Source organism: Camelus dromedarius, chromosome 33, assembly GCF_036321535.1.
Source record: "Camelus dromedarius isolate mCamDro1 chromosome 33, mCamDro1.pat, whole genome shotgun sequence".
NCBI classification, from domain to species: domain Eukaryota; kingdom Metazoa; phylum Chordata; class Mammalia; order Artiodactyla; family Camelidae; genus Camelus; species Camelus dromedarius.
In genome coordinates this window covers 3,800,426-3,872,514 of record NC_087468.1, presented here as the reverse complement: position 1 = coordinate 3,872,514, position 72,089 = coordinate 3,800,426, and positions in this window count along the sequence as shown.

Genomic DNA, 72,089 nt, shown 5'->3' with positions numbered 1-72,089 from the left:
CGCCGACAGCCCTCTTCGTCCTCTCTGCTCTGTGCCCTCTCCAGCTCGCTTCTGTCTGGCAAATCCGGCCATGGCCCCAGCTCACAGCCCCGTTCCCTCCACACCCACCCCCCACCCCCGGCTTCCAGCAGCAACGGTTGCGGGGCCGGCAGCCCAGACTCCCGCGTCCAGCACCGCCCCCTCCCCCGCGGTGCCGTGTCGCCGGGAGGAGCTGGAGGGCCGTGCACCTGTCACCTGGGTCTCTCTTCTTCACCTCCTCTCTGCCCGCCCCGGTCCAAACCCAAGGCCCAGACCCCGAGAGTCTCGGTCCCCCGACCGCCCCCTCCTCGGGGTCGCTGCGCTGGCCAGATTCTCCCTGGTGTCCCGCGTCTGCCTCCATTGTCCTTGCCCGAGAGGCGCCTGAGCCCAGCCCGAAGTTTGCGGCGCAGCTGGCACCCCCAGCTCGCCGCCCTGCCACTCATCGAAGGGAAAAGGCGCTGCGCCCGCACCCAGAGCCCGCACCGGCCGCCTCCCACGCGGTGCACGTCCCGGCGCCTTGGCTCCACGCACTGGGGCACTCTGTCCTAGCTCGGCGGGCACCTGAGCCCGGGAGCCCCGGGGCCAGTGCCCGTGGCCCGTCCTGGCGGGCTGGGCCGGGCCCACCCCCGCGCCTCGTGCCCCGCTCCGCGCTCTCCTCCTGTGGGCGGCTAGGCGCCCGGCTCCATCCCGGGGTGGGCTGCACCCGGCATGTCTGGCTCCCGGGGCCAGACAGCCAGCCAGCTGTGGGAAGTGCTGGCAGCCACCCGCGGGGGCCCGCCCGGTAACAACCATTCTTAACTCAGCCGTATTTGACTCACAAGCTATGTTTTGCTGATCTGTTTTATATGAATATATATAATACATATATAATTAAATATAGATATCATTCTACACACCTATGTAGAATGGTAACCTGGTAATTTCCTTGAAAAAATTGACTTTCAAGTGAATTTGTCATTGATTCATCTTTACTCATTTATTTGTGTTTTACAATTAAGTTGCATTTAGAAAATAGTTCAGCAGATGATGTCTGGGGTATGGCATTGGGACAACACCTGCTGTTCCATAGTTTCAGTGTGTCTGCATTTCTTGGCATGTTCCTTAGAGACACTAGTCTGTAATATATGAGGGAACACTGCGTTCAAAACTACTGACGCTGGAAGAAAGCAAGTAGAGCTTCATTTTCTTAAGTTTTCTTTTTGACAACAGAAGGCAAGAAGAAATCAGATTCTTACAGTGGAAGAAAGTATCAGCCAATGCAGAAACAGACATCAGTGGAAACTTTATATTTATTTTCAAAGTAAATTTTTCTACATACCTTCACCAGTATCCAAATGGCAAAAAAGAAAACTCACTTCAGTATTGCAAAATTTCTTGAATTTGAATGTTCTACAATCTAGTCCTAACAAAATCTAAAAGCCATTATATTACTGAAAGACATTTCCAGTGTGGGGGTGGGGAAGACCTAATTACTTGTTTTTTATTGGAGAAACACACTACACAGCAAACCTGAGTTAAAAGTAAAGGATAGAAAAACATATACCATGAAAACACTAATCATAAAAATGTAGGGCTGGCTGTATTACTTCTTTCAGAAGATGTAACAATCCTAAATGTATATTCACTTAATAACAGGGCTTCAAAATACACAAAGGGAAGAAAGAACTGAAGGAATAAATTTAAAATTTCACAATTATAGCTGGAGATTTCAACATTCTTCTCTAAGTAGTTGGTGCAACAAGTAGAAAGAAAATAAGCATATGGGAGGGGCTTCAAGAGGGTGGAATAGAAGAACATGGAACTCAAAAAATATGTACTGAATTCTGGTAGAAGATCATATACAAGTGGAGCTACAGGAAAAGTCTTCACATAACTGTGTAGGAAGAAAAAAGAAAAGGAATCAGGATCAGACCTGTGCCCAGAAAGGGAGTGGTGGAAGGGGAAAAGTGGCCTCACCCTGGAAAGCCCCCTCTGCAGAGAGAAGGTCAGCTGGGACAGAAGAGCTTCAGAGGCTCAGAGGAGAGTGCAGCACCTGCTCTGTGATGGATGGAGTAGGGAGAGACCAGCACAGATGGTCCCTGTAGTCCTCAGCCCAGATGGGAGCCTGCTGGTGTGTGCCAGGACTGGGTGCTGGAGCTTGAGCTGCAGAGGACAGACCCAGGGATGGGGCTGGGGCTGGCTGCACAGAGGCAACCTTGGGGGGCTGGGGTGTGGCCTGGGCTGAGGCTGGGAGTGTGTGTAGGGAATCCTGGGTGTGCCATCGAGGGCTCCAGTGTTGGTACATGTGAAGGGAGGGGCAGGACTGAGCCACAGCAGCCTACTTCTCAACTTGCTCTGGAAAATAGAATAATGGAAATCACCCAATCAAAACAGCAGATAGAAAAACAAATTTAAAAAAGAATGAAAGCAATATAAGAGACCTATCAGGTAATATAAACAACCTAACCTACTACCTAAAAGAATTAGAAAAAGAAGAATAAACAAAACCTAAAGTCAGCAGAAGGAAGGAAATAACAGAGGTCAGGGAGGAAATAAATAAAAATAGAGATTTAGAAAACAATAGAAAAAAATCAACAAAACCAAGAGCTAGTTTTTTTTTGACAGAGTAAACAAAACTGACAAACCTCTGGCTAGGCTCACCAACAAGAAAAGATAGAGGACCCAAACAAACAAAATAAGAAATGAAAAGAAGAAATTACAACCTATACCACAGAAATATAAAAAAATCACAAAAGAATATTATGAATAATTATATGCCAACAAATTGGATAACCTAGAAGTGGACAAGTTTTTACAAACATATAGTCCACCAAAAGTGAATTAAGACAAGATAGGTAATTTGAACAGACTGATTACGATTACTAGAAGTGAAATAGAGTCTGTAATTTTAAAAATGTTCCCTGCAAACAGAATTCCAGGACTGGATAGCTTCACTGGGGAATTCTACCAAACAAAGAAGAACTTTCACCAATCCTTTTCAAACTCTTCCAAAAATTGAAGAGGAGGGAACACTCCCACAGTCATTCTGTGAAGCCATTACCCTGATACCAAAACCAGACAACGATATCACCAAAAAAAGTTATAGACCAATATCTTTTATGAATATAAATGCAAAAATCCTTAATAAAAATATTAGCAAATGAAATCCAACACCACATAAAAAAGATCCTATACTACTATCAAGTCAGATTCATCCCAAGGTCACAGGGATGGTTCAGTATATACAAATAAATCAATATGTTACACCATGTCAATAAAAGAAATAGCCTGAAATATAGAGGAGAGCCTGTTCCCAAGGCTCTGACCTTTAAGGACATTAACACATTTCCATTCACATAAAGATAACAAATTGCAGAATACAAAATAACATTTCTTTTGTTAGAGGTTTACAGGGGCACCATGACCTGACCTACGTGGACAGGTGCAAGAACACAGGATTCCAAGAACAAAGAATTCTTATGTTAAGAAGTTTGCAACAACCAAGCAAGTAGGAAAGAAGCCTGAATTCTGACTTGGGGAAGATGGTTCTCCAGGACCTTAATCTGCTATCTTCTTGGTCTGCCGGCTTTCTGAATGGTTTTCTAAATAAAGTAACTGTTCATTGCCCCAAGGCCCTGTCTTCTAATTTACTGGCCTTTGTGCAGTGAGCAGAATGAGTTTGGACTTGGTGACATTTGTACCTTCTTTTTTTCTGTTTTTGGCCCATCTTTCTGCAGTGAGGAAACTGGATGGAGCCAGAGTGGGTAGACGGGCTGGTTTCTGGAACTCTCTGTAAGCAAGGAGGTAGAGACTAGGTGTTTCCAGAAGATCAGGATGAGGCAAAGCAAAGCCTAGACCCAGCTCAGCACCTGGCTTGAGCTGAAAGGGGCTCAGACAGAGATTAGTGGCAATCTGTGCTTAGATGCTCTGGTTTATTAACCTCTTCAAAATTAAGAGTCTGATGAAAACCAAGGACCTTTGTGAATCTAATGAAACTCTGAACTGTTTCACCACACCTGGCCTAATGCCTGGCAGATAGTCTGTGCTTAATTCTGCAGAATTCTTGAAACCCAGAAAAATATGTGCATATGTTGATACACAAGTTTTGTGTTCTGTGTGTGTGTGAGGGGTGGCTGGCATACTCATGGGTCTGTTCCTTAAAACGCCATGCTCCGTGTAAGCTCATAACGGCAGGCAGAGGGTCTGGACAATTCTCAGTAACTCTAGGGCTGTGTGTCCTGCAAAATCAGTACTATCTCATTTGCAGTAAATGCTGTCATCTCTGATGTGGTAGCACTTTCTCTGGATGTCCCTGGAGTAAAACTGCTTCTTATTGGCATGCTCAAGGCTTAGGCTACTACTGTCAAAGGAGAAAAAGGTAATGAGACAGAAGAGAGGGTGGGGAGGAAATGAAGGTGAAGCTCGTGCTGGAGGTCACCAAACCTGTCCTGCCTGCCTGTCAGGTCAAGATGCATCACACAGAACAAATGTCTGACTTCTACAGGACACATACATTTTCTCCCAATTTTAAGTCAATTTTTTTTCAATCTTAGGGCATTGGCAATTAATGCCCAATTCATATTTCTGAATATAATATCAAAAGTAGCCAATATTATCTACTGAAAAACATTACAGAAAATGAAAGAAAAATGGGACAGTTTCTAAGGAAACATGGCTATAACATTAGTCATAGGCAACACGCATTAACTGTTTAATGTGTGCGGAGGGCATTCAGGTTGGCCTGCGCTGTCTTTTTTATGATTTAAATATATATATTTCCTAATGTGGCTTTAATGTTACACAAGTGGCTTTCAAGTGTAAAGCAAGAGAAAACAGGTAGCCAAAGAAAGCCCACCAGGCCTCTGTTCTCCGAGCCCATGGAAGGCCCCGCCGGCCCATCCAAGCCCTGACCAGCGGGTTTGGCAGCAGCTGTGACAATGGCCCCGTGTCCCTCAGGGGACAGCCAGGGCGTAGGCCCTGCACTCTCAGAAGCCTGGTTTCCTACGGGGCCGTGGGCCCCTCTGGGCCCCTGGCTCACTACACCAGTGAAAACCCCCTTAATCCGCAGTCTTTCAACTCTGACTAGGGAAGGGGGGCGCCGGCAGGCACAATCAAGAATCAGCCTGCCTTTGCTGCAGGGAGCCGGGAGATGAGGCGCTGTCTTATCTTAATTTCACAACCACTCTTATGAGACAGGTACTGTCAGACCCATTCCCATTTCACAGATGGGAAAACTGACTCAGAGGGGGGATGTGACTTGCCTAAGGCTGCACAGCAGGTAGTGAAGCCAAGCCTAAAACCAGACTCTGAATCCAGAGCCCATGCTCTTAACCACTTTAATTCTGCCCATGACAAATGTGCAGACCAGTCAAATGATTACTTCCTCATATTGCCAGAATTCCCATTACCTGTTACATGGACACAAATATTTTTAAACGCCTTATTCTGAAAACCAAAGGATCTCATAGCAAACTCATTATGTGCTGAAGAACCCTACCTGTTGACATCCCTGAACAAGTGTCTCTTGTTCCTATTTGTTTTTTTGATTTGGTTTAATTTTTCCTCAGTGGCAGAAGCCGATGTTTCCTCAAAAGGCAACCTACCTTTGTTTCTTGTTTGACTCTTCAAAGCTACTTCACTAAGAAAATGCAGAAATTATTTTATTTGGGAAAGGAAATGATAAAGTGAGGAAATATAAAAGAAAACACAAGGTGTACAGACCTAGAACTGTCTTGTAATCACACTGGAATTAGTTTAACACCAGAGACAGTTAATTCATTACAGGATGTTTTGTGCTGATGGTTCTGAGGATGGAATTAACTCAGAAATGCTACAGTGTCATTCTCTGAACTTAGCCCTTCTACAGCAATCTTTCTGAAACTCTGTCTTCCTTGAAGGTCACCACCGTGAACTAAGGGATTTATTTTCAAAAAGGACTGCCAACAAAGAAGGATCAATATGAGCCAGTTTAAATTCTGATTTTTCCCCAGGGCTTTGATTTAGGCTCTTCTGTTGGGAGGCACTCTCGGGAACCAAGTCACTGGCAGCAAATGCACCAAGTCAAAGAGCCACAGGGACAGAGGGTGACAATGCATTTAGCAGGGAGTACTAGCTCTTTTCCCATAAATAAAAGGAAGAGTAGGATAATGTGTCTAGTACCTTGGCTCGAAGGATATAATTGTCTTGACTTAGTTGGAATAGTTCCTTCTCCTGCTGTCTCTGTAGTTCCTCCATCTTATCTTCCAAAGCTCTCGCTCTTTTTCTGAGAATGTGACTGTAATCCACTCCCCGAGGGCCTGTGCCCCCCTGCATTTTTCCTCTGCTTCCTGAACTCTTTCAAACATAGTCAGTTTTGCTTCCTTGTTCCCACCCCTGTATCCTGAAGAATCCTTTTAAGGAAAAGCATTACTTTGGTGTGGAGATTTATATATTAGATTTGAACACAGTGGTTAGGGGAAAAAAAAACACAAATGAAAATGACATGGTTAACAATGTTCTATTACACAAGAAAATCCCTAAATGTTCAGTAAGAGTGAGTGAGTGCAGTATCACTCAGTGCAGAAGAAATTTCATTATTTATAATTTAATTTTAACATATAATTATAGACCATACAACCATTATGAATATTACTGTGAAATTCAACATCTAGATTCAGAAACCTAACACAGGCATCAGTTTCTGAGGGGCCCTCAGACTTCTCGGGGAGACATGCAGCTTTCCCCGTGGGAAGCTGGAGCTGCGGGCTTGGTGACTCCCACTCCAGATATTCCTAAATGTCATAAACAATGATAAAAGCACCACAAATACAAACTATGCTGAATGTGCATTTGGCAATTATGTAACAAGAAGCACTAATGCAACGGGAGCGCTGAGACAAGTGAGGATCTCACAGCAGGCAGGTGCATAACAAGCGCCCTCACACAGCCGTCCCCCTGCACGCAGGGCCCTGCACGTGGGACCCCTGCCCGGAATCGGCCTCTAATCCATCTGACATGGAGGCCGACTGACCCAAGGCTCATGTCCAATGACACATGGAGCTAAATACATTCGAGGAGAATGTGGATTGGGATAATTTCAGGTTTTGTCACTTTTAAATAAATTGCTCTTTTAAATGTTCACAGAAATAACTAAAAATATCTAAAAGAGGAATCAAAGAGCAGCTGATAATTCTATGAAGCATTTTAGTTCAGATTAAGTGGGCTTTAAAGAACATTTTTCTATATAAAGTATATCAAGTTATAATATCACTGGAATAATATAAATTGCATGGAAAGTAACAACTAGTTTAAGTTTGATTAAAGAAATAAATGATAATCCTGCTCTAATACTGTGATATCATACATCACATTAGAAAAAATGTTATTCATGTATATTTTGGTCAAATTTTTGGCTTTTAAGGTACCTCATAAATCCCCAAACAGCAGAAATATTTCTAAGACCAATAATTATTCAGTTAATAATACAAAAATAAAGTTTCAGGGAACTCCCTAGAAGAGATTCGGAGGCCTGTACTCAAACCCTGCAGGTCCTGAACTGACTCCTAGGGAACGTTTCCCTGACTGCCTTTGAGGTAAGTGAAGAATTAAAATTTTATATTTTTAATATAATTTCTTTAGAGTGTTAACTTTTTAAATGCAAAGTTTACTTCTTTCATTAAAAGTGAAATAAGTGGTTCTTAAAGATTTGGAAACTACAGAAAAGTCAAGAGAAGAAACAAGTCCCCAAAAGTACCTCATCCCAAGATTTCCTTCAAATCTTTTCCAGGTTTTTTCCTTATAGAGTAGTAATCACATTTAATTGGACAGTTTGATGTAGAAGGTTTTCTGTAGAAACCTCTTAAAGCATTCATAAAGGATTTGTTTGAGTCATTGTAAAATCAGGCCATTAATCCCTCCAAGTCACTGGAGGACCAGTAACGTGGCCAGTGAAGGGGTCAGACCCGCCAGCGCTGTGATTCTCCCCGGGACGGGGCGGCGGGAGTGTGGCGGGGGTTCTAGCTCCAGCTGCGGTCAGCCAGTGCTTTCACACCAGAATTCTCCCTTCCTGAGTTCTTCATTTTGATTTCTCGATAAGTTGTTATTTTTCAGTAATAATACATGGACAGTATCTTTTCCTTTTATATAGAAAAGAAAAGTTGCTTAGATATGAAATTCAAACATGAAAACACTGCAGAATTTGGGACTTCTGAGCCCTTCTTAAAAAAACAATGGATTAAAAAAATTCAGTCAAATTATAAGGCAATCAAAATAATTCCAGAATGGAGGAGCAATGGCTAATGGACTGGTGAGAAGCGTTCTGGCTCTGTAATAACCAGAACCAAGATCCACTTTCAAACGCTTAAGGGAATTATAGCTGCTGGAGAGAATATAATAAATATATTAATTATAAATAATATAACCATATGTAAATATATATGATGATATATGACACATACATTATATATAGTATATAAAATAAAGTTATAAATAATATACTTATTAAGAAATAAATCCAACAAAAATGGGTAGGAGTCATGCAAGTAGGGGATGTAAGAGTTTTACTATGTATTTAATAGAAGGGAAAATTGATCGTGTATAAAACTGGAAAAAGCAGTTAAAAATAACAATACAGCTTTGGCAGTCTTTCACACGTTTTCATAATCTATGTTCGTGAAGGGACCTTTTGGGATGTAACATTTCTCAGGATTAAGTTTCTTTTTCTTCTTACAGATTTAAGTAAAATGAAACCTAATGTTTTAATGAAAAGAACTGATAAAGTGTGATCTGTTCTTATAAAATGCTTCTTCCATTTTTATTTGTCCACGTGCCTGCCTGTCTCCTCCCTTCTAGCTCTCATCCCCGCTTCCTTCCATCTGCAGGACACACACATGAGAGGCAGAGAATGAGGCTCACCCACTGTGACACCAGCTGTTTCTGGCTAAATTATTGCTTCCTTTTTACTTTTCTGTATTTTTGAATTTAAATAATGAGCAAATATTCCTTTTGTGACAATAAACATACTAATCTAAAAATAAAAACACGAGTCGACAGTCAAAGAAAATTAATTTAGAATAAAAAGGAAAATCACCACATGGCAGACACTGCTAGCTGCCAACCTCCCCTTCCTCCCCACTAAAATTTTGCCCAGTTAAAACACCCCTTTAACTGGCAATGTGCCAGTTAAAAACACCCCTCTCCCTGGACTCCATGCACCTGGGGTTGGGTGGGGGGCAGGGGCACAGGATCAAAGTTCTGACCAGTAAGATGAAAGCAAAAATTTCCAACATGGAGCTTCCAGGACAGCGACTACTTCTCTGATTAAGCTGCTGAGTTAACGGGTGTGCACCTTTTACCCTTCGCCCTCTTCCTCATGACAGGGCTGGAGGTTGTGCAGCCATCTTGTGACAAAGAAGACTGAAGTCACAGACTAGGGATTTTGCAGCAGGAAAGAAGGGGTCTGGTTCCTGGCACAGTTGCACCAGCTCTGAATAAGCTGGCCCAGGCTTCCTGGTTATGTGAAAAAGAGAAGCCTTCGAACTGTGTCAGCCCCAGTAATGAGGGGCTGCTCCCTGGGAACCAGGGCTGATGCCAAGCAGTGAAGTCCCTGAGACTGGATGAGCTGCTCTGCTGGAGACATAACAAGAAGGTTAAAGTCTTTTGAATGTCTGGAATGAGGGAAAGGTGGTGAATGGTGAATCCAGAGGGGAGTGTGGAGGTGGATTATATAGGACCTCATGGTAAAGAATTCGGATTTTATTCTTACATGATGGAAAAGTGCAGGGGGATTTTAAGGAAAATAAAGGCACATTCTTTTTTATTTTAAATTACATTTAACCAATAATTACATATGACATAATGCTACTAATGGCACAGTCAGAAGTAAGGAAGGTCTGCAATCAGCCAAGATAAGAACCTACTTGCCATGCTTCTGACACCTGAGATCCCCCAGTGGAGACAGTTTCGGGGAAGGCTTGCTCCTTCCCACAGAGAAACCTGAAAAGTTGTTATACACCAAATGCCCAGCTTCTGGGGCCCAGAAAGGCTTTCTGACTTCTTGAATCTTTGGATTCTAAAATATAACAAGCAAACAATAAAACCTAACCGTTAAAAAGTTAATACAGAGGCATTAACTAAAGGGCTCCTACTTGACTTGAAAATCAGGTCTTATTCTCAAAGTTGGCAAGAAAATACTACTGAGTTTAAAAGACAATTATTCCTAGTAACCTTTCCTAGCAATTTCCTTTTTTTTTTTTTTGCTATTTCTATGCATAAATCACATATGAATATTTTCTTTAAATTTAGTGACAATTAAAAAAACATACTTATCAATTGTCTGCTTATTTCACACATTCTGGAAGTCCCTCCACATATTTATTTAAAACAGCACCTTCTCTGGTTTAGTTTTGCATAGTCACCAGCCACCAAAACAATGCATAGATAAGAAGTCACTCTTAGTTACTGAGGTTCACATGTGCAAATATTATATGTAAATATATGCCACTGTTGTATGCAGTAAATGTTTGCCTACTGATCTGAAGTATAAAATTCTTTGTCATCCCACAGGAAGATCAATTTCACCCTCAAGTAACTTAGAAGCAAACTTTAGCATCTGAAAGCTGTTACAAGGTCCCTTAACCTGCATTATTTTATACTTAGCACCACACACTTGAGCATTTAATGTTATTTGGAGGTTTTTTAATTTTCATATTATCATAACAGAGACACTGTTCAGACACTTATTAAACAATATCAGAGACATAAAGATGGATAAAGAGATATTTGTTACAGTCTAAGGACTCACAGTCTAAGTAGGCGAACAGCCCTCAACACAAATACTGAAAATGACAACAGCCATACAACATGGAAATGCAGTGTTAACATGATACATGAAAGTGATAGCACAGGAGAACTTAGCCTGGGATGCTAAGTGGAGCATGGGAGTATGCGGACATTTCATGGAGAAACTGTCAACAAAGCTGACTCTTAATGAATAATTAAAGGGACAAATGGAGTGACTGTAGAAGTTTTTAAGATCCTAGACTAAGTACAATTTGGGTAATTAATAACCACCTAATCTAGACCATTTATCTTTAACATTAGGACAAAAATAATTGTAGGATGTAGTTGAAGGGGAGCAGAATAAGTCACCCTAAAAAAAGCCTTTTTGACATAAGGATTATTTCAGGCTGATTATTTTTAAGAAACAGCAGACACAGAAAAAAACTCTGAAAACCGAGTAGAAATTACACTTTCATAAGAGGAATTTACACTTATAAGGGAAATTTCCATTTATAAGGGTGTCTACCTTTCTGTACCATGAAAAGGAGGGTGACTAAACCTCTAGCAACTCTATCAATGAAAAGACATGGACTTAAATCTTCATAACAACCACACCTTTGTTCACTGTGCTTTGCCTGAAAACCAGGCTCTCCACACCAAATGCCTTTTTTTGTCTTTAGCTGGAAACAGTATTTAAGGTGGCAGGTTGGGTCATTCTGAGGAGTTAACTCAGTTTTCCTGGGTATCTCCCATGTATACGGAAGGTATACCAGTTATTAAATTTCTATTTGTTTTTCTCCTGTTAATATGTTTTTTATTACAGAAGGATCTTAGCCATGAACCTGGAAGTGTAGAGAGAAAATAACTTTTCCTCCCCCATGTAGTCCTTGCTTAAAAGACAACTTAAAATCTACTTAGGGAGGTAAGGTATATAATCCAAAATGTTAATGACATATAGTAAAGTGTAGATTGCAACACAGAGACAATGCATCCATTTATTCAATCAACAAATAATTATTATCTATCTGCTATGGATCATATACTATTCTAGGCCCTGAGAAAATGACAGCCTAGAATGGAAGCCACATTCTAGTGGATAGTAATAGGAGTAAAATATGTGTAATACAAATATAATCTTTAAAAAGACTATCATCATCAGCAACATATTTCAGGTAATGGCATGTTAAATCCTAATTCTCTGAAGCAAGAATATACTGAGACTACACAGCAAGAGGATGCTGTTAGTCCAAAAATGCTGTCAATGGAAAAACCCTCTAGTGTTCATATGACCTCTCTGATGACAAAGAGTGGGAAAGCATTCTCCCTCCTTGCACGATGAACACAATGTCACTCAGCACATATTCTATGCACATATTCTTAGAATATATTCTATATCCTAGGGGCATCAGATTCTATGGCTCTGCTCTGGCACTCGAATATCAGCAGGCTGTGTACTGGCAGCTCTGTCTAAAAGGAGGGAGCTTGGCTGAAAATCCTGGAGGCAGAGCCAAGACCCCTTCACTGGACTATGTGACTATGCAGGAATCGAAGGTATCCGCCACAGATGGGAAAACCACAGGGGGCTAAAACAGAAAAGCAAACAGATGGAGGATGTCATCTGGTGACTGACAGCACTTTGTAAGTACATGTGAAATATCAGCTGGGAACTCTCAAACCAATTGGGAAGACTTTGCAAAGAGGTGGAAACCCTGCAGTGGGTGGAGACATAGGTGAGGAAATCAAAAGTATTACATAATATTCCCTTGCCTTTTAATGAGAGAAATTCCTGATAATTGGCAGGTATGCTGCTTGCTAAGTCAGTTTTTAGAGGCAGCTATGAAAGTTAGAAAGAGGTGAAACAGAATTAATTTGTTCTATTTAAGAAAGGAGAGAAAGGATTCAAGGAAAGATCTGGAAATGGAGGACTGGAACTAGAGAGGTTTAGAGAAGAGTCAAAAGAGAGAGAAAACATGTGGCTCTGTGGCTGTGAGGAACTTGGGAATATAGATCAAGTCCGCAGGTTTGGTGAGAAATGGTGTTTCCTGTCCTGTGAGATAAAAATCCCTCTTATTGTTTTCAGTAAAATATACGCTTGGGGGCAAGAGGCTTCTTTAGAGTGAATGAGAAAAATCATTGGCCCCTACTCCATGTGTGGGAATAACTACCTTCTGGGTTCCTTTGACTGTTGATGTGAACACAAAGTCACCTATTCCATGTTGGTTTCCACACTAGGTGAGAGCCTCCCTCGGGCTGGGGCTGTGCCGGCCATTAGTCGCTCTGTCCCCTCTTCCTGGCACATAGGAGGCAACTGACAAGTATTTGTGATTCAGCTGTCTGGCTGACTCACTCACCTTTATCCTTGATGAAGAGATCTAAAGACAGGAAAGTATTATTCTCTCTTGGAGGTTTTCATGTGCTGATCTTGCCTAGGTCCCAAAACCTTACTTTCTGGAGAGACACGTAAGAGACTCAGAGTCCACAGATTTCAAAGCAAATCCCAGAAGTGGCAGCGGAACAGAACCTAACACTCCCAGCCACTCACGAGCATTGTTGTGGTTGAAGAACCATTCAAGAAACACTGCAGAAATAATTTTCAGGGTGAGGTTACTTGTTAATTCCACAGTGGAGGTAACTTCTACATGTACCCAAGTTAGAAAAGTAAACAAGCAGCTGGAGAAGCTACCCAGCACACGTGCAGATGCCAGCACTCCCTTCCCACCAGGATGGAGGAAGATATCCACTGGAGACCCAGTGTAATGAGATTTTATTACAGGAATACACATATAGACCACTTTGCATCTACTGTCTCCTTTGCTTTTTTCCCTACATTAAGTCTTACTCCCTAGAGGAGAGAAAAACACAATGGCTTCTCTGCCCTAACTTTTCCAAATTCAAGAAAAAATACATATTTTACATGTTCTCCAAAACTCAGAACTAGTATGTATTTGAAAGGAATGGCTGGAATCCCCATTTGAAGACTCTTGTATCCAGCAGCACTTGAGTGGTGGCTAATCCTTGTAGCCAAAGTTGGTAAGTGCCCTCCATTGAGCAGTGGCTTGAAAATACAGGACTTTCTGTGATTTTGCATTTGTGATTAGAAATATGTGACAACCTGTTGTCAGAGATGGGGAGGCGGGGGCGGATCAATCACAAATATTGCAAACTCAGATAAAAATATGGAAATAGGATCCCTGAATTTTTCTAAAATCTACCATTTTTTGATTTTTACTCTTGTATTCATACTCTGTGTTAATCTAATTTTTTCTCTTTCCCCCTGCCAGGATGGATGAACTGTTCTATGGTGGTTAAGGTGGGGGCAGATTGCTTTCTTTTTGTTTTTATTTCTTATTTATGCCATTAAACAAGCTTGGGTTACATTGGAAAAGACATTCAATTGTTCTAAGTTCAGTGTACTCATCCATAAAATGAGGGTGATAATATAGTACCACTTATATAAGGGAGATGTGAAGATTAAATGAGATAATAAATACAGAGTGCTGAGCAAAGTGTCCAGAGCATATCAAGTGCTCTAAATGTTCATTCTTATTGTCTTTAAATGTGAGTTCTCTTTCTTGTGTGCTACCTCTAAACTTGTTTAACTGAATTTTATGACCTAACTCTATTCCCGATCATTTCCTAATTGTTTAAAATCACTTCTGAACCTCTTGAAAATAAGAATATTTAAGAAGTACATTTTCATGTAGGAAGGTAATCATGCTCACAATGATAGTTCGCATAAACAGCTCTGGTTTCCTTGAGGGCAGGGACTTCAGTGGTTTTCCTCACTGCTACATCACCAGCACCTGAAACGGTGAGTGCCTGACACATCAAAGGTGCTCAATAAATATTTGTTGAACAAATGAAACAAGATGAAAACAATTTAGTAAAAAAATATATATATATACTACTTCACAGAGACAATAGTAGGGCAGATATATAAACCAGTCACATTTGGTAGTACGATGAGAATATTATTCCTTGGAAACCGTGGTAGCAATGTGGATGCCATTTATGGCTTCATCACCATGACTTGTTTTCTGACTCATTTCTGGCCAATTCAACTTAGAAGACCTTATTTTCAAGAGCTTCTTTTATGCCTGGTCTTGTGGCGTATATCACTCCATTCTGTTTCCTGGATTGGGGAGATAAATTAGCCAGTTTTTGCTTCTGATAAAAAAGAACTGAAACACTCTACTATTAATCTTACATGAAACATACAGCTTGGCATGACTTGCACATAAGGAAAGAAAACTTATTTTATTTATTTTTTTTCCAGTACTAATTTTGCTTCCCTTCAGGATCCAATAAGATTAAGAATCTAGCCATTAAATTACAAAATAAATTCCAGTGCTACATAAAACATGTGAAAATATAATGGCTTGAGCCAGGCTCTTACTTCATAAATTGACAAGAAAGTCTGGTCATATTAATGGCCATCTTAAATGAAGTACCCATTAATCCAAAAATTTACACTTTCTTTTTCACTGAATATGTGTGTTGGTTCTTTCCTCTTTATCTTTCTTTTATAATTAGTAAAATCTTTAAAGGGGAGAATTGCGACAAGTAAAGGAAAGCTGGTATAGAAGATAACCATACATGAATGAAAAATTAGAAAAGACTGTCATAGCCATTTCATTCTCTACAGCTAAATGTTCCCCTACTTGTGATATATACAGATGGATCATTTTTAGCTCCTGAGGCACCAAACAGCCTGCATATTTTGCAACACGTTTCCCAAATTTGTATCACATTCACCTTCACTGTATTTATCAAAACTGCATATATGCCCCTTATACTATTGTTCACCTAATATTTCCTTACCTCAAATTTTAAGCTTTCTATGTATCTTAGATTTACTTTAAACAAGAGTATCTGGGAAAACAAGCATGTGTGCTTTTTCCTAATGTATATTAAACACTGAATATTAAAATAAGTGCCTGTCCATTCACCACCCATCAAATATTTCATGTCCCCCATGGGATGTGTACCAAACTTTAGGAAACATGACTCAGTGCTATCAGCAGCAGAGTCATCCTTTCCTGAGAACTGAATGAAGAAACACCCCCTGTTAATATATTTGCAGAAAAGACTATTGTAGATGCTGCTGTGCCTCAAGATCAGTTGGCATCACATCCAGAGCATTTGGGGATGGTTTCCATTCTGTAATCAAATTAAAATTACAAAAAACAAAAAAGCTTTTGAATAGAGGTGTCTGCACTTACACTGCCAGAGAGCATGTGAAGGACTTCCCTTCATCCCAGCCAGGAAGCCACAGAGGGGGACCGGCAGCCCTGTTTGTAATGCTGTCCACTGACAGAGTGCCCAAGTGAGGGTCTGAAATGGAAACTAATGATTGACCAAGAGTTTCAACATCTCTTCTCTTGATTCTCGCAATGGAAATAATAGTGAAGTTATTTAGTGTCTGAAGAGTAACTCTTCACTCCTTCTCAGTGTTGCATTTAGAAGAGTGTTGCAGAAACAGTAAACAAATTTCTTCTCCAGAGTTGCATTCCCAGTGGGGAATTTACATTCCTTCCTGACATACCTCAAAGAACTATAAAAACACATCAGCTCAAAGAGGAAAACGAGAGTTAATATTTAAAGGAGCAGTTAGGAATCAATTACCCCTCAGATTAATAATAGTTAACATTTATTGAGTACCTAAGACATGCCCAGGACTATCTAATCACTGCATTGCATTATCTGTTCTGTTACAATCACAATAATTCAATGTGTAGGAACTCTTATTACCATCACTTTACAGAGGAAAACAAACTTAGAGAAGTTTCAGACAGAACTCAAACCCTGGGTTTTCTGACTCCAGAGATGAAGATTTTACCCACTACATACAACAGTAAATACCCTCAGTCAGTTCTTTGAGAGCCTCAGCTGAACTCCCAAATTATCTTCTTGATTTTTAACACACACCTCCTTATTTGTTAACCAATAAGAAAGAAGAAAAGAACTTGACAGCCAATTAGAATAAAGGAAAGTTGTGATAGTTGGAAATGAAAGCTATCAAGAAAAGTTAAAGATTCTATTTACTGTATGTCAATCACTTGACATATATTATCAAATTTAACACTTAAAACAAGCATATCATACCCATTTCACAGATGAAGAAAGCAGAGCTTTAAAAAATAAGGAACTGTAAGGTACTGGGTTCAATCCCCAGTACCTCCATTAACAAAAAGAAAAAAGAAAAAGAAAAAAATAAGAAATTTGACCAAAGTTACATAGAAGAAGGGGCATTTTTAATCAGGCCTTCTGACTGTACGGCCCATCATCTTAATTAACATGCTAAAGGAAATTCTTCAAAATAGGTAAAAAGAATAATTTTAAAGGTATTTATATGGAGGACTTTGGCCAGTACTCATCGTCACTGAGAGAAAAGGACATTAATTCATTGTCCTCAAAATTGGATCCTGGGCTAGCAGCATCAGCATCATTGGGGATCTTGTTCGTCTCGTAAAACGTCAGGTCCCACCCAGAACCACTGAATCAGAATCCAAAGTGTGGGACCCAGCTTCTTTTTAACAAGTCTTGTAGGGAATTCTGATGCTCATCCAAGTTTGAGAATCACTGGCTTGAATCATTACTCCCTCACCCTGGTAGCATCTTAGGGTCACTTGAGAATTTTACTTAAATAAGATGCTTGGGCTTGTTCCTAAAGACTCTGATTCAGTTGATCTGGGTGGCAGCATAGACAAAGGTATTTTAGGAAATGTACTAGGCGGTTCTGACACGCAGCATGGCTGGGAAAGCAATGGCTTCAAATTGAAAGAGCTAACCAGGAAGAAAGGCTGTGAAAAGAGCTGGACTGGTTCTGTACAAAGAAAGAGTAAACTTACTTGGCTATGCCTAAAAACATTTCTGGAGAGTTATTTAGTTCTAGGATTAGAAAACAATGACTTTAGTGACTAAAGTGTTATATATTTAATTTCTAAAGCATTTAAGGACACAAAGATGACCACATATTAAATAAACTGAACCCAAGAGGTTAAGCATCTCCATGGTTCACATTGTTTTATTGCTGAAGAACTTTGTCTCCTATTTTATGTTTTTGAAGCCTTTAAAGAATAAAATATTTATGTCTTGATCACTTATGAGAACGTTGACTCTCATCTAATAATTTATAATTGCTTTTATGATGACATTTTGTCTCTGATCTCATAAAATGTTCTTACTTGTTCCTCCCAAAATAAGCAGTCAGTGCCTGTGCTATCTCTAAGTGCTCCAATATTTGATTCACCTGGGATGAATGAATGACTAAGAAAACTGCAGTGACAGGTCATCTTTCCCAAATAAATGACAAAAGCTTAGAGTTACTGGTTGTAACCCACAGTATATAACCTACATGGATTCTACACCTTCTGCAAGGAAAGCATGGACTACTTTCTTGTATTAAATTGCCACCATATGTCTATAGCAAGACTATTCACAATAGCCAAAAGGTGGAAACAACCCAATTGTCCATCAACAGATGAAAGGATAGACGAACCATGGTGCAAGCTTATAATAGAATATTATTCAGTCACAAAAGGAATGAAGTACTGATATATTCCACAACATGGATGAACCTTGAAAACATTATGCCAAGTGAAAGAAGCATGTGACAAAGGTCCTATATTGTATGATTTCATTTATATGAAATATCCAGAGCAGGTAAATCTGTAGTAGAGACAGCAAGTAGATGACTGGCTTCCCAGGGGCTGCAGGTAGAGGGGAGTAGATAGCGGTAGTGAGTGCTTAATGAGTACAGGGTCTCCTTTCAGGCTGATGAAATGATTTGGACCTAGATAGTGATGATGATTGCACAGCTTTGTGTACTTAAAAGCCCCTGAGCTGTATGCTTTAAAATAGTTATTTTTTAATGTTATGTGATTTCTCCTCAATAAAAAATAGTTTTTCAAAATAAGTGGCACTATATCTCTAAAAAGCATATTTGGCATCTGTATTTTCTTTAGATAACCATGATGCACTGGAATAAAACATGTATTTTTTTTTTTTACTTTTATTTTAAAATATAGATTAAACAGGAAACTGCAAAGGTAGTAATCAAGAGGACCCATATACTCTTCACTCTGTTTCCCCATTGGCTGCATCTTACATAATTATAGTATAATATTATAATCAGGAATTGGACATTGCTACTATATGCATGGATAGTTCTGTGTCATTTTAATTGTGATATTCACTTTATTGTAGTCTGGAATCAAACCCACAATATCTTCAAGGCATGCTCATATTTCTTTCCTCCAGGTGGGACAAACTCTGTGATTCGATTTACACGATTACCCCAGACCTAGACTTAGCTGAAAGCAAGCCTTTACTGGGCTTTTTCCATTTTATTAAGTGTATAGATTTGTATAAGCATGACTGCAATCAAGAAACAGATATATTCCACCAGCACAAATATCTCCCTTATGCTATTTCCTCACAGTCGTGCTCACATTCTCTGCTCAACACCATCCCTAACCCTTGGCAGCCACTAGTCTGTTTCCCTATTTCTATAACTCTGTCATTTCAAGAATGTTATATAAATATGACACAACATTGTAAAATGATTATAAATCAATAAAAAATGTTGTAAAAAAGAATGTTATATAAAGGGAATTATGTTGCATGTGATCTCTTGAGATTGGCTTTTTTCATTCATTGTAATGTCCTTGAAATCCATCCAAGTTGTGCAGGCATTCCTTATCACTACTGAGTAATATTCCATGGTATGGATGTACCACAATTTGTTTAACTGTCACCTCCCAAGGGACAGTTTGGTTGCTTCTAGTTTGGGGCTATTACAAATAAAGCTTCTACAAATAACTGTGTACAGGTTTTTGTGTAGACATAAATTTCCAATAAATGTGCAATAAATGCCCAGAAATACTATTGCTGGATTTTATAATAAATGTATATTTAGTTCTTTTAAGAAACTGCCAAACCAGCAATATATGAGAGATCCACTTGCCCCACGTCCTTCCCAAATGCTGATTTGGTATTGTCACTATTTCTTATTTCAGCTGTTCTAAGAGGTGTGGCTTAATATATCATTGTTATCTAAGTTTGTATTTTGCTAATGGCTAGTGACATTAAACATTTTTTTCATGTACTAATTTGCCATAATGTACTCCTGTCAGTGAAATTTCTCTTCTTCTCTATGCTCATAATCTAATTAGATTATTTGCTACTTTTATATTGATTTTTGAAAGTTCGTTATATATTTTAGATGTGAGTCTGCTGTCAGATATATCACTTGCAAATATTTTCTCTCAGTCTGTAAGTCTTCTTTTGTCTTTTCAATTTTCTTAATAAGGTTTCCTAGAGCAAAAGTCTATAATTTTGATAAAGTTTAATTTATCATTTTTTGTGTGAATAATGCTTTTTGTGTTGTCCTTAATAAATTTTCACTTTAGGTACTGAAAATTTTCTCCTATGTCATCTTCAAAATGTTTATAGTTTTACATTGCACATTTAAACGTATTAATCAGTTTAAGTTAATATTTGTATAACATGTGAGGTTTAGGTTGAAACTTTTTTTTTTTTTTTTGCTTGTGGACATCCAATTGCTCCAGCACTGTTTATTAAAAAATTTATTCATTTTTCATCAAATTGCTTTTGCACCTTTAGAAAAAAATCAGTTGACTGTACTTGTCTGGGTTTATTTCTAAGTTCTTTATTCTATCCAAGTGATCTCTGGGCCTCTCCTTTCACCAGTACCACCGCAGTCTTGGTTTCTGTGGTACATCATCATTCTTGAACTCAGGTAGAGTGAGTTCTCCCACTTTATTCTTCTTTTTGAAAATTGTTTAAGCTATTCTAGTTCCTTCGCTTTTCAATATAATTTTGTCTACATCTATAAAAAATCTCCCTGAGATATTTATAGGATCTCTATGTTAATTTGGGGAGAATTGACATCTTTGCAATGCTCTACTATGTTGAGTCTTTCAATCAATGGACATGGTTTGTTTCTTAATTTGATTTATTTCATCAGTGTTTTGTAGTTTTCAGCATACAAGTCCTGCATGTTTTATTAAATTTACAACTAACTTTGAATGGATTTAAATGGTATTTTTATATAACTTTGGTTTCTATGTTTTCATTGTTAACACTCAGAAACATAATTGATTTTTGAATGTTTATTTTATATTCTAAATTCCTGAACTCACTTTTTAGTTCTTGAAGTTTTTTGTAGATTTCCTTGAATTTTGTACATAGACTATCATGTTACTTGCAAATAGGGACAGCATATTTCTTCCTTTCTAATTTATGTCTTTTATTTCCCTTTCCTGCCTTCTTTCTCCAGCTAGAACTTCTCCATAATCTCTTCTAGAAAACAGAGGAGGAGGCACCCTTCTCAACTCATTCCATGAAACCACTATTACCCTGAAACTGAAGTAAGACAAAGATAGTACAAAAATTATAACTTCAGACAAATATTCCTCATGAATATACAAGCAAAAATTCTTAACAAAATATTAGAAAATAAAATCCAGGAACATATAAAGAACATGTGGAGTTTATTTCAAGGATACAAGTCTGGCTCAATATTTAAAAATCAATCAGTATAATCCACCATATCAACAGGCTAAAGAAGAGAACTCATCTGATCACATCAACTGATGCTTAAAAAGTATCTGACCAAGTGTGACACCCATTCATGGTACAAACTCTCAGAAAACTCAGAAAACTAGGAATAGAAGGAATCATCTTCAACTTGATATTTATGAAATCAATAAACTATAGATCAAGTGAGATCAACTGAGATCAAATTAGATCATATCCTGTGTTATGAATAAGGCCCTATTATAAGGGCTAAGGATCCACTATGTCACTGTACACATGTGAAAGTCCAGTAAATTCCATTACTTATTATAAGTCCATCAGTAAAAGTAAATTTATAAATTCTACAATCAATCCATGGGGATACTGGCTCAAAATGTATTTCATCCCTTGATTTGGAAAGTCTACCTTAGAAACAAGGTAGGATCCTTGGGTTTTAATCCCCACTCCTTTCATCCATTCGTTCAGCAAGTATCTATTGAGGCTATCCTGAGGCACTGCTCAAGGCGTTGCAGGTAGAGCATGAAACAAACATAAACTTTGGTGACACCACACAGCTTACACTCTGATGAGGGGGGACAGAAAAAAACAATTATTAATATATACCACACTGTATATTATATGATTACTGTTATTAGAACAAAAAAATAGGAATGTAAGAGAGGGAATACTGTGGTAGTGGTGGATCTAAATAGGAAAAGTGATCTATGAGCAAATATTAAAAGAGATGAAAGTGCTAAGCAAAATAATGGCCCTCCTCCCAAAGATATCCACATCCTAATTCCTGGAACCTTAAGTGTGTTTAACTTACATAGCAAAAGGGAATTTGCAGATATTAACAAGGTTACCAACCTTGAGATGAAGAGATTATCCAAGTGGGCCCAATCTAACCACACTGGGTTCTTAAAATCAAAGCACCTTTCCCAGCTATGGTCACAGGGATATGTGACTATGGAAGATGGATCAGAGAGATGCTATCATTTTTGTTTTGAAGTTGGAGAAAAAGCACCAAAAGCCAATGAATGTGGGTGACCTCTAGAAGCTGGAAAAGGAAAGGAAATGGATTTGCCTCTACAGCCCCCAGAAGAGAATACAGACATCCCAACATATTAATTTTAGCCCAGTGAGACCTGTGTCAGACTTGCGACCTACAAAACTGATAATAAATTTGTGTTGCTTTAAATCACTAATTTTGTGATAATATTTTACAGCTGCAGTAGAAAATTAATACAGTGAGGGAGTATCTTGCTTATTAAACAAGGAGCAGTGGGGAGGTCTGTGAGTCTGGAGAAGTGCAGTATTAGAAGATGAGGTCAGAGTGAAAGGGTGGAGGTAGAAGATTATGAATGGCCTTGGCGGCCTGTGTAATAACATTGGTTTTAACTCTGAGGTGGGAAGCCATTGTGAATTTTTAATCAGAGGAATGTGATGTCTTACATCTTAAAGGGATAGCTGCTCTGTAGGAGGGCAAGGATAAAAGCCTAGAGCCCACTGAGTAGGGTCTTTCAGTGGCCCAGGCGATGGTGGCTTTGATGAGGGCAAAGGCTATGGGGATGAGTAGTCAGGCAAATATTCTGAAGCTGAGTTCAGAAATATTTCCTTGGGGCTTGAATGTTGGGTGTGAGAGAGGTCTGAGCAAATGAGAAGTTAAGTTTGTTAAATGAGATGGAGAAAACTATGAACAGACTTAGAAAAGAGAAAGAATAGGAGCTTAGTTTCAGATATGTTAAATTTGAGGAACTTACTGAAGAGACATTTAGTAAGCATCTGAATAGATGACCCTAGAGTTAGTGGAATGACCCATAATGGAAATGTAAATCTGGGTATCATCTGGGAGGTTCAGGAGGTGAGAGACATGAGAAGCAGAAGCTTTGAGAACAGAAGTAACCACCAAGGGAGTGAGGGTAGCTAGGGAAGAGAAAAGATTGGACTCCGAGAAGCCCTAGTGTCAAGAGATTAGGAATATGAGGAGGAGTCCACAAAGCAGCCTGAAGAGAAGAAGTAGCCAATGAAGTCGGAAAGAAGCAGGCAAGTGTGTGTCCTGGAAACCAATGAAGTATGTTTCAAGGAGAAGGATGATCAATGACAAATGTAGCTTTCAGATCAACTAATATGAGGACTAAGAATTGACCAGTGGTTTAAGCAACATGAAGGTGATAGATGCCCTTGAAAAGAGCAATTTCAGAAGAATAGTGGGAATGTAGGCTGCTGATTTGAAACAGAGTTGATTTAAGAAAGATTGGCAAGTGAAGAATTGGCATTAGCAAATGATGATAACCTTCTCAAGAAGATATGCTGCAAATATCTACATAAGTTTCAAAAAGGAAAAACCCATAAAAGTATTTGAAAAGGTCTTGCACTACAGTTTCTGCTAGTGTAATGGGAAAATGAGGGCACAAATTTAGCCTTCCACCAGTGCTGGTATGAAACATGCTAACCTGGAGACATTGAAATTTTAGATATTGGCTTTGATCTTATTTTTATACCTTGTTATGCCAATAGAAGAAAACATATCCTTAGGTTAGAGAAAGCCCTTCTAATTTAAAATCTAGAATCATTTTTAAATTGTAAAAAAAAAAAATTAATCATTTTGTTTACCAAAAAATATAAGTCTAAATACCAAATTAAAAAGAAACGAGGAGACAGACTGGAACTCGAAATTTGTAGATACTGACAAGTATATATAGAATAGATAAACAAGATTATACTGTATAGCACAGGGAAATATATACAAAATCTTGTGGTAGCTCACAGTGAAAAAGAATGCAACAATGAATATATGTATGTTAATGTATAACTGAAAAATTGTGCTCTACACTGGAAAATGACACAACATTGTAAACTGATTATAACTCAATAAAAAAAATTATTGAAAAAGAAAAGAAACAAGTAGCAAAGTCAAAAGACAAATTATAGAGGAAAAAAATTAATCTCAATTCATAGTGTAAAAGACAAATGTCAAAACAATCTTGAGAAAGAAGAACAGAGCAGGAGGTATCATACTCTCTGACTACATACTATACCACAAAGCTACAGTAATCAAAACAGTATGGTATCTGCACAAAAACAGACACATAGATCAATGGAAGAAAATAGAGAGCTTACATATTAACCCACACATTTATGGTCAACTAATCTATTACAAAGGAGGCAAGAATATGCAGTGGGGAAAAGATAGTCTCTTCAGTAAGTGGCGCTGGGAAAACTGGACAGCTACCTGTAAAAGACTGAAATTAAAACATTCTCTGACAGCACGTACACAACGAAACTCAAAATGGATTAAAGGCCATTCACCATAAAACTACTAAAAGAAAACATAGGCAGAACACTCTTTGATATAAATTGTAGCAATACTTTTTTGGATATGTCTCCCCAGGAAAAGGAAACAAATCAAAAATAAACAAATGGGACCTAAGTAAACTTTAAAATTTTTGCACAGTAAAGGAAACCATCAACAAAATGATAAGTCAACCTATTAAATGAGAGAAAATATTTGCAAATGATATGACCAACAAGGGGTTAGTATCCAAAATATATAAACAGCTCATACAAATCAATATTTAAAAAAACAGATAATTAAAAATTGGACAGAAGATCTGAACATATTTCCAAAGAAGACACACAGATAGCCGACAGACACATGAAATGGTGCTCAACATTGCTAATCAGAGAAAAGTAAATCAAAACCATAATGAGATATCACCTCACAACTGTCAGAATGGTTATCATCAAAAAAGACCACAAATAACAGATGTTGGTGAGGATGTTGAGAAAAGGGAACCCTTGTACACTGTTGGTGGGAATGTAAATTGGTGCAGCCACTGTGGAAAACAGTATGGAGGTTCCTCAAAAAAACTAAAAGTAGAACTGCCATTTGATCCAGAAATTCTACTCCTGGGTATATAAGTAAAGAAAACAAAAACACTAATTGGAAAAGATACATGCACCCCAATGTTTATAGCAGCATTATTTACAATAGCCAAGATATGGCAGCAATGTAAGTGTCCAACAATAAATGAATGGATAAAGAAGGATGTGATTTATATATATATAATGGAATGCTACTCAGCCATAAAAAAGAATGAAATTTTGCCATTTGCAACAACATGGATGGACCTGGAGAGTATTATACTTAGTGAAATAAATCAAACAGAGAAAAATATTGTATGTTATCACTTATATGTGGAATCTAAAAAAATAAAAGCATGAATATAACAAAACAGAAACTGACTCATAGATAAAGAGAACAAACTGGTGGTTACCAGTGGGTAGAGAGAAGGGGGAGGGGAAATTCAGAGATAGGGAACTAAGAGGTACAACTACTATGTATAAAATAAATCAGCTACAAGGGCATATTGTACAGCACAGACAATATAGCCAACACTTTATGATAACTTTAAATGGAGCACAAACTATAAAAATTTAGAATCACTATGTTGTGCACCTGAAATTAATGTAATATTGTAAATCACATATATTTCAATAAAAAATTAAAATCAAAAGGAGAAATTTCCCCAAAAAGGCAAATTAGGGTTACACCAAGCAATTAGCCTAAACAATCATAATGGCATAAATTCAAAGTTAGACAATACCAATTTGCAGGCAATTTTATGAAGAAACTGACGGTCTTACATATTACAGGTGAAAGTGTAAAATAGTGTAACTCCTATGAAGAGAAATTTGGCAATTTTTATTTAATTATAAATGCACTTATCCTCTGACCCAAGACTTTGCTTTGAGGAATTATCCTACAGAAGCATATGTATAAAATGAAATGATGTATGTGCAACTATTCACTAAAACCTTGTTTGTAATAGAAAAAAACCCAAATGTTATCAAACTCAAACTTATACCCTGTGAACCCTCCACCCAAGGGAGCAGCATACAGCGACACAAAGCAAGGAGGGGGCACTTTGTGCGTGGTCCTGGGAAGCGCTCCAGGATAAATTACTAACTGCATCAAAAAAAAGTCATAAAAAAGGGTACATAGTATGATATCTTTTATTTATAAAAGGGGGCGTGACTATAGTAGACATGGACAGGTGCTGGAGAGGGACTTCTTAATGCTGTTACAGTTGGATTTTTTAATCATGTGAATGTGTAAACTATCCAAACCAAAAAGAAACATAATAAAATAAAAGCAAAGAAGAACTGGAATCAAACCTTGATTCACTTACAGACTATGTAACCTTGAACAGTAACTTAACCATCATCCTGAGCTTGGTTTCTTAATCCACAAATTTGGAAAAACAAACCTTGTTTATCTCGTAATTTTTTCTTTTTATAAATGATGTAAAACATGTGAAAATGCTTTTGAACCATGGAATGGCATGAAAGGAAGACACATTATTTTTTATTTTCAGTTTTCTTAAAATGAGTTGCTAGCAAACATACAAAACAAGGCATAATCTAACAAGTCAATGGACACAGAGCCCTCTAATATTCAGTGTAAGTTCTTTACTCATTCTTCTCACTCGTCATTCATTCTTCCAAAATTCTGTTTCACTCGTAAAAGCTTTTCTCGAGGCCTAGATGCAGTTACAGAACAAAACAGGGACAACAGAGTGGAGTCCCTGGAACAACAGCCACTCCAATTCTTCCCTCTGGGGTGCCCCTCAATTGCCTCGCTTCTCTTGGTGGCTAGGTGCTTATGGAGATACCCCTGGCCTCCTGTCCTGCTGCTGCTCAGAGAATCCCCTGCTACCCGCTGTAGCACCATATTCTTATTTCTGTCTACAACTTTTGCTATCTCTGCTGTCCCCTCCCCAACCAAATTTGCTACTTCCAGGCACCCACCTGTGAGGAAGGCAACCAGGTGCAGGGGTCAGGAATGAGCCATGGGAACAGCTCCTCAGATTGGCCTCCCGCATGCTGAGGCTTCTCCTGCTTCCATTGGTCTCCACCGTGTAGAGTGGGAACTCCTCCTACTGGGGAGGGCCTGGGACTCGTAGTGCCCAGGCACACCAGTGATTATCTCTTGCCATAGCCTGAAGAGTGGGATTTTTCCCTTCAGATCTCCTGCATCTGTTCCCGCAAAGGAACTGCACTTCACATAAGGAAGAAATGTCTATCATCCCCCACCTTATCTTTGGTTAGCAGTGAGCGGGCTTGGTGTCCCCGGTCATCATACCCCCAGCCTCACTCCCTCCCTGTCCTTTCACTTGTGTTCTAATTTCACAGTCGATGGAACCAGGCCTCCCTGTTTTCCTCCTGCAAGTATCACCAGCCTGTGGAACTTTCCTCTACAGACACAGCTCTCAATTCTGGCCAATTCTTCATTTAAAAAGAAAGATTCTGGGGCAGCTACAAACACTGTAGACATTTTCTAAGATCACTGCTATGCAAAATTACAATTTCAGAACAGTAATCCCCAGCCTTGGTTGATGAGTATCAGATTTCCCAAAAGACAACATCCTCAAATTGACCAAAATTCCCTCTAAGAATATGTTTTCATTCATTTTAAGGATGATTGTCATATGACACCCTAAGACCCACTATAAGCAAAGTGACAATGTCCCTCAAATTCCACACAGGCACTATTACATATCTTGTAGTTACGGGGTCAGTCAGAAGTGAGAAAGAATGTTCATAAAATGTTTTAAAAATCAAATAAAGGTTTTAACATCAAAATTATTCAAGTCAATTTCTAAAAGGAAAGATCATAAAACCCATAAGATAAACACATTTCTAAACAGCAGAATTTAAAGAAATATACACATTGCTTTGATGAATCCTGTACTAAAAAGAGGAAAAACACAGATACACCCCGCACCAGACGGCCACACAGCAAGGAAAGGAAAAGCCACAATCTCTAATACCAATGGGATACGACGTGTGATCCAAGGGTACGAGGCTCAGTAATACTTGAGAATTCAGAAATGCACAGCCATCTGCTGAATTACTTTTTGCTTGTCTGGAGCTCAGTTTGGTCAAAGTCTCTGTTTTTCATGTATACCCAAAGTCCCCACTAAGAACTTAGACCAAAGAATTACTGTGGTTTCACTACAAAGTTTCAATGACTGCCACAGAACATTTCTAGATTACACTGGAAATCGTTTGCTATAAATATTTCCTTATGTCTCTGTCTTCCACTCAGCTGAAAAGATCTCTTTTCTCTCTGATCTTTAGCTATTGCTGAAGTGTTACCTGTCCTTATAATGCTTCCCGGATGCTGTGTCCTGTAACCTTGTGCTGTGACCTCAGCATGACAGCTGTTCTGGTGGCTGTTGGCTGAGGCTGTTGCATTTGCTCACCAAAAGCAGCAGGCTGTTGGCGCCCCTCACTTGCTGTGTGCCTGTGTCCCTGGCTGGCGGCCTCCTCACAGGCTGCTCTGTCAGTTTCACTAGGTGACAGGTCCTGAGGGCCGCTTTTCTAGGCTGCACGATGTTTCTGAAATCTCCTCAGCAAGAGAGCAAGTGTCACTGCCCTGAACCTCCAGACTTCATGCTCATGACCCCCAAATGGATCCATTTTCTACAAATAGCCACGGCAGTGAGGATAATTCTATCCATGTGATTCTAGATGAATTATGAACACAAAATACAGGTTAGGCCCCCTTGTACACTTAGTCCAATCTTCAGATAGTAATTTTTAAAATAAAATATTTAAAAAGAATATTTAGAATATTATTTGAGTCATTTTAGAGGCTCAAAAAACATAACTTTAAACAAGGGAAATTTTAAAAGAACGTAAAATTTGACACAAAATGATCTAAAATAAATCCCTTTATTTTGCAGACAAGGAAACTATAACTCAAGGACTTCCCCAGGTCACAGTGGCTTTCAACTAGAAGTCAGCTGACACACTCTCATAATATTTTCACTGTACTTTTATAATTTGTATGTTGAAGGGCAGGCTCCAAATCAGGATTTCAGTAGCCGAGCACCTAAAGCAAATTTTATTTTTCACTTTTAATCTTTACCGCTGAAGTCTATTTAATAGAATCTTCTCTCACTTACTTTTCTTCACTGTCTTGCCTGATTTTCATAAAAATTACCTTCCAATCCCATGGTAAGGTTGTTTGACACCTTCAGGGGGTTGGAGATCTTCGGGATAAGTTCCTACATGGCAAACCAAGTAAAACATGACTATAAATCATCACGGTTATAAAAGCCAGCCTGCGTGCCCACGGCCTGAGAGGAATCCAAGCAGGAAAAAGAAATTAGGCAGAAGACCCATATGGAGCCAGGCAAGGATGGACGGTAACATGACCTGTTATTCTATTTACATCCCTCTACATCCAGGCTGTGTGTGTGTTTGTGTGTGTGTGTGTGATGGGGAGAACGGTAACTCTATTTTCAGCCATCAGCACTATACTTGTAATTTCTCACCTGAACAATTTGATTCCTGTTAAAAGACATAAAGAATTCATGGACTCTGACTGTGACCCCAGAGACCTGGGTTCGAATCTCCTTTCTGACACAGCTGCTGTGTGCTTGGGGGAAGGCTCTTAATCTCTTCAGACTTGGGTTTCTTCCTCTGTGACAGAGAAGTAACCGTGTCTCCCTCCCAGGGATCATGGTGAGGTGAAATTAGACAGTGCGGGCAGAAGGCCTGTGTTCACGGAGGCCCAGTTCGTGCAGTTCTCATTTGTGTTGATAAAGTTATACTGCATTAATAAACAGGAGGGGAAATACAAACAGCACAGAGCAAAGGAGATTGTTGTTTTAGTTTCTTTGCAGGCTAGAGATGTTTAAAAACCCTTTCCAAGGATACTATAAATTCTCCCCAGACTCCAGGTGGAAACCTTTCTAATGCCATTTGAAAGTTCACTGAGTTTAAGAAATTCTCTCTGGGGATGCCATGTCTCATACAAAAGCTAGGAAAAGCATTTTTCTGGCCTGGTTTGTTTTTGACCCCCTATCCTGAGATCCTTTTTCCCCCTCCCTCCTCCATTCTCTCTCCGCTTTTCTCCTTCCTGGCACTGCCCCTGGTAACTCCTGAGGCAAAAGTCTTTCTTGTTGTTAGCCTGTGCCCTTCTCCAGCAGGTTCAGTGAGATCTGAAGGGGGTGAGATATAAATGGACGAGAACATCACCCCCACATGCTCCCACTCCTCCCAGGCCCAGAGAGTGCTCTTCAGTGGCCTCTGTTGTGATCCTCCTTTCCTTTGGTTCAGCTTTATCATCTGTTCAGGGCAAAGGCAAAACGTCACTGTGTGGAGCCACACTAATTGCACTCGGAAATCTCAGTAATGGAAGGACATAAGGGAAAACCAAGAAAGGTAAAAATAGAAGCACAAAGGAGAAACTGCTGCCAAAAATTGTCACTGAGTCCCCTTGGATTTATTTAGAGCATATTGCTCTGCATACAAACATGAAACCAAACTTCTAGCCCAGCCTATTTAGACCAATTTGATATTTCAATGGAAACTAAAGCTGCACCTCTGTCATGCCAAAACATCCGGATGAAAAGTGAAAAACTGTGTCAATAAACAAACATCTGTTAAGCCTGTTGCCTATATCCAGCCCTGTGCTCGGGCACTGATGAGAGCATAGGAGAAACAGAACAGAGCACTTCTCTTCAAGCAGTTCACAATATGGCAGCAAACGCTAATAATAATAAGTCCTGCTTGTCAGCCCTCCTTCGCCACACATGCTGATCACTCACTCGCATTTTCTTTATCTGCTAGTATTATTATTTATTTATTTCCTATTTTTTTCTTATAGCCTTTATCAACTTTATCTCCATCTATCCATCTGTCCTTCCAGCCATCTATCCATTTCTATCTCTCTCTGTCTATCTATCTAGAGACAAAGAGATTATTTATTTTCTTACTCAATTTCTCCTTCTAGAATGTAAGTTCTTTGAGAAAGGGGGCTTGGTTTTGTTCACTGCTATAACCCTTGACCAAGAATTGAGTCTGACACATAATGGACACTCAATAAATATATTTGGAATGAACTAATGATATAGAGCAATGAGATATTAACAAGAGAAGTCAGGAGAATCTTCATGGACAAAAGGAACCTTCAGCTAAATCATAAAGGACAGATAGAATCTGTATGGCTAAAAGGATGGGCACAGCATGCCCTTAGATGCCAGGCTGGACTGGCCCAGCACAATGTGGAGGAAATACTTCATCTCTAAAGAACGTGCAGGACACCAATGTCTGGCTGCCTGGATTTAGGTGGATAAAGTATTAGAACATTTCTTTAATTCGTGGATGTTGATATCATTCAAACATGGTTTCCCAGTATTTGTTTTCTCTTTTTAGAAGTTTGCAACCCAAGGCTTTCATTTAAGGAATGGATCGTCATTGCCTATCTGAATAATTGAAACTCAAACTTCAGGGAGTTCAGAGAATGAGCAGCTACTGTCGACACCCAGCTTGTCCTCTGCTTTCCTGCTAGGCCTCTGATCCAGCTTATCTTCCCTGCTTTACAGCCACTTGCAATAGAACTCGATACATACTCCTTTCCTTTCTTTTTGCTAAAAAGCAATCCAGTGTGTGGTGGTATGTGACAACATGGCCAAACCATGAGGACATTTTGCTAAATAAAATAAGCCAGTCGTGGCAAAACAAATACTGCATGACTTCACTTATCCATGGTATCTAAAATAGCCTAACTCATAGAATGAGACTAGAATGGTGATTGACAAAGGATAGAGGGGAAGGGAAGTGGGGAGTTTCTAAGCAACAGGCATAAAGTCTCAACTATGTGAGATGACTAAGTTCTAGAGATTTGCTCTACAATATTGTCCCTGTAATCAACAATCCTGTATTGCACACTTAAAAAATTTGTTACAAAGATAGATATCATGTTAAGTGTTCTTTCTAAAATAAAAATAAAGATAAATAAACAAAACTTGGGCCTAGAAAGCCTGTCTTCTGCTCATTCTAATGGCCACACAGTCCCCCCACACAAGGCCACACACTTACTCCTTGGTGATAATCTGAGATCTTAGGCGCAGATCTTAGCGCAGCAGCAGCAGCTATACAAGGCACAGTTAATTCTGAAGATGACTGATCATTGCTGAAGAAACCCATGATTTCACTAAAGAGTACAAAATTAGAATCCAAGAATCATCATCATTTCTTACTTAAGCAAGAGATATCAAAAATAAAAGTCATATTATTTCTATCTTGAAGCATGTTGGCTGCTATTATGTGCATGTAATGTGTCTAGCAGTGTACAGTCATCACTATTATAGGCAAGAAGATCTAGGCTTAGTCTGAGCTATGTTAAAAATACACAGTAGGCATGGATAACACCGGTAACAGGGTACTGTTGTTAGAGATAAAGAAGTTCAGTTAATCCTGACCTTGGACCATTTATTCAAGCACATTTCAGAACAAACACAGCTTCCCACCTATCTTGCAGCTTAAAGAGTTTGGTATTAATTCTTCTGTTGAGGCAGACATTTTCATATAAATAAATACTTGTTTGGCAGAACAAATTATGCTAGTGAAAATATATCCTTTCATTCCATAGTCCTTCATTTCTTTTTTCTGAGTTTTTTTCTTTGAATCTGCCATGTCTTAATTCAAAGGTTCATCTTTGTCCTGAATCCTCTCGTGCCCTACAGCTTTCCTGGTGGCTCTAGGTCAATTTGCCTACAGATGGTTTGCCAGTGTACAATTAGCCAAAAGGCAATTTCCTAAATGGATAATTCTCTGAAAGCAATTCCCTGAGAAGGACAGCTTTTTGCAAATTGCTTTTTGGTAAAATGACCCATATTCCTCCCTGGATGAGTAATCTCATCCACTCACACGGACCGAACTACTGCTGTATGCTCCTGTCTCCCACATCCACTTAAATATTCAACTTGTTCCCTGGACACATTAACATTTATATGTCTAAAAGCCTACTTCCCAGCACTCTTAGATCCAAGTTGTTCCTCTAGTATTTCAGGTCTCACTGAAAATACCACTTGTCACCCACTTTCCCAGATCAGGAACCTGAGTCAGTATTGATTCTCTCATCCTCTCTTCACCCTTCATAGGCCATCAATTGCCTAGTCCTGCTGACTTTAACCTCCTAATTTAATGGGAGAAGGCAATCACCAGATCCGTGTTTCACATAGATTCCAAAATGCTTTCAATCAATCACCTGCTCTTCATCTTTGTTGTCTACTAATGAAGGTTGGTTCTGCCCTGTCCCTCTCTAGGCCACTCCAGGACTATGACAATGAGATCATAATTAATCTGCCTCCATCTAATTTTCCCCTTTCACATTCTTCCTCTACCTTTCTACTAGAATGCACTTTTGCCAAAAGGGTTTTCCATGAAATGCAAGTCCTGCAAGAGGACCTGCTGAAATAAGTTCAGAAAATGCTTCAAATCCTGCAAGATGCAACACAAAGCTACAAGATGAGCTGTGTCCAGGTAAGTTTAGAAAACGCTGCATGCTGTGTCCTTCTCTTGCAAAATCACAAAGGCCATCGACATAATAAAGGTCCTGAAAATACTTGAAGTAAAGAAACACACAATATTGTATAACAAAACATGGCCCGTAAGTGTTTGACTCATGATCTCTTGCTTTCCCCAAAGTAACAGCTACTAACAAGCAGTGGAACACAGTTTGAAAATGCTGGCACACTGTGATTTGATCACACTAATGAAGTAAAGTAAATGGACTGACCCAGCCCGCTGCCCTCATATCTTCTGCCCTCTCCCCCCGACAGCGTGCCTCCTGAGGGTCCTGTGACTTGCAGTTCCTCATGAGCAGCATGTTTCTTCCCACGTGTCTTTGGCTCCCTTTACCTGAAATGCCCCGTTCCACCTTCTGACTAAGTCCTACTCATCTTTCAAAACACGACTCAAGTTTCATCTCCTTTAGGAAACTTTTTCTAACCTCTCTGACCTATGTTTGGTTTCTCTTATAATGTCCTCCTACTCATCACAGCACTTACTGTCTTCTAACTAAAACTAGCTTTATTCCCCAAGTTGTGCAATCCCCTCAGGGACCAAATCATTAGTACAGAGTAAGTGCTCAAAAAATAGCTGTTGTGCTGAAATAAACCAACCCACGATAAAAGTGATAGATGATAATATAATAAAGCTTTTAAGAATTTGTTAATTTAAGAATGTAAAATACCATAATCCCTCAATATTTCAAAAATATATGTGAAAAACTTCTTTTTCAAAAATTTATGTCTTATTTCTTTTTAATTAATGTCTTTTTTATTGTTATTAGTGATTTGCAATAAAATTGTCTTTCTTATTTGCATTTGCATGCTTCAATCACTCATATCAGATATTCAAATATTTTTTCTTTATTAAGAACAAGGAAGAAAAAGAAATTACTGAAAATATTCACTAGGGCAACTTTCTACTGTGGAAATTAGCCAACACCACTTTGTATCTTGAAATGTAAACACCACCTACAATCAATGTAAGGACGCTGAATCCATGTCTCTGCATGGCCTTATTTAAACAAAAGCTGTTGTTCATTTTATTTGCTTCGAACCTACCAGACCTCTTTGGACCATGAAGCCAGTCTGAGCCAAGACTCCTATGTTTAGCTGTACATAAAAATGGCAGCTTTTCTTCCAGGTAAAATTACCGCATGCTGCGTTTGCCCCTAAACCTCAACTACCTTGTAGTCAAGATCTAGAATTCCAGAAAAGAGTAGAGATTACTGACCGAGTTTGACAACTTTATCAACTTACTTGGGAATACAGGTTGTGCCCGGAGGTGTTGTATAGCAAATGTCTGAGCTGACTGCACACATTCTGATCAACTTTTCTCACAGTAGAGGAGCTGTCTCCCTCATTTGTTCATTCACTCACTTGATAAATGTGGGCTGAGCACCCATTATGTGGCAGACACTACGCTGTCACAAGGGCCACAGTATGATAATCACATAATCGTGTTCTATGTAACAGCTGCGTGAACTGAGCACGCACTGTGGGCAAGGAGCCATGCTAAGTTGTGCATGTGTGCTTTTGCATTTGACCTTTACACAAACTTGTGAGACCAGTGCATTGCTATCCCTTTTGATACAGTAGGAAACTGAGAGACTTAGAGACTTGTACAGCACCAGAGATCGCAGAGCTAGCAAACATCACAGCCACGTTTGAACCCAGACAACCTTCTCCTGACAAGCCCCTTTGTGCAGTTAATGGGCAACACAGCCTGTCAGTGGTCACACAATACCACTCTGTCATCAAAATTTCCACAGACATGTTCCTTGCCTGACCACTATCGTGCTGTATCTTAAATAGCATTGAGCAGGAACTGTTTAGAGGGTCCTGAAGTGACAATAAAGGCACAGGGAATCAAATTAAATTCTTTGTTTTTTAATTAAACAAATTTGGAGCATAGGTGCTGGCAAGTATTCCATGAATATTGACTGATTGTAGTTAATGGTAAACTGTAGTTAATGTGGTTATACTGTGTGGCCTTTTGAGGTACCTTTCAAACAAGAGATTCTGTGATTAAAGAGGTAGCTTAATCTAGTTGTTTCTAGATTCCATCTCAAGACTGTCACTTGAAAATCACGTTTAACTCAAGCTATTTTCAAAGGAATGACTTGGGCTAAGCAAGACACTTATCCATATTTATACCAAATGAAAGAGGTCATCTGCAGAGGAATGGCCAGTTAGGACATATTTTGTCTCAACTTGCATCCCGTGAGGAAAAGGAATTCAAAATTAAAAAATAGAGCTAATTTGTTTTATGACATCATGGAAGGACATATAGGAAGAAATATTAATCTATTCAATTATGTAACAAATGATTTTCTTAGGCAGTAAACTATTCTAAAAGTGATAAGTGTCTTTTATGGATCCAACATACTAGAAGTTGTTTTATAAGCATCTGACCAGTACAATGAATTATGGTGGATCCTGAATGCACAAAGAACGCAGTTCTCCAACATTCATCTTGCAGATTTCCTGCCCCACCCTCCCCCCTGGATCACTTATCCGTATATTCTCCCCAAAGGCCAAAAAACAAGATTGCTTGAACAACATATTTCCTGACTAATTTATTAAGATGGTTTCTTGGGTTATACAATATTCCCAATCCAAAGGCTACTCACTGGCAAGAGAAAATAATTCCTTTTTTAATTAACAAGGAAAAAATATCAGACCGAATTCCAAGCGATTTGAACACTTTGACCTGGTCTTAGACCGTCTTCACATTTCCGTGAGCTCAGAGGTGAGCTCCAAATCCCACTTTGGGTTTAAGTTTTGTTTAAAGTACTGTTTAATGGGAAAAGAAATTTTTCTAGCTCTCCTGGGATTTGAATGTCAGTAAGGTGACACCCAGGTGACACAGTTGTAGACTGCTATAACATGACATGATGTAAAGCCCATTTATGCGCAGAAGCCTGGGCTTTGTAGCAAGAATTAAAATGTTGTGCATCAATTCCTATATCCTGAATTTATCTTTTACCCATGGGAAGCGACATTTTCACAGCAATTTTTGGACGAGTGACCTGAAGTTACATTTAAGTCCAGTGTCCCTGTGTTTCTTAAAGAGGCATTTATAGAAAACCAAATAAAATACCTTACATAAGCCAGTAAAACTTGCAGCAACAATATGACCATGCTATAATCATTACCATTAAAAAAAATAACAAAGTTTGTGTGAACAGGACAAGAGTTCACCAACACTTTAGCTCCTGATAGAAACACTCCAAGTTTAACCTGTTTTAAGGATTTGTATCCTAGTGATCAAAAGAACCCCCCTGGAGCGCCAGACCTTGCTTCAAATCCTGCCTCCCACACTCACTGGGTGACCTTGGATATGTAACAGAAGTCGTGTTTCCACAACCAGACCTCATAGAATTATCATGGGTTTAAGTGTGATAATGCAGTTAGAAGTTCTTACTGTGTAGCACACAGAAAGTGCTCAATAAATCTTGGCTGCCAGGTTTTACCCATTCAATCAACAATTATGGAATGCCTACAATTACCAGATACTAAGCTATGGGTAGCAAATAAAAAATGACTAAAAGTAGGATGATAATACGGTTAAAATATTATTTTTAAGTTTTACTTTGTTTTTTAAATTTTGGTGAACTTGGGTATTTTTCCATTGGCCCTATTTCTGCCAATGGCTTATGAGCTCCTCTAAAACTGTAGGCCACATCTGCAGTTCCCTTTGAGTCACTCCTAGCATACAATTACTTTGTGGTTGACTAATTTTTCTCTGCTGCAGGCCAGTACTGAAAGTTTAGGGGGTACATACTCAACCAATAACGTAGTTAAGGCTCAGCCAGACTTTCTTATACATGACTCTTATCACTGCTGAGATCATATTATGGACATCTGTATAAACTGATAGGGTTAGGGGACTTTTATGAAAGCAAGGCCTCTAAAAACTAACTTGTCTTCCCAATCAGATGTTGTCACCCCAACAGACTGGACTTTTTCAGAACTGTTCAAGATATTAGGGGTCAGGATCTCAACAGGATTTAGCTGCTGTCCTGTCCTCACACACCCAAATTTTCTGCTGTGACTCTAAACACATGGCAGGTGTCATGGATTGCTTTAAAAACTGTGTGTGTTCATGTGTGTGCTTGTACACATGTGTGTGTTTTGAAACTTACCTGTGGAAACTGTCCACCTGCAAATAACAGAAGGGAGCCACAAAAATTGTATGCAATGCTGAATTAAAATGTACAATATACATGTGTAGCTAAAATTAGTGTTGTGGCATAGTAAATCAATGACATAATCACATCTTCTGAACTTGATACTGCAATACTCATTATATAGTCCAACTTGCTGTTTTACCCAAATTAAAAACTCTATAAATTTTATCTTTGGCTCATTAGTTTGATCTTAAAAGAATTTTGAAACATTAAATTTTGAGTAGTGAGTCCATTTTATTTTTTTTACCTTTGAATAAAACTTGCCTTAGTTTTTATTTTCATGCCATGAGTACAATCCAGCACTGGCCTCATAAAACTGACTAACTTTTCCAAACTCAATGTCAGGTTATGACCCAGGTCACTACTCGAGGATTAGATCTGTTTCTAATACAAGTCATCTTAAATCCTTTTTGAAGCAGGGTAAGGGGAATGTTGCTTTCCTGGGTTAGAATGGTAGTTCTGTGCTGTCACTTAGTAATGATAGGAAATCAACCAAGTCAATTCCTCTGGGCCTCAGTTTTCTCACTAATAAACTAAGAGAATCAGACTTAATGAGTACTAAGGCCCACTGACTGCAGTTTTTAAACCCTATGATTGTTTCAGTTAACAGGTTCTGTTTAGATTATATGATGAGAAACATGGTTTCTATGTAAAAATTAACCATGTTTCTATGTAAAAATTAATATAAATTTACAAAGAAAGAAAGAAAGAAAGAAAGAAAGAAAGAAAGAAAGAAAGAAAGAGAAAGAAAGAAAGAAAGAAAGAAAGAAAGAAAGAAAGAAAGAAAGAAAGAAAGAAAGAAACTTAATTGTGAATGAATATTTGAGTTGAAGGTTAGAAAATTTCCTTAAAAATTCTTCTTACTGAGCTAACTCCAAATTACTACTTGAGGCACTTTTTATTTTTGAGAAACTGTTGAAAGAAATAATTGCATAATTAGAAGCAGGATGACCATGAAGATTTTAAAATCAGAAAGATCTAGATTCAAATCCTGAGTTCATGTTATATCTTGGGTATATTGTATAATCTCCTGGGCCTCCATTTCTTCACCTGTAAAATGTGGATAATATGTGCCTCCTAGGGCTGCTGTAAAGATTAAATAAGACATATAAGGCATCTAATGTGGTGACTGGCTCATGATAAACACTCAAATATTTTCCACTTTTCATTTTCCTTTCTAGAAGTCTTTGCACTAAGGACAAGAAATTCTTGTTTCAGTAGAAACAAGAGTGAAATTGATGGGCTGTGAATCTCCTGAGTCTAGTAAGGCAGTATCCACAGTGGTTACCAGTGGGCACTGCAGGGTCTTAGAGACTTGCATTCAAATGCAAACTGTCAATTACTACCTTTGGGACTGTAGGCAATTTATTTAAGTTCTCTGAGATACATAGTTTTTCATCAGTAAATTAGCTATTGAAACCCTTAGGAAGAGAGAATGCATCACAGTGTCTACATCATCATAACAACACAATATATGGTAGCTATTTTTATTATGCTTCTGCTCTCCAAACTTGAAACAGTAACCAGAAGAGAGAAGGAAATCAAGTAACATTTTTGAAGGAAAAGATTGGACAAGTGACTGTTGGCTGATGATGAGCATCACCTAGCATGTCTGTGTATCTTCTAGGAGCAAGGATGGCCCTGGGGCCCCACAGCTTCCCATGGAAGGCATGTCATTTTCAAAGACATCTTTCGTGACATGAAAACAATGCCGTGAAAACTACTTGTGTTCTTTTTACGGAACCAGCTAGGGATTCCTCATGTTTTTTATTCTCAGTTAAAATATTATTCCATGACATTTTTCATGGGTGTGCCCTGGTTGTCTGCAGCCAACATTTTAGGAGATGCGTGTTTATGGGTATGTGGATATGACTAAAAACTTTTGGGAAATCTGAAATAAAGGTTAGATCTATCCCATTAGGTAGCCTTGAATTGGTTGCATAAATAGATCTAAAAACTCTTTACTTACATAAACATGTTAAAAAATACTGGCACTTCATTAGATTTAAACATCAACAATAACAAAATGACATTAGAGGATTTACACTTTGCCATGTAGTTATCTCTAGAGTCCCAAAATATCGAAAGTTCTATTACTGGAACTTTTAAAATTGTATCATCATTTTAGACTGACATTTAAAAAACAGCAGTAATGTGTGGGCTCCCTCTGCTGGACCTTCAGACTGTGAATGCCAGAAAGAGTTTTCAGTACTTTAAATTTACCCAACCAATTGGATTACTCATGGTGATGAGATTAACACAAAGAAGTGATGTTGATCCATTTCAAAATCCACAGGAAAACAGTTTGCTAAATAAAGAAGCTGAAATTAGTTGGGAATGTTCTTCTGTTAGTGTTAATAAACTGGGATTTTATTTTGTTCTGTTTTAAGTAGGAGACAGTAGACTTTGTTTTGTTTTGTTTTATGTTTTAAAAAAGAGGCATAGATTTTCTTTGGAGAAGGGTCACATGTGGTCCATGGTACCTGTTGCCAGGGTAACCATGTCCTCTGTCTATACACATCAAGGCCAGTTATTTCATTTAGAGACAATCAGACTATCAGGTCAAAGGAAACAGAAAATGCAAATCATGATGTTCATGCTGTTTCAGAAAAACTACAATGTGATTGTCCTTCACCCCAACTCAGAGAATTTTTCTCTTTAATAATGAATTTCTTTAAATGTTACAAATATTACTGTCTCCTTAACATAATTATTTTCTGGTGGATACGTAGGCACTTCATGCTTTTGCACTGGGGGGCTTTCTCTATTTATTGAATTTGGAAAGGAGATTTGAGGACAAAATGTTCTTTAATAAAATTAGAACTTCTCTCTTCTGAGAGTCATACAACATTTATCCAAAAGTCTATAAAAATATTACCCCATTTAGCTTATGGAGCATTTCTGAATAGCATTTCTTTTTTTTAGTGCCCAATGATCCTGAATTTAGATGCTGTGTTTAAAAACTGTTTGCTGAAGGAAGGCTATAATTAATATAAGGAATACTGAATTCCACTTTGAGAATGGCAAGTTATTGGTTGACTATTTACATGAAGAACAAAAATAGAACTTGTTGCAAAAGACTGTAGTTTGATATATTCCTTAGTTTAGTATAGGTTTTTACAGTGAGATGCACAAAATGTAAATATACAAGTGAGCACTCATGTATTTACTAAAATGCAAAATTTATTTTGTTGTTTAATGAACATTATATTCTTATTGTTTACTTTTTATTATAAAATTCCAAGCCCATTAAAAAGGTTTTTTAAACCTTACTCCATAGGTATTGATAGTGATCCCCATATCAAACACAGCCACAAATTTATCAATATATCTAAGATGATCTTTTTTATAATATCTCTGGAAAGGTAACCAAAGTAATTCCTTAAGCTGAAAAGTCTCAGTAAATTAGCATCTTCAGGGAGACCTAATTCCTTATTTTGCTTGAAAAGGCTAAACACATATTTCCTCTAAGTTTTCATTTTTAATTTTCTTTTTTATGGTGCATTGCATTGCTGAGGATTTCAAAAGACCTCCCTCCAAAAGGAGCGCAGCTATTCTGCCTCCTTTCACACATGGCTTCCCTGGACCCACCTCCCAAGGGAGCGGGAGAAACTAGAAAGTGTATTTGGGGGAAAGATACGAATGTGCAGTAAACTGTAACTACAGCGACCACATGTTCTAATTTACTGGGGTAAACTTGTTTGACTCCTGCTTTCCTGGCATAGTTATTAACAGTGCCATTTCATTCTCAAAAATGTCTGTCTTAAATGATAAATTATATGACCTTCCTCCTTATAATCTAAATACTTCTGACTACATTACCATTTGTTTTTTAGAATATCATTTCCAAATGTACATTTACCTAAACTCAAATTTCTCTATACACCAGGAGTTCTATGGTTAATTAATTTTAAGAAATGCTGTGTATTATATGCAGTAGTCTTCTTGGAGAGTCTAAGATACATTCACATATTTAAGACTGCTTGACTTTGCTCCAAAATTCGGGGGCTAACTACCAGCCCCACCATGTTGTTTGTATAGAACTATAACTATCCATAGTTACATAAGCACTCAGTTCCAATTAGCACAGGATCCATACCCCACCCCTATAATTATTTCCTTGCACCCCATCAGAAGGACTAAAATTGTGGGGAAACAAAGGTACCCATTAAAATGCCAGCTCCAAGAACTCTGCTAGAGAATATCAAAAGGGCTCCAATTTAACATAGAAAGTGTTCATAAAGTACATGTCTAAACTGTTTAGTTAGAAATTAGATCTCATTTCCCCATGCGTTCCCACTGATTTCATTAGTTCTCTGTTTAGTCCTTATTATGTTCAAAGCACTAGTTATGTACTATTGTGAATGCATAAGAGAAACTGTTGTATCCAGGATGCTAACAGTGGGTAAGAGACTCCTCCCCTCCTCAATCTCACTGACTCTGTTCTGTTTTTGTTTTTTCCTCACAGCACAATAGGCTTCTCCTATTCTTTATCATTCTCTAATTAATTATGTTTACTCTTTGTTTTCTGTCTTCCCAACTAAAATGTCCATTTCTCAAGAGCAAATGTTTTGTCTGTTTTATTCAGTAATTTATCTCAAGCATCTAAAAAGAAGTCAGCACAAAGTCAATGTTTAATCAATTCGTCTTGAAGAAACAAATGAGCAAATAAGTAAATAAAGAAGTAAACTCTTTAAGTAAAGTTTTAGTGATGGGGCCCAGCTCACAGTACTTGTTTTTTGAAGAATGAAAGTATGAAGGCATAGATGAATGAGAGTACAAGTCAGAGTGGGACACAAAGTTGGGAAGGTATATTAGAAACAGGTCATGGAGAAACTTGAATGTCATGTTAATGGCCCAGTTACCATTTATTGTGACATTACTATGGGTCATGCACTATGCGAGAAATAATAGCAACGTCTTCCTATAACAAACCCAGAAGGAAAGACTGTGTTCCCAATTTTAGATGAGAAAACAGACTCTCACGAAGGTTAAGTAACTTGTCCCAAATTGCATACAAATTAGCCATGAAGCCTGGATTCAATTATCTGTCTAATTATCTGTGACTCCAAGATTTATGCTCATCATGCTGCCTTTCATTTGGCAAGTAGAAATCCATAAAGATATGTGAGTAATGGGGTAAAATCTTTGTCTCATACTTTTACAGATAATTGCTACCACTATGAGTGACAGATTATACAAGAGGATGAATGTTAGATCTTAGTAGCAGTTGGATTCCAGCTGTGGAACTCAGAATACAGGACAGGTTTGTAGATTCCATAGTTGGAACACCCAAGACAGTGGCTAATAGCTTCATGAGACTAGCAAGTGCTTGAAATAAGACTAGTACCAACTGAGATGTACTCTAAGTGTAAAATACACAATGGATATTGACAGACATGTTACAAATAAAGGATGCAAAATATTTCATTAGTAATTTTTAATTGATTACATGTTAAAATGTATCATGGGTATATTCAATTAAAGTATGATAAATTAATGTTTCTTTTACTTTTTCTGTGGTGGCTACTAGGAAAATTAAAGTCACATATGTGGCTTGAATTATATCTTTGTTGGACAATTATTCACATAAAGGAACCCTTTGAATTCTTAAGGGATCACAAAAGGAACAACTTAGGGTAAGTAGGCCAAGGAAAGAATATTGATCATCTTGAGAAAATCCTACATTTAGGAGCCAGGAAAGAAGGAGGAGATGACAAAGGAGACTTGGGAGAGATCGAAGATGACAGCATTAAGATGGAAATTTGGCCACAGGTTGCAGAAAGGCCAGGGAGAATGACAACAGGAAAGAGGCTGTTACATTTACCAGTTAGGAGGTTATTTGTTTTTAGGACTTTTCATAGAGTGGTTGTGGTAGAAGCTGGTTTAAAAAAGGAATAGGGGTGGGACTCAAGATACATTTTTAAGGAAATGGATGATATGAACATGTATATAAGTTTAGTGGAGGGGAAGAGAGAAAAGATTCAAAAGGAAGAAGAGATTGTTGAGGTAGTGAAGTCCTATCACCAGTTTTAGGAAAGTAACTTGCCTAGGAGAGGATTCAGATACTTTTTCTCTGAGGCCACAGAGAAGGAAAAGAAATTCAGGAATTTCACATGATTTTATTTCTTATATTCTCTGAGATAGAAGAGATAAAGTTATAGCCCATGTTAGAAGATTGAGGCTAAATTTGAGAGCTTGAGAAGTATGAAAAAGGCTCAGAAAAGACAGAGTTGCAAGTCATCAGTGTGAAGTAATAAACAAGTAGGAAACGAGTAGTGAAGAGCCAGTGCAGTTTGGGCGGCATAAATGCTCAGGAGCACAGCTGATGCAGTGATGTCACTGTCACAGACAGAGCTAAACTTTCTGAGGCTTACCCAAGATTAGGAAAGAACCAAGTGTGATTGAAGGACATGGGGCTGCTTCTCTAGCTTGTGTAAAAGTAACAAAAACCGTAGAACACTATGTCCAAGTTGTATTTAAAAAAGCTTTCAAAGCCAGTCTGGGAACGGACCTCCCTGATACGAAGCAGGGCCTGGGTCAGGCGTGTGTGTCTGGCTCTGTGATGAAGGGCCTCAGCTTCTGCAGATCACCCACATCAGCAAGTCAGAGGCCGCAAGAACGAACATGGATTTCCATCCATCCTTATGAGGTGCCAGCGCAGTCTCATGTGATTCTAGTCTGCTTGGTGACTGTTGCTTCCCAACTGCCCGCCCTCTGAACGTCAGGCCAGCACCAGGCGCAGAGACGGCCAGGCAGGAGCTGCTTATCCAGCCCCACAAGCTAACTTCCTGTAAGCAAGCCTCTGATTTGTAATAGAAAAACAAAAAATACATCTATATTGCAACTGTTTCTACTTCTCCAGTTTATTCCTTACTGATACTGAATTAAAAGACTAGGAATGATGGCAAACACTGCAGTTTATTTCTTCTCTTTTGTTAACTGAAGTATAATTGACTTACAATATATATAAGTATCAAGGCACAACACAGTGACTGGCTATTTTTACACATTATGCAATGATGACAGCAGTAAGTGTAGTTATCATTGGTCACCGTACAAAATTACTACAATATTACTGGCTATACTCTCTGTGTTGTGCATTATATCCTTATAAAAAACTTATAACTGAAAATTTGTACCTCTTAATCCTTTTCATCGATTTCATCCACCACATGCCCCACCCTCTAGCAGTCACCAGTTTTTTCTCTGAGTCTACGAATCTGTTTCTGTTTTGTCATATTTGTTCATTTGTTATTTAGATTTCACATATGAGTGAAATCATAAAGTATTTGTCTTTGTCTGGCTTATTTCGCTTAGCATAATATCCTCTACGTTCATCCATGCTGTTGCCAAGGCAAGACTTCATTCTTTTTAGAGCTGAGTAATAGTCTATTGTAGATTTATACACCACATCTTCTTTACTCATCTATCAATGAGCACTTGGGCTGCTTCCATATCTTGGCTGTTGTAAATAATGCTGCAAAGAACAATGAAGTGGATGTATCTTTTCAAGTTAGTGTTTCTGTTCCTTTTGGATAAAAACCCAGGAGTGAAATTGCTGAATGTATGGTAGTCCTACTTTTAATTTTTTGAGGAACCTCCATATGATTTTCCATAGGGGCTATACCAATTTATCTTCCCACCAACCGTGCACAAGGGTACCCTTTTCACCACGTCCACATCAATACCTGTTATTTCTTGTTTTTTTTTTTTTGATACAATCCAGTCTGACAGATGTAAGGTAGCATCTCATTATGATTTTGATTTGCATTTCCCTGTTGAAGTGATATTGAGCATCTTTTCATGTGCCTACTGGCCATCAGTATGTCTTCTTTGGAAAAATTGGTGTATAATTGTTCACAGAAGTTTCCTATGATTGTTTGCATTTCTGTGCTCAGTTGTAACTTCTCTTTCACTTCTGATTTTATTTGGGTCCACTCTTTTTTCTTGATCTCTTCCCGTATGGTTTGACAAATCCCTTTAGTGTTATTTGTCATGTATCTATTGTAAATTTTAGTTTGTGGTTACCATGAGGTCCATGAATATCAACCTATTCATATAGCACTTAATTTAATAAGCTGATAGTTGCTTAGGTCAAATGCCTTCTAAAAGTACTACATTTTTACCTCCTTCCCCAGATCTTATGTTCTTGATGTTATATTTTACATCTTTTATTTTGTGCATCCCTTAGGTACTTATTGTAGGTATCAGTGATTTTATTGCTTTTGTCTTTTAGTCTTCATGCTGAACGTGGTGATCACTGCCTTTGCTATATATTTGCCTTTACCAGTGAGTTTTTTCTTTTCATTTATTTTCTTATTTCTAGTTATGGCCTTTTCTTTTCCACTTAAGATCCTTTAACTTTTCTTATAAAGCTGCTTTAGTGGTGATGAACTCCTCTACTTTTTGCTTGTCTGGGAAGTGCTCTCTCTCTCCTTCAGTTCTGAATGACAGTCTTACCTGGTAGAGTATTCTTGACTGTGTTTTCCTTTCAGCACTTTAAGCACACCATGTCACTCCCCTCTGTCCTGCAAAATTTCTGCTAAAAAATTAGATGCTAACTTAATGGGGGCCCCCTATATGGGACTCTCTGCTTTTCTCTTGCTGCCTTTAAAATTCTCTCTTTAACTTTTGCCATTTTTATTATATGCCTTGGTGTTGATCCCTTTTAATTCATTTTATTTGAGACTCTGAACTTCTGACCTGAATATCTGTCTCCTTCCCCAGGTTAGGAAAATTTTCAGGAATTATTCTTCAAATAAGTTTTCTATCCATTTCTCTCTCTTCTTTTTCTGGGACCCCTATAATGAAAATGTTAGTATACTTACTGTTGGCCCAGAAGTCCCTTAAACTATTCTTATCTTTTTAAAATTGTCTCCCATCTTCCAGCTCTCTGATCTGTTCTTCCATGTCATCTCTCCTGCTGTTGATTCTCTATAGTAAGTTTTTAATTTCAGTTAGTATATTCTTCAGGTCTGATTGATTCTTATATTTTCTAACTCTGTTGAAGATCTTTTCTTCTTCATTCTTCCAAGTTTGGTGAGCATTTTTATGAACATTATTTTAAACTCTTTATCAGGTAAATTGCTTATCTCCATTTCATCAGGGCTTTTGTGAGGTTTTAGCTTGTTTTTTCCCAGAACATATTACTCTGTCTCCTCATTTTGTTTGACTTTCTGTGTATGTTTCTATGAATTAGGCAAAATAGTTACTTCACCTGGTTTTGAAAGCATGGCATTGTATATGTAGGCACATTCCTGGTGTAGACTGCATGTTCTGGGCAGCTTTGGCTGGCTGGAGATGGAGTGTGTGCAAACCTGTACAGAGGTCCCAGGAATACTGCAACAGGGCTGCCTTGGTGGAATGGCTCAAGTTAGAAAAGATATGGATGTGGGGTCCTGGGGTGTGCTGTGATGGGGCAGCCTTGGTGAGACAGATGGTGCTGGAATGGGTATGGGCAGGGGAGCCAAGGGCATGTTGTACCAGGGCTTCCTTGGGAGAATGGCTGTACCTGGTGTGTGCCAGGGCCCTGGGGCACTCTGCGGTAACCTTGGCAAGCTGGCTAGATTGCCTGAACCATGTTCCCCCTGGCACAATCAAGGTTTTGGAAGAATGCAAAACATAGTACTCCTGAGCACCTCCAAGCCCAAAGAGACTTCTAGCAGCTCCCTGCCTGTTTGGCAGATATTCTAGGGCTAGCAAATGGATTTCCTTCACACATAGTCTAGGTGCCCTTTAAATGACTGTTTTTTCCACTATTTCTCATGGTGGATGAGTCTGCATGCTGGCCCCTCAGTGATATCCCTTCCCATTACAAGTTGCAGCCTGAGGGTGGGGTTCCCACTGATACCATGGCTCTTTCTCGCCTACCCATCTCTGTGTGGCCCCTCTATCTTTCCTTGGGCAGAAGCTTTTCAATCAGCCCTCAAGTATTCCTCAGGATGAATTATTCTTTATGTAGGTGTAATTGTGTACGTCTCTGGGAGGAGGTTAGTTCAAGGTTTTCCTATACCACCATCTTGAACCAGAACCCAACTTATTCATTCATTTACCCATTTATTCTGGGTGCCAAAATCATACATCATATAAGATACAGGTCTTGACAACTTTTCATTAAAACAAAAATAAAACTGTCTGCATGGAGTAGAGTGGGGGCCCAAGGCAGGGATGGTAATTCTGCCTCGCTTAGATTCCAAAGGAACACTGAACTGAGATTGGTGTCTATTGTCTAGAAGGCACATTTGAGAATAAAATGAAAATCAGTCACTCCTTTGGGCCCCAAGATATGAAACAAGTAAAAGGAGATACTGAAACTTGGAAGAGATTTTCAGAAAATCATGTAGGCTCCTAAGTTTTAAAACTGTAATTCCACTCCAAGCATCACCTATTCATTATCTATCACTCCAATTCAGCTCATTCTCTCATATTTCACGAGCACATTTCCTAAGCTCCTCAAACACAAATCTCTGCAGTATCCGCTACTCTTTTTTCCCATTTCTTCCAACACTGTTATCCTTCCTGTCCTCTGCCACTGCCTCCCTAGTTGGCCATCAGATTCTGATATGTCTACTTCAGGATTGTCTCTTGCATGAACAACCTCCTTTTCAACTCTGCTGCCACCATTGCCAAAATAAGACTATCATTGTTTCACATTTGGACATTTTCAGGAGCTTTCTAATGGATATTTCTGCTCCCAGAGTTCCTACAAAAAAATCATACCCAGTCACTCTTCTGCATAAACTTCACTGAAGCCCTTCTTGAAATATTTTCACTCTTGATAATAGAACCTTTTCAGTCAAGGCTCTGACAACCGTTTTCTGCATCTCCCATCATTTCTCATTATTTATCACCACTGGATTTCTTCTGGTCATTTTTAAATAACACCATGCCTTTCAGAACTTTGTGGCTTTTGCATGTGGCGTTCCTCTGACTTAAAATGCCGCACACACCCTTCTATTTAGGATAAATGCTTCCTAATTCTTGAAGATAGAGTCAAGTCTCCATTAGGCAGAGTCCCTCTTTGGTGCCCCAGAACACTGCATGCTCACCTCTTCTCTCACACAAACTCTGCATTAAATCATAATTATCAGTTTGTATAAGTGCGTCTCATTCTGGCGCTGCCATCTACCTGGGGCTCTAACAACCGCACAGTGATGATGCTCTAGCTGTGCATGGGAATGTCCTCATAAAAGTTCATTAAATTAATGAATTAATTAATGAATATCAGAGAGAACCATATTTCAGACGGAGATTAACAATTATTGCTCAGGCTCCAACCTAGTCTATTTAACCTATAATGTAGACAGAACATGGTAGTTCAGATAAATTTGCCAAATGTTGATTCTAGAACTTTGAATGCAAAAAAGGTAATATGGCCATTTATTGAGTTAGATCTATACTGTAGGCTGGCCCAGGAAGCCAGTCAAATGTATACTATTATTTCTATAGGTAAGTACCATCTTCAGTTTTCAGGGACAAGGGAACATAACCACTCCAGAAGTGGCGGTGCCCAAGCTGCAGCCATGCAACCTGCCTGGTAAATGGGAGGGAATGGAGAGCAGAATGCCAGCAATGGCGTTTGTTTTTCCTTCACAGGGCATGGCTGCGTGGCCTTGGTGTATACTGAGAAGTTAAGCCCATGGTTTGAGGTGTACAACTTCCCTCGCCATAATCCAGAATATGTGCAGCTGTATCAGAGAAGCAGGAGACATGGGATTCACAGAATAGCTCTTGTTTTTGGGAAATCCCTTTCTGCCCCTGCAGTCTAATGCTGTCTGTGCTATTATCTTTAAGTGTGGATATTTGTAACCCTGGTTACTGGTATTTTAAGGAGTGACTCTGAATGTTAAATTTACAGTGAAGTTCTTTTTTTCTGAATAAAATTCTTCTGAATTATCTCAATAATAACATTTTTCATCTAAGCAGTCTTTTGACAAAGCTGGGTTGAATGTCTACCATGTAACAGCTAATGTACTAAGCACTGAAAATAGAAATAAATGATTCCTATTCAAAGGAACAAGTAAACAGTAAATAGAAGTTTACTTTATGTGAAGTAACATAAAGAAATGACAGAGATAAGACTATTTCTGTCCTCATGGAGTTTATATGCTAGCAGGGAAAAAATATGTATAATTATAATGTGATTGATATACCCAATAACTGGGTGAGTTTAACCCATACAAAGGTAGTTCCTAACCCAGATGTGGGAGACACACAGGTGGGAAGGGCAGTTGTAGTAACAAGTTTAAAAATAACCACCAATTAATCTTGCCTTTTGACATTCATGAATTTGTCTAACGCCTTGACTTTATGAGTGTGGGTGGGACCTAATCCATAGACTATGGCAAAAGTGAGAGGTTATCACTTTTATGATTATATATCGTAGAACTGTGGTTTCCATCTTACCATTAGACTTTCTAATGCATTCTTGACTTACACACGTTGACAAAGTGAGAAGCCGTTTTTGGCCCTCAGTCCAACAGGCCTAGAGGAACTAAACCCTGTCAACAATGATGTAAGCTTGGAGATGTACACGTCCCAAGTTTAGTGCTCACAGAAGACCCCAGCCCTGGATGACGCCTTAGTTACAACCTCATGACAGACCCTGAAGCAGGACTCAACTAAGCAACGCCTGGATTCTTGACACATAGAAATTCTTAATAATATATAACAACAACAACAGCCAGCGGCACAGGGAGCAAGGGACCTGCCCCGGCAAGTTGGTCATTTTGCTCCAGTCTCCATGAATGCCTGGCCTGGGTGCAGCCTCAATAGGCCCAAGATCACCGGAGGCACATCTCCAGGTCAGTCAGCTCCCTGCAGGCAGGTGCAGTGCGGTCAGGAGGAGGGGGCGGGGGCGGACGCAGAGAGGGGGGCAGCGGGAGGCGTGGGCTGCCCAGGCAAGCCTGTGGATTTCCTCCCAGTGTCCCCTTCAGCCTGCTCTAGGGGCGCCCTCTGCTGCTTCAGGGTGGCAATTGGCATCCCTCCAGGTGGGTCGAGTCCTGAGAGGCTTCCTCCATTAGACAGGCAAACAAATAGACAGACACACTAGCCTCTTCCTCCATTTAGAAACAAACATATATCCTAACCTCCTCCTCCTCCATTAGATAGGTAGACAGATACATACATAGACAGACAGACAGACACACACACACACACACATACACAAGCCTCCTCCTACTCCTCAGTTAGGTAGGTAGAGAGACACACTAATCTCCTCCTTCATTAGATACTACGTAGACAGATTTAATAGACACTTTCACCTCTTCCATTAGATAGATAGTGAGATAGATGGATACACACACTAGCCTCTACCTTCTCCTGTTAGAGAGAGAGACACATACACGGACACACGGGCCTCCTCCTTCTTCTCCATTAGATATAGATAGAGACAAACTCACAGACACACAGACAGACAGACACACTAGTCTCCTCCTCTCACAGAAAGATAGACACTCTAGCCTCCTCCTTCTTATTGATTAGATATAGGTACATACATACATATCAGATAGATAGACAGACAGACAGACAGACATACTAGCCTACTCCACCTCCATTAGATGCATACATAGAGATAGATACACACATTGGCCTCCTCCCTATTTAGTTACAGATACATAGACAGACCCGCATGCAAACACACACAGACACACACACACTAGCCTTCTCCTCCTCAATTAGGTAGGTAGGTAGATAGACACACTAAACTTGTCATGAAACGAACAGATGGACAGATAAAAAGATACACTAGCCTGCTTATAGGCTTCCAAAACATAGAGAGAGAGATAGATAGATAGGTAGGTAGGTAGGTAGGTAGGTAGATAGATAGATAGATAGATAGGCAAAGAGAGACACATTCGATTCACCTCCTCCTATGTTACATAAACAAACACAAACTAGCCTCTCCCCTCCTCCAATAGATAGGCAGTCAGGCAGGCAGTCAGACAGACAGACACACTAGAGGCAGGGCACGGTAAGGGAATGCAGTCTGCGAAGACGAACGGGGAAAGGGGTGCCCATGGAGAGCCAGAGGATTTTCTCTCATGTCCCTAGCTGCCTTACCTGGGGGCAGTCTCGACTCCTCCAAATTCGCCAGACTCAAGCCTTTGAAATCAGCCTGCTCCTGGGAGCGGGCGTGGTAAAGACAGGGGAAGAGGTCGGTGGCAGAGGCGGAGGCGGCACAGCACTTAAGGGTGATGCCTCAGCGAGTCGGTCATTTTCCTCTCATGTCCCCCTCTCCTGGCCTCGGGGCGGCCTCTGCCACCTCAGGTTTGTGAAATTTAAGTCTCCGTGACAGCGAGGTCCTGGGATGATGGCGAGGTGAGCTCAGGGGACAGGGACGTCATGGGGAGTGGTCTTCCTCAGTTGAGCCGATCAGTTTGCTTCCATCTCCACAAGGGCCTGGCCTGGGGGCAGCCTCTCCTGCCCAAGGTTCACAGTATGCATGTTTCCAGGTCAGCCTGCGACCCGGAGGCGGGCGCGGTGCGGTCAGGGGCTGCATTGAGGAGGCGGGGCTGCCCCACCGAGCCCATGTATTTGCTCAGATCGCCCCCATGGCCGGCCCTGGGGTTGGTCTCTGCTACCAGGTACAAGAGGTGCACATTTCCATAGCCGCCTGCTCCCGGGAGGCGGGTGCGGGGTGGTCAGGTTGGGGGGAAGGGACAGGGCTTTGGCGGCTACAGAGAGGGCAGAAGCTGGGGGCACGTGGTGCCCAGGCAAGCCTGTGAATTTCAATCCAGTGTCCCCCTCAGTCGGCAATGGGGGCGCCCTCTGCTGCTTCATGGTGGCAATTGGCATCCCTCCAACTGGGTCGAATACTGGGAGGCTTCCTCCATTAGACAGACAGAGAGACATATAAATAGACAGACACACTAGAGTCTTCCTCCATTTTGAAAGAGCCATACATCCTAACGTCATCCTCCTAATCCATTGTATAGGTAGACAGATACATACATAGACAGACAGACAGACACACACACACACATACACACACACACAAACTAGCCTCCTCCTACTACTCAATTAAGTAGGTAGAGAGACACACTAATCTCCTCCTTCATAAGATAATAGATACACAAATTTAATACACTCTTTCTCCTCCACCATTAGATAGATAGAAAGTGAGATTGACGGATACACACACTAGCCTCAACGTTCTCCTGTTAGAGAGACAGATAGCCAGACACATGGGTATCCTCCTTGTTCTCCATTAGATATAGATAGAGACAACGCTCAGACACACTGAGAGACAGACACACTAGTCTTCTCCTCCTTTGATAGACAGAGAGATAGATACTCTAGCCTCCTCCTTCTCCTCCATTACATATAAGTACATACATAGATATCTGATAGATAGACAGACAGAAAGACATACTAGCCTACTCCTCCTCCAATAGAACCCTACATAGACTGATAGACACAGTAGCCTCCTCCCCTTTAGTTACAGATACATTGATAGACCAGCACACACACACGCACACGCACACGCACACACGCACACACACACACTATCCTCCTCCTCTTCCTCAAATAGGTACATAGGTAGATAGACACACTAACCTACTCCTCCAACAGACACTGAAATAAAAAGACACACTAGCCTAGTGCTATGCCTCCTCTAGATAGGTAGGTAGATAGATAGATAGATAGATAGATAGATAGATAGATAGATGATAGATAGATAGATAGATAGATAGATAGATGGATAGATAGGCTGGCAAACAGAGAAGCACACTTGTGGCCTCCTCCTCCATTAGATATACAGACAGACACACACATAGACTATCCTCCCCCATCCTCCAGTAGATAGGCAGTCAGGCATGCAGTCAGACAGACACACTGGAGGAGGGCTGCGGCCTGGGGACTGTGTTCAGTGGCAGCGACCGGGGACAGGAGTGCCACTGGCGAGCCATAGGATTCTCTCCCATGTCCCTAGCTGCCTTGCCTGAGGGCGGCCTTATCTCCCACAAATTCAACGGACTCAAACTTTTGATGTCATCCTGCGCCTGAGAGCAGGCGTGGTAAGGACAGGGGAGGAGGTCAGTAGCAGATATGGAGGCGGCACAGCACGTCAGGGGGCTGCCTCGGCGAGTTGGTCATTTTCCTCCCATCTCCCCCTCCCCTGGCCTCGGGGCGGCCTCTGCAGCCCCAGTGTGCGGGATTGAATTCTCCTTGTCAGCCAGGTCCTGGGAGGCTGTGGAGGTGAGCTCAGGGGACAGGGACGTCGCGGGGAGGGGACAGGGACGTCGCGGGGAGCGGACAGCGGACTGAGTCGATCAGTTTGCTCCCATCTCCTCAAGGGCCTGGCCTGGGGTCGGTCTCTCCTGCCCCAGGTTCACAGTATGCATGTTTCCATGTCAGCCTGCGCCTCAGAGGATGGCTCGGTGAGATCAGCGGCTGCATTGAGGAGGCGGGGCTGACAAACCGACCTCCTGTATTTGCTCAGAGCTCCCCCTTGGCCGGTCCTAGGGCTGATCTCTGCTACCCTAGGTACACGAGATGCTCATCTCTGTCTTTTCCGGCTCCTGGAAGGCGGGTGCAGGGTGGTCAAGGGGCGCGGCGGGGGCGGGGCGAAGGCGTCTACAGAGAGGGCGGAAGCAGGAGGCACAGGCTGCCCAGGCAAGCCTGAGGATTTCCATCCAGTGTCCCCTTCAGCCTGCAATGGGAGCGCCCTCTGCTGCTTCAGGGTGGCAATTGGCATCCCTCCAGGTGGGTCAAATACTGGGAGGCTTCCTCCATTAGACAGACAGACAGACAGATAAATTTGATAAATTCACTAGCCTCTTCCTCCATTTAGAAACAGCCATATATCCTAACCTTCCCCTCCTCATCCATTATATAGGTAGACAGATACATACATAGGCAGACAGACACACACACACACTAGCCTCCTCCTACTCCTCCATTAAGTAGCTAGAGAGACACACTAATCTCCTCCTCGATTACATAATAGATACATAAAGTTAATAGACTCTTTCTCCTCCTCCATTAGATAGATAGTCTGTGAGACTGACTTATATACACACAAGCCTCTACCTTCTGTAAAGAGACAGACTGATAGCCAGACACATTGGAAATCTTTTTCTCCATTAGAAAATAATAGAGACAGTCTCACAGACAGACGGACATACACACTAGTCTTCTCCTCCTCTGACAGACAGATAGACACTCTAGCCTTCTTCTTCTCGATTAGATATAGATACATATATAGATATCTGATAGATAGACAGACAGAGAGACATACTAGCTTAGAGACATACTAGCTTATTTCTCCTCCATTAGATGCACACATAGATAGACAGACACAGCAGTCTCCTCTCCCTTTAGTTACAAAAACATTGATAGAGAGACCAGCACACACACACACACCATCCTCCTGTTCCTCAAATATTTAGATAGGTAGAAAGACACACTAACCTCCTCCTCCAACAGACACTCAAAAACACACACTAGCCTACTGCTATGCCTCCTCTACATAGGTAGATAGTTAGATAGATAGATAAATAGATACATAGATAGATAGATACATAGGCAGGCAAAAACAGAAGCATACTAGTCACCTCCTACTCCATTAGATATACAGACACATACACACATAGACTATCCTCTCCCATCCTCCAGTAGATAGGCAGTCAGGCATTCAGTCAGACAGACTTACTGTAGGTGGGGCGCGGTCTTGTGACTGGGTTAAGTGGCGGCGACTGGGGACAGGAGTGCCACTGGTGAGCCATAAGATTCACTCCCATATCCTTAACTGCCTTGCTTGGGAGTGGCCTCAGCTGCCCCATGTTTGCCAGACTCAAGCCTTTGAAATCAGCCTGCTCCTGGGAGCGGGTGTGGTGTGGTCAGGGGAAGAGGTCGGCAGCAGATACGGAGGCAGCACAGTAGCAAAGGGGGATGCCTGGACGTTTTGGTCATTTTCCTCCCATCTCCCCCTCTCCTGGCTTCAGCGAGGCCTCTGTTATCCCAGGTTTGTGGGATTTAAGTCTCCTTGTCAGCAAGGTCCTGGGATGCTGGTGAGGTGAGCTCAGGGGACAGGGATTTCACGGGGAGCAGACATCCTCTGGTAAGCCTTTGAGTTTTATGTCATCTCCACAAGGGCCTGGCCTGGGGGCGGCCTCTCCTGCCCCAGGTTCACAGTATGCATGTTTCCATGTCAGCCTGTGCCCCGGAGGCGGGAGCAGTGCGATCAGGGGCTGCATTGAGGAGGCGGGGCTGCCCCACCGAGCCCGTGTATTTGCTCAGATTGCCCCCTTGGCCGGTCCTAGGGTTGGTCTCCGCTACCCTAGGTACAGGAGGTGCTCATCTCTGCGTTTTCTGGCTCCCGGGAGGCGGGTGAGGGGTGCTCAGGGAGAGTGGTTGGGGCGGGGCGGGAGCGGCCTCAGTGAGGGAGGAAGCAGGAGGCAAGGGCTGCCCAGGCAAGCCTGTGGATTTCCATCCAGTGTCCCCCTCAGCCTGCAATGGGGGCGCCCTCTACTGCTTCAGGGTGGCAATTGGCTTCCCTCCAGGTGGGTCGAACACTGGGAGGCTTCCTACATTAGACAGACAGAAGGACAGATAAATTTGGTAGATTCACAAGCCTCTTCCTCCATTTAGAAACACCCATATATCCTAACCTTTCCCTCTTCCATTATATAGGTAGACAGATACATACATAGGCAGACAGACACACACACACACTAGCCTCCTCCTACTTCATTAAGTAGCTAGAGAGACACACTAATCCCCTCCACCATTAGATAATAGATAGACAAACTTAATAGACTCTTTCTCCCCCTCCATTAGATAGATAGTCAGTGAGATTGACTGATACACACACTAGCCTCTACCTTCTCCTGAGGAGACACAGACTGATAGACACATTGGAAATCTTCTTCTTCTCCATGAGAAAATAATAGAGACATACTCACAGACACACAGAAAGACATACACACTAGTCTTCTCCTCTGACAGACAGAGAAATAGACACACTAGCCTCTTTCTTCACGATTAGATATAGGTACATATATAGATATCTGATAGAAAGACAGACAGATACTAGCTTACTCCTCCTCCATTAGATTCACACATAGACTCATAGACAGACACAGTAGACTCCTCCCCCTCAATTACACATACATTGATGGACAGACCAACACGCGCATACACACACACACACACTAGCCTCCTCCTACTCAATTAAGTAGCCAGAGAGATGCAGTAATCTCCTCCACCATTAGATAATAGATAAAGTTAATAGACTCTTCTCCTGCTCCATTAGATAGATAGAAAGTCAGATTGACGGATACACACACTAGCCTCAACGTTCTCCTGTTAGAGAGACAAAGAGATAGCCAGACACATGGGAATCCTACTTCTTCTCCATTAGATATAGATAGAGAACTCTCAGACACAGAGAGAGACAGACACACTAGTATTCTCCTCCTCTGACAGACAAAGGGATAGATAAACTAGTCTCCTCCTTCTTCTCCATTAGATATAGGTACATATATAGATATCTGATAGACAGACAGAGGGACATACTAGCTTATTTCTCCTCCATTAGATGCACACATAGACTGATAGACAGACACAGCAGCCTCCTCTCCCTTTAGTTACAGATACATTGATAGAGAGACCAGCAGCAACGCGCACACACACACACACACACACACACTAAACTCCTCTATTCCTCAAATAGGTAGATAGGTAGATAGACACAGTAACCGACTCCTCCAACAGACACACAAATAAAAAGATACACTAGCCTACTGCTATGCCTCCTCTAGATAGGTAGACAGATAGATAGATAGATAGATAGATAGATAGATAGATAGATAGATAGGCAGGAAACATAGAAACATACTAGTCGCCTCCTCCTTCATTAGAGACAGACACACACATACACTTACCTCTCCAATCCTCCAGTAGATAGGCAGTCAGGCAGTCAGGCAGCAGACACACTGGAGGTGGAGTGCAGTCTGGGGACTGTGTTCAGCGGCGTCGACTGGGGACAGGAATGCCACTTGAGAGCCATAGGATTCTCTCCCATGTCCCTTGCTGCATTGCCTGGGGGCGGCCTTGGGTCCCCAAATTCAACGGACTCAAACATTTGGAGTTAGCCTGCTCCAGAAACCAGGCGTGTTAAGGACAGGGGAAGAGGTCAGCGGCAGATGTGGAAGCGGCACAGCACCTAAGGGGGATGCCTCAGTGTGTTGGTCATTTTCCTCCCATCTCCCCCTCTCCTAGCCTCAAGGCGGCGTCTGCTACCCCAGGTGTTCGGGATTAAGTTCTACTTGTCAGCCAGGTCCTGGGAGGCTGTCGAGGTGAACTCAGGGGACAGAGACATCACGGGGAGCGGACTGCCTCGGGTGAGCTGATCAGTTTGCTCCCATCTCCACAAGGGCCTGGCCTGGGGGATGGCCTCTCCTGCCCCAGGTTCACAGTATGCATGTTTCCATGTCAGCCTGCGCCCCGGAGGTGGGCGCGTTTCAATCAGGGGCTGCATCGAGTAGGCGGCGCTGCCCCATGGAGTCCGTGTATTTGCTCAGGTCTCCCCATTGGCTGGTCCTAAGGTTGTTCTCTGCTACCCTAGGTACACGAGGTGCTCATCTCTGTCTTTTCCGGCTCCCGGGAGGTGGGTGCGTTGTGGTCAGGGGGCGGGGCGGTGGCGGGTCGGTGGCGGCGACAGAGAGGGCTGAAGCGGGAGGCACTGGCTGCCCAGTCAAGCCTGAGGTTTTCCATCCAGTGTCCCCCTCAGCCTGCAATGGGGGCGCACTCTGCTGCTTCAGGGCGGTAATTGGCATCCCTCCAGGTTGGTGGAATACTGGGAGGCTTCCTCCATTAGACAGACAGAGAGACAAATAAATAGATTCACTAGCCTCTTCCTCCATTTAGAAACAGCCATATATCCTAACCTCCTCCTCCTCATCCATTATATAGGTAGACAGATACATACATAGACAGACAGGTGCACAGACACACACACACACACACACACATACACACACTCTAGCCTCCGCCTACTCCTTAATTAAGTAGCTAGAGAGACACATCAATCTCCTCCTCGATTAGATAATAGACAAACTTAATAGACTTTCTCCTCCTCCATTAGATAGATAGTCCGTGAGATTGACGATATACACACTAGCCTCTACCTTCTCCTGTAGAGAGACAGACTTATAGCGAGACACATTTAAAATCTTCTTCTTCTCCATTAGAAAATAGTAGAGACTCACAGACACACAGACATACACACTAGTCTTCTCCTCCTCTTACATAGAGATAGACACTCTAGTCTCCTTCGTCTCGATTAGATATAGGTACATATATGGATATCTGATAGATAGACAGAGAGACATACTAGCTTACTCCTCTTCCATTAGATGCACACATTGACTGATAGACACAGTAGACTCCTCCCCCTTTAGTTACAGATACATTGATAGAGAGACCAGCACACACACACACACACACCATCCTCCTGTTCCTCAAATATTTAGATAGGTAGAAAGACACACTAACCTACTCCTCCAACAGACACACAAATAAAAAGACACACTAGCCTACTGCTATGCCTCCACTAGATAGGTAGATAGATAGATACATAGGCAAGCAAACAGAGAAGCATACTAGTCGCCTCCTCCTCCATTAGACATACAGACAGACACACACATAGACAAATGACTAGCTTCCAATGGGCAGCCCCCCCCCTGCCACCACAGCTGCCACAGCTGTGGTCATCCCAGCTCCCTGACCAAATCGCACAGGCCTCCAGGGAGCAGGCTGACCTAAAGTGGTGCATCTGGGGAACCTGGGGCAGCAGAGGCCGCCCTAGGCCAGGCCACGGGGGAGATGGGAGCAAATGACTAGTTCGCAAGGAGCAGCCCCCCTCCTCCCAACGCCGCCCTTACCTCTGTTGCCTTAGTTCCAGCCCCCAGCCATGGTTTTATTGAAGTGCGTATACAGGGAACATATCTCAACATAATAAAAGCTATTTATGACAAATCTACAACCAGCATAACACTCTTAAGTGAAAAGCTGAAAGCCTCTCTTCACTAAAATTTGACAAGGATGCCCACGCTCACCATTTCTTTTCAATAGAGTATTGAAAGTCCTAGCCATAGCAATTAGACAACAAAAAGAAATAAAAGGGATCCAAATTGGAAAAGAGGTAAAATTGTCATTATATGCAGATGGCATGATGCTACATTGAGGAAACTCTAAAAGCTCCACACAAAAACTACTAGAGCTAAGAAAAGAAAGCAGCAAGGCAGCAGGACACAACAGCAACACACAGACGTCAGGGGCATTTCTTTACCTTAAAGTAATAAACACTTTAAAATTGCATCCAAAAAAAACCCAAAAAACAACAACTTAGAAATAAATCTGACCCAGCAAGTGAAAGATTTATATACGGAGAACTACAAAACACTAAGGAAATTAAAGAGAACTTAAAGAAATGGAAAGCTATCCCAGGTTCTTGCACTGAAAGAATTAATATTGTTAAAATGGTCATCCTGCCCAGAGCAATCTACAGATTTAATGTGAACCCTATCATATCACCCAGGACGTTTTTCACAAAACTGCAACAAATCATCTAAAAGTTTATAAGGAATCACAAAAGACCTAGAATTACCAAAGCATTCCTGAAGAAAAAGATCGAAGCTGGAGGAATAACTCTCCCAGACTTCAGACAATGCTACAGAGCTACAGCCATCCATGGTGTTGGTACAGAAACAGACGTATGGACCAATGAAACAGAATAGAGAGCCCAGAAATAAACCCACAGACCTTTGGTCAACTCATCTTCGACAAAGGAGGCAAGAACATACAATGGAGTAAAGAACATACAGGTGTAGGAAAAACTGGACAGCTGCATGTACATCAATGAAGTTAGAATACTCCCTTACCCCATACACAAAAACAAATTCAAAATGGCTTAAAGACAAGACACTACACACCTTTTAGAAGAAAACATAGGCAAAACATGATCTAACATACACCTCAGCAATGTTCTCCTAAGGCAGTCTACCCAAGCAATAGAAATAAAAGCAAGAATAAACAAACGGGACCTAAATGAACTTAACAATCTTTTGTACAGCAAAGGAAACCATAAGAAAAACAAAATGACAACCTACAAAATGGGAGAAAATACTTGCAAATGTTTCGACAGACAAAGGCTTAATTGCCAGAATGTAGAAACAGCTCACACAACTGAACAACGAAAAAACAAACCACCGAATCCAAAAATGGGCAAAGACCTAAACAAGCATTTCTCCAATGAAGACATTCAAATAGTCACCAGGCACATGAAAAAATGCTCAATATCACTAATTATCACAGAAATGCAAATCAAAACTACAATGAGTTATCACCTCACACCCGTCAGAATGGCCATCACTCAAAAGTCCTCAAATAACAAATAGAGGCCATGGAGAAAAGGGAACCTCCTACACTGCTGGTGGGAATACAGTTTGGTGCAGCCACAGTGGAAAACAGTATGGAGATTCCTCAAAACTCTAAAAATAGACTTGCCAAAAACTTTTGATTTCATGGGGCAGGCCAACAAGCTCCCAAAGGCCCAGGCCTCGCCCATTATTCCGCCCAAGACCGCCTGTGCCCAGGAGGGTCGGGCGGCCTGCGGTCGCCAGGCAGGCTCACCTACACAGAAAGGCCACGGCCTGAGGGCCAGTAGGAGGTGCTCCGTGGCCCATCCGGCGCCCTCCCACCTCCCGGGGCTGCACCTGCTTTCCCAAACCCGCATAAGAGAGGCGGCCAAGATGCGGGGTTCAGTCACTACTGATGTGAGGGGGGGCACCACGAACCAGGCCTCCGGACCCCCGACACCCCTCAGGGTCCGAATGGGCCACATGGCCCGGGCCTCACCCACACACCCCTCCCTGTGCTCCTCCCCAACTGCGCAGCCCAGGCCTCACCCTCTGGCTCCCTGACCTGCGCGCCCCCACCAGCGCCCCCTTACCTGCCTGGCGGCTTGCAGCGGCGGCGAACACAAGCGGCGGCCCGGACCCCAGGCCGTGTTCCTCCTTGGGAAGCCGGTCCAGGAACACCCGGCTCCCACCAGCTTCCACACGCTCTGCGCCGGTTCCGTCGTCCCAGCGTGCGCGTCCATGCGCGTGCGCGCCCCTCCTCCTCCCTCCCGCAGCGGGACCCCTGGGCCAGGGCTCCTGCTGTACCAGACTTGGCAACCGAGGCCTGGAGGAGCCGGGCGTGCCCGGTGGAGGGGCAGACCCACCCCTCCGACCCACCGCCAGCCCAGGCCGGGTCCCCATCCCCAAAACAGCCCCACTCCACCACCAACCGGTCCGGGCACCCAACTAGAACCACCACCGGTCCGGGCCAAGCCACACCCATCAGCCCCACTCCCACTGCTTGCCTCCCCCGCCACCCCACCCCCATGACTGCCCCCTCAACGCTTAATTCTGTATTTTTATAGACATAAACTTCTTAGGCCAGTGGCCTTCACGTTGGAGCACACCTTGGGGTACACAGAGACTGCGCAGGGCACGTGGGCACAGGTAATATGGGAGACAGGATTTCCAGATCTCCATTTCCCACGTGTGTTACTCCTCAAAGCAGACCCGTGACATGAGGCTGTCCTCTGCTAGCCTCTCATGCGAGCTTTTTCACACTCGATTAAAAGCACCACCAAATCTTCATCGTCTGCACTGCACTGTCCCCACAATGTAAGGATAATGATCCAATGTGAATTATGGATGTTGATATTGGTGTAGTCAGTCTGATGAGCAGTAAACACTTCTGTAGATTAGGTGATTTGCATTTTTTTTGCTTTCAGCAAAACTGAAGGGGGACCTAATGACATTGTTTTCTGAATTTACAATAAGAGTAGTAATTAATATTATCATTATATATTGTTTTTAAAATCACATAGCTATCACCAAAATAAAGTTATAGTAGTAATAGTTTATTACTTTATAAATAGTACTTTATTATTATTATTTTTTTTTGATGATAGGTCTCTTTGTGATTTTTTTTACCTCTATCTTGGAGGGGATATAGAAGAATTCTGTTACATTGTTGTAAAATATCTCTTTCTTGCCCTCTCTAGTTTTTATAAAAATCAGCTCTCTTAGCACCTATATCTTTAAAAAGGAACACTGAAATACAATTTGATGTTGAACTGCGTCATTCCAGAAACAAGAAATAGTCATCCCGTGTGTGAATTCTTAAAAGTCTTACCCCTATATTAGGATGTATTTCAAATAAAATTTTACTTTCACATTGAGTAAATTAACAAATTCATCATATATTTCACATTTTGATCAATGTGTACCAAAATGAAACCCAATCTAAGAAATTATTTAATAGAGGATTGTGTTACTTAAAATTTAAAAATAAATTTATGTACACATTTTTGTTGTAAACTTACATAAAATATAATATTAATACATGAATAAAAACTTTGGGGACAAATGGAATGAATATATGATTTGAAGGTTAAAAATGAACAGTATGTAATCTCTATTAAAAAAAAATCTCACTGATTTTCTTTAGTGAATGATGGTGAGTTCAAATCACTATCACTTTAAGATCCTTTTATTCCTAAAAGGAGAAATATGATTAAGTAATTGATAGTGAAATATGATGAACATTATACACTTAAGCTTATATTCAACAATTTTAGATACCAATTAAAAATATACTAGTGAATACTTGCTGTTTAAAAATTATTTTAGGTGTTAAGCAAGAAAGGATGTTTGAAAATCACTGGCTTGGGGATTGCAGGGTTTTTTATTTGGGTATTTTATAATCACTTCTGGAAAAAGATGTGCATGTTTTTCATAAACATGTAACTGCAAGGCCCTGAGCTGCCATTTATATGCATCTGGTCACACAGACAGCAGACCAGACATTCACTATCTGCCTTATGTTTGGTCTATTTCCTGTGTTTATTCAGGTACTCCTCTTGATTTAAAGGTGATGAATGATATTTCTATCAGTTACAGTAACTTAAAATATTTGCTCAGCAAGACAAGATTTGGCATTCTGGGGTGTTTTGTATACTATACTAATAAATTTTCTAAATGTTCCCCCTTATACTTATCTGTTTCATTTTTGCAGGTAACAGAAATGAAAATAAGCTCTGTCCTGAACTTCCCAGCTGTCATGAAAGAGTCGATAAATAAGAATATCTCTGTTTTGAAAATGATTCATAACCATCTTCTAATCACAAAATTCCTACTTAATCTGGCAGGTTGTGGAAATATCTGGGCAACTGTTCAGCACCCCTTGCTTGATTTATAGACTAGCCACCTTGTTTTGAGAAGCACTTCATTTAAAACATGCTATGCAGTTAGATGCTGAACTTGAGGAGTCGACAGGCTGAACTTGCTAGGAGGTGCCCGCTGCCCCAAGGGCCCAGGGACATTGGCCACAGTGTGCAGAGGCTGTGAACCCCCTGCAAAGGCCTGGGAACTGGAGTTCCTTTCTTCAGACTTGTCTGAAGTCTGCACCTGCAGTCCAGGTGTCTCAAACATATTAGAAATATTTCTTTAAAGGCAAACAGGGAAAATGTTTAGTAATAAGAAACAAAACCCTAAGTGGGCTCTGGAGACAGAGGCTCACACTCACACCCTGTACTTCCACTCACTGAGGATAATGTTTCCTCCCATGGTTGGTCGGTTGGTTGGGTTTTATTTCTATATTTGAAGGATTAGGACAAGTTGTACAAACAGTAGGTACCAAGTTAATATTAATATTAATTTATATTTTAGTCCTTTCTCAAAATACAAAGGATTTTGAAGAAAATTAAAGGGAAGATTTAAAGTCTATTTAAAAGATAAATCTTACTTTCCATTACCGTGTTAAAAAAAAAAAAAAAAAGCAGCTGTGAAAGCAGTTAAAACTCTTACCAGGGATGTCCTTACACCCTGTTCCATCATCCTTGTGGAGAGAAGTCACAAGCCACAGGCCTGAGGCCCAAGGGGAAAACCGCCCAGTGCAGGATGCCCGGCCCCCCACAGGCCAGCTCCCCAGCCTGCCCCGAGCCCGCAGACAGGTTGTGTGACCACCATTCTCCAGATGTGCACACATTTGCTTTGCACTTTTGGAAGCTCGAACCATGTCCTCGGGTCTCCCAGAGGGACACAGCAAGCGCTGGCAGCCCTGGTCTCTGCACTTGGTACCTGGGCCTGTGCCTCCTCCATCAGCATCCACCCCGGCCTCTCACCTGCCCTGTGACTGTCTGTGGGAACATGGCAGCTCCGTGTTGGGAGCTGTCCTGGCTGTGTGGGGCTGAGCAGCACCTGTGGACTAAGTCCACCTAGGGCCAGTAGTGCCCCCTCCCCAGCTGTGACAACCACAAATGGCCCGGACTTTGCCTTTTGAGAACCCCACATCTGGTGGCCTCCCCAGGTGTCCTGTCTGGCTCACTAAACATGACACTCATGGTCCTACAGAGGATGTGGCCCCATGTGGCCTGGGTGGAACCTTGGTGCCGGGATCAAGTTGCCTACCCAGCTCATCACTGCAGTAAATGTGAAAGAGCCCCAAAGCTGTGTTCTCTTACTTCTGGCTGCTTCTTGAAGGGCAACTTCAAAAGGCTGAGATCCTTCTTCTGAGTCTGGGGCCAGATGTGTTGGCTGCATGTGGGTTACACTATGCAGGCTTCACCAAGAAGTAAAAAGGCAGTGGAGTCCCATGGACCCAGCCTTCTTAGTTGCAAGCCTTAAAGTAGCTGCCAGTCACTGAGGCTGATTATGATCTGCCTCCTGTTAAGTGTGGCCCTGATTTGGGAGAGAAAAATAACCTCTATTTGAATTAAACTTGAATATTATGACAAAAATGATCAATTGCTTTAAAGATCCCCAGATTTGGTTTTTTAAGTGCAAGAATGCAAAACTTGAAGTAACACGCATCATTCAGGAGGGCAGGCACCTGTGCGTGAGGGCTGCTCAGTGACCCTGTGGGCTGGGCTTCCGTGGCCTCCAGGGTGGCCTCCCTTCCTGGAAGAACATGTCTCCTTGGCTCATCAGTTCTTAATGAATCATTTTGTGGACGTTAAACATCTCCTATGGAAGTTATCCCTAATATTCACAGTAAAGAGGATCTTTACAGCATCCCAGCTCACTGAAGACAAAGCTAGCAGCAGGCCTGGCACCTAGTGGCTCATGAGCTGTCCCCTTCTGGGAGCACCTGCCTTCACTCAGGCCAGGCTCCCTGCTTTGTTTCCAGGTGGATGAACTTTCCCAACAGACTAAACTCTTGACTCCTAGACTCGTCCCCTGGGAGATGGGGGTTTTGCCTGATGAGTCAGCTGGGTGAGGCATCTGGCACACCCACGTCTGCCTGTCTTAGCCACGTCCCTCCCCAGCTCTGCCAGCATGAGCCCCCACGTCAGCCTCGGCTTGGCTCCAGCCTGGATGGAAAGAGGGGCCTCCTGCATCCCAGCAGCGCTGCCCCCTCCTCACACCCGTCCATCTCTTTACTGCTTTACCCTTGTCTCATCTGGAGATGACAGAGCAAATTAGAGGGCAGGGAGTCAATCAAGTCTGTGATCCCCTCTGCCTTTTCTCTTCTTCAGTTCCTAATATCTTTTCTTCCCTAATTATTCAGCATAAAATATATTCCTACAGCCACTAGGCACCACTCCAGGTGTCAGTGATTACCAAGGAGCATCAGCATCAGCTGTTACTATTCGCACGGTCTTGATAGCACAGGGATGCAGGAGAATAGACTAATTCCCCTTGAAATTTTGCTCCACTGAAGCAAAATGCTCTGCTGAATCTCGGCTGTGTCTGTTGAATGCAATTTAAGAGGTGTGTGGTTGCTGAGGACCCTGGGGTGTAATCTCTATAGTGGTTAAGAGCGCTGGAGACAGACCTCCCAGAGCCAGCTCCCACCCCTGGGACAGACCACTTAACGTTGGCAAGTCTCGGTTCGTATTCTGTGCAGTGGGGACACGTGGGCATGTCCAGCACCCACCACAGTGCCCGGCTCAGTGGACAGGAGAGACTGACCGCGCACACAGGGAGGGACACCTGTTACCCTGCCAGCAGCATTCCTATGCATCTTTAATTTTGCAGTTAGTGCTCCAAACAGGGTATGTGTGCGGCAGCTAAGACGGCTGTGGCTTTCAGAATATTCCCCGATGCTCACAAGCACCTTTCACTTGCTGCTTCCCATTGTCCATCGTGTCTGGGGGACAAGAGGGAGGAGGAGTGACTTGAGGGCTTTCACTAGTTAAGTTCGGTTACTTGAGATTGAGCGCCATAGGGAGGTCATGAGTATAATTATTGATAAGAAAATAATGTTCAGAATGATTTTTCTTCAACATCAACTTGCATTCTTCTGATCTGGTGACAATGTGGCGTGGCATGAGGACTGGTCTCAACGTAGTGTGACAGCTACTTTCCCTGGTGCTCAGCAATGACTGTTCATCAGTATATTGGTAGTCATTCAACTGGTTTTGATTTGATCCAGGCTCTGTCAAGTTTTATTCTTTTAGTGACATACTTTTAGCTTTATGTCTTAAAATTAATAGATTAAGAATAAATACAGTATAAAATATAAAAATATAAAGAACTTCATTTTATGGAAGGACTATTCTGGTAATATTGCTAGTGGGATTAGTTATTATCAAGGTTATTTCTCTGGGAGAACTCAACTACAAGACACGTGCTTTATAGAAAGAGCTATAGCACCATCTTGTGTGAGATACAAATTCAGTGCTTCAGTCAAGGTAGTTTAATTAAAGTGATGACTATTTTTATTTCTTACTGACAGACCAAGTTCAGTTTATTTTTATTATTATAGTATTATAGGCTCAAATAAGTAACTGGCTTTAGAATTTGGTTATTTATATTTTCTGTATGTTTGCTCTTAGATGCAAGCACCCAACGGCCTAATGTATGCACAAAATTGTGCAGAACTTGGAAATGCTGGATTCCATGTAGCTGAGGACACAGAAAGTGTGTTTCTGTAGAATTCTTGTGATGCTACACAGCTTATGGTATTTGATGTCTTTTACTCATTACCCACTCAATTCTCAGGTATTTCTTCCCATTACAACATCCACAATTCTAGACGCAGTGTAGAAGTTCCTGTTAAACACATGTAGACGTGCTTCTTGATGCGCAAACTTGAATTTCGTCTGTTTTGAGAGAAGGGATCCAGTAAGCACAGCAGGAGAACAGCCATAAAAGCCTGGGGGAGGTAAGTGTCTGCAGCTGCAATGGCATGGGCACCAGGGCCGGAGTCCTCAAAGCCAGTGACTGCACATCTCGGTGTTCACGTTAAGGCTGTAATGATCCAATCAGGAGCACAAGGCTCGACTTTCATCAGATAACTATAGTTCATGGAAACTATCCTGACTATTCTATTAAAACAGGAAAAACTGAGAAATGTTATAGATTATTCAAAATTTAAACTCATAACCACAAATGTTTGCTAAACACATGTTTAAGTACATAATCAAATGCAGTTTGACGCGTGTGGATTTAGGGAATGTTATTACCAAACGTGTGCTCTTCAGTGTGGTGAACTCACACAGCCCACGTGTTTCCAAGGCGTCCACACACCAAGCCCCGAGTTGTTAATGGATATCCTGCTGACACATGCTTCCAGTTTCCTCATAAAAATGTGAATAAATACTTTTTCTTATTTTAGGCAATTGAAACCAGCCTACAGAAGTGACAGCACTGTATTCTTCTGAAGGACAACAGCCGGGGGACTTGAATTTTCAAGCTGGAGACAGAATCACAGTTTTATCAAAAACAGACTCACATTTTGATCGGTGGGAAGGAAAGCTCAGAGGTCAAACTGGCATTTTTCCAGCCAACTCTATTACCATGAATTAAAGGTCATATGACTTCCTTCTCTGAGAATTATAAGAAAATTATTTCTACACTCACAGGATTTACTATCCAGTTTAACAATGTTTAATACAAGTTCAAAATCTCTTCTGTTTATTCCATAAATCTTTATCCTGTATGTAAAAGATCTTGTTTTTCTATACATAAATATTTACCTTACATGACTTTAAATACTTTCCACTAATTTTATTACATATACTATTTAAGAGTTAATGTATTCCAATTCATATGGTCACATTATTTTTGTGTTAATTTTCAAACACCCATAAACACTTGATTTGGCTTTGTGCCTAATGACTTAAAAGCCTAAAGATGGGGGCATGAATTCTAACTGGGTATTAAGTAATAACTAGAATATTTATTCTTAAAATTATTTCTATACCTTCAAAAATTGCATATATTTGTTTCATGTACATATATGAAAAATGCTATTACAAAGAAATTCAACCACTATTCATTAAAAAAAGCTGAAATCTATTAGTTTTCTTTCTTTGTGAGGTTATGTTCATTTGTAGCAGTAGAATAAACTTACATTGACATGGTTCTGTTGTCCCTAAATAAATGTTTTTAAATGCTAATTTAATGTTTTGATTTTGTTTTTCTTATTCGTGTTTTGTAAAGTAACCAGAGGTCTGTGATTGGTCTGCAGGTTAAAACTCACCTCCATGATAGTACTGCTAAATCCTTATTTTTTTTTGTTTTATTAACACAAATTTGATAAATAAAATTGTAAAATTTTTAAAGGGCCTGTGATTTGAAATACATGGATGTTGTTAAAGGATTCTTACTGAGTTAATGAACACATCCAAAATCTCACGTATTTTTTTATGTGATGAGAACCCTTAAGTTATACTCTCTTAGAAAATTTCAATTATAGAATGCAACATTATAACTGTAGTCTCCACATTGTACATTAGATCCCCAGAACATACTCCTCTTACAAACTAGAAGTTTGTACCCTTGATCAACATGTCTTAATTTTGCCCACTTCCCAACCCCTGGTCGACACCAATCTGGTCTCTTTCTATGAGTTTGACTGTTCTGAATTCCATTTGAGATCATGCAGTATTTAGTTGTCCTTGTCTGATTTTTTCATTTAACATAATCCCCTCAAGTTTCATCCATGTTGTTGGAAATTTCAAGATTTTCTTCCTTTGTTTATATATGTGTGTGTGTGTGTGTGTGTGTGTGTGTATATATATATATATATATATATATATATATATATATATATCTCATATTTTCTTTATCCATTCATCTGTTGATGGACACTTAGAGTTTTCTATATATAATAACATGCCATCTGTAAACAGAAAATCTTACTTCCTCCTTTCCAGTTTGAATGCCATTTATATCTTTTTCTTGCCTAATTTCTCTGGCCATGGCTTCCAGTACAATGCTGAATAGATCTGGTGAGAATGGATGTCCTGATTGTTCCTGATCCTGGAGGGAAAGCTTTCAGATTGTCACTGTAGAGTATGATGTTAGCTGTGGGCTGGTCAAACATGAGCATGGTGTTTAATCTCCACATATTTGTGAACTTTCCAGTTTCCTTCTTATAATTGATTTCTAGTTTTATACCATTGTGGCCAGAAAAAGATACTTGATATGATTTCAGTCTTCTTAAATTCCTTAAGACCTATTTTGTGCCTAACATAGACTCTATCCTGGAGAATGTTCCATGTTCACTTGCGAAGAATGCGTATTCTGCTGCTATTGGATGAAATGTTCTGATGTGTTCTTTAAGGCCAGTGTTTCCTTATTAATTTTCTGTCTGGGTGATCTATCCATTGATGAAAGTTGGGTATCAAAGTCCCCCCCTCCCCATAATTTTTGTATTGCTATTTCTCCTTTTAGGCCTATTAGTATTTGCTTTACATATTTAGCTGCTCCTATGTTGGACATATAGATATTTGCAAATGTTATAGCCTCTTGTTGAATTGACCCTTTATTGTTATATAATGAAATGACCTTCTCTGTCTCTTATTATAGTATTTTGATTAAAGTCTATTTTTTCTGATGTAAGTACAGCTACCTCTGCTTTCTTTTGGTTTTCATTTGCATGGAATAACTTTTTCCATCCCTTCACTCTCAGTCTGCATATGTCTTGAAAGCTGGTGAGTCTTTTGTAAGCAGCATATAGTTAGGTCTTTTTTTTTTTTTAATCCATTTAGCTACTCTGTGTCTTTTGAGTAGAAAATTTAGTCCATTTACACTTGAAGTAATAATAGGTAAGGACTTACTACTGCCATTTAGTTCACTATTTCTTGGCTGTTTTGTAATTCCTCTGTTCCTATCTTCCTCTCTTCCTCTCTGTCTCTGTGACTTGGTAATTTTATGCAGTGCTATTCTTAAATTCCTTTCTCATTTTGTATATGTCTACTGTGTATTTTTGTTTTGTGTTTACCATGAGAATTACAGAAAACGTAACAGTCTGCTTTAAGCTGATAACAAATTTGCACACATTAAAGCTCTGCATTCTTACTCCCCACCCCTGCCATTTTAGGTCTTTAATGTCACAATTTATCTATTTTTACCTGTGTATCCATCAACAAATTATTATAATTATAGTTACTTCAATGCTTTGTTATTTAACCTTCATACTAGATTTATAAGTGATTTCACCACCACCAGCATTACAATAGGAGCGTATTCTGAATGGAACTCTATTTTTAATTTTACCGGTGAGCTTTATGCTTTCCTCTGTTTTCCTGTTACCAATTTGCATCATTTCATTTCCTCTTTCTTCTTCAGCTATTGTTTGTCTGTAAAACTCTTTCTCTCTCCTTTAATTCTGAAGGACAGCTTTGCCAGGTAGAGGATTTTTCTTTCAGCACTTTGAATCTATCTCATCCTGAGAGCTGTCTTCTGGCCTGCAAAATTTCTGCTCAAAAATCCACTGGCAGTCTTATGAGTATTCCTGTGTCATAATAAGTTGCTTTGCTCTTGCTGCTTTTAAGACTGTCTCCTTGTCTTTAACTTCTGTTGAATTACAATGTGTCTCACTGTGGGATTCTTTAGATGCAGCTTATTTGGAGTTCTGCGCTTCCTGGGTCAGGACGTCTGTTTCTCGCCCCAATTTAGGGATGTTTTCAGCCATTATTTCTTCCAATAGGCGTTCTGCCTCTTTTCCTCTCTCCTCTCCTCTGGAACCTCTATAACGTACATGTTCATCTGCTTGGTGGTTCCTGAAAGGCCCCTAAGTATCTTCACTCTTCACTCTTTTTCCTTCTTGCTCTCTGCTTGAATAAGTTCTACTGCCCTGTTTTCAAGTTTGTTGATCATTCCTTTTGCTCAATCTAGTCTATTATTGAACCTCTCGACTGAATTTTTCATTCAATTATTTTTATTCTATTTTTCAGTTCTATGACTGCTGTTTCCTACCTTTCAATATT